At 45.5% G+C, this 61868-nt stretch overlaps 2 protein-coding genes and 1 long non-coding RNA gene across 3 annotated transcripts; 2 read left to right on the top strand and 1 right to left on the bottom strand.

Annotated features, from left to right (window-relative positions):
* The first annotated feature begins 36886 nt into the window (after nucleotides 1–36886).
* Nucleotides 36887–42772, top strand: LOC124703467. The gene is made up of 12 exons (XM_047235680.1): nucleotides 36887–36988; nucleotides 37465–37541; nucleotides 37637–37712; nucleotides 37813–37885; nucleotides 37974–38025; nucleotides 38108–38169; nucleotides 38378–38441; nucleotides 39414–39486; nucleotides 39573–39659; nucleotides 40311–40404; nucleotides 42172–42296; nucleotides 42397–42772. The coding sequence occupies exons 1-11, from the start codon at nucleotides 36897–36899 to the stop codon at nucleotides 42262–42264; spliced, it is 843 nt and encodes a 280-aa protein (XP_047091636.1). The 5' UTR covers nucleotides 36887–36896; the 3' UTR covers nucleotides 42265–42296; nucleotides 42397–42772.
* Nucleotides 42728–43812, bottom strand: LOC124703469 (tetrapyrrole-binding protein, chloroplastic-like). Its single transcript, XM_047235681.1, has one exon. It carries the CDS (start codon nucleotides 43675–43677, stop codon nucleotides 42877–42879), a length of 801 nt encoding a protein of 266 aa, XP_047091637.1. The 5' UTR covers nucleotides 43678–43812; the 3' UTR covers nucleotides 42728–42876.
* Nucleotides 43813–56476: 12664 nt separating this feature from the next.
* LOC124699566 lies at nucleotides 56477–58797 on the top strand. The gene is made up of 4 exons (XR_007001433.1): nucleotides 56477–56560; nucleotides 56843–56944; nucleotides 57514–57669; nucleotides 58134–58797. It is a non-coding gene; the product is annotated as an uncharacterized LOC124699566 (long non-coding RNA).
* Nucleotides 58798–61868: the final 3071 nt, after the last annotated feature.

Raw genomic sequence — 61868 nt, forward strand, 5'->3', positions numbered from 1 at the left:
ATTCTTCAGCTTCAGTCCGGAGTTCTTTTCCTGAAAACACAACCAAGCACAACTATCCAAATATGCTCTAGACTCAATGGTTAGTCCACTATAAAATATATCAAGTAAATCATGCTTTTCCAAATCATGTCCAGTGTCGAGCTACGATAAGAGAGCAAAATCTTGCCCAAGCTTCGAGCAACTTCTCTCCATCTTCCTGGTCAAAGCTATAAATTTTCTCGCAAAGCAATATGTTGAGCACTAGCAGGAAAGTATTTCCGAAAGAAAACATCAAGTAAACCACTTGGACTATCAATAGAACCAGGAGGCAAACTATTATACCAAGTTTTAGCATCATCCTTTAATGAGAAAGGAAAAAATTTAGCAACAAAATAAGTACGCATCTTAACATCATCAGAAAACAAGCTACTCAAAGTAGAAAGCTCATTCATGTGTTCTACAGCACTTTCTTTTTCAGTACCACAAAAAGGTGTTTTCTCAACAATAGCTATATGAGATAGATCAAGAGAAAAATCATAATCCTTATCCTTAATGTTTATAGGAGATGTGGCAAATTTAGGATCAGAAGACAGTTTATATCTAACAGAATGTTGTGCAAGCAACTTTTTAATTTTTCTTGCATCAGTAGTAGCATTGCATTTATCAATAAAATCATCATCAAGTTCCACATAATCCTCATCAGGATCATCACTAGAGTATTCAACAGACTCAGGTGAATTAACAGGTGTAGCAGCATTTTCATTAGGAGTTTCAGTATTTTCAATTTGTCTAGACCTAGCAATTGTAGCATCTAGAAAAGATCCTAACAAACCACTATCATCAAGCACAGCAGAAGCATCATCAAAGTTATAAGAGGAATTTTCAGATTCAGCAGAAGTACCAGCATTTGAAGTTTGTGGTGGTGAAACAAGTTTACTTATCACAGATGGTGAATCAAGAGCAGCAGAGTGATACGTCTCCAACGTATCGATAATTTCTTGTGTTCCATGCCACATTATTGATGTTATCTACATGTTTTATGCACACTTTATGTCATATTCGTGCATTTTCTGGAACTAACCTATTAACAAGATGCCGAAGTGCCGGTTCCTGTTTTCTGCTGTTTTTGGTTTCAGAAATCCTAGTAACGAAATATTCTCGGAATCGGACGAAATCAACGCCAAAGTTCCTATTTTCATCGGAAGCATCCGGAACACCCGGGAAGGATCGGAGGGAGCCCCGGGGTCCCCACACCACACCCGGCGCGGCCAAGGGGGGCGCCCCCTAGGGTGTGGGCCCCCCTTCGACCTTCCTGCGCCGCCTCTTCGCCTATAAGAAGCCCCTGGATCAGAAAACCCTATCACCAATTGACGAAACTCCAGAAAGACTCCAGGGGCGCCGCCACCGTCACGAAACTCCAATTCGGGGGACAGAACTCTGTTCCGGCACCCTGCCGGAGCGGGGAAGTGCCCCGGAAGGCTTCTCCATCGACACCGCTGCCATCTCCATCGACACCGCTGCCATCTCCACCGCCATCTTCATCACCGCTGCTGCTCCCATGAGGAGGGAGTAGTTCTCCATCGAGGCTCGGGGCTGTACCGGTAGCTATGTGGTTAATCTCTCTTCCATGTACTTCAATACAATGATCTCATGAGCTGCTTTACATGATTGAGATCCATATGAGTTTTGTATCACAATTCATCTATGTGCTACTCTAGTGATGTTATTAAAGTAGTTCTATTCCTCCTGCACGTGTGTAAATACGACAGTGTGTGCACCGTGTTAGTACTTGGTTTGTGCTATGATCATGATCTCTTGTAGATTATGGAGTTAACTATTGCTATGATAATATTGATGTGATCTATTCCTCCTACATATGCATGAAGGTTACGGTGTGCATGCTATGCTAGTACTTGGTTTAGTAGCGTTGATCTATCTTACACTAAAGGTTACTAAAACATGAGCATTATTGTGGAGCTTGTTAACTCCGGCATTGAGGGTTCGTGTAATCCTACGCAATGTGTTCATCATCCAACAAAAGTGTAGAGTATGCATTTATCTGTTCTGTTATGTGATCAATGTTGAGAGTGTCCACTAGTGAAAGTGTAATCCCTAGGCCTTGTTCCTAAATACTGCTGAGTTACTACTGCTTGTTACTGTTTCACTGCGTTACTACTGCTGCGTTACTACTGCTACATTACTACTGCTTGTTTACTGTCCTGGGCAAAGCACTTTTCTGGTGTCATTGCCGTTGCTACTACTTATTCATACCACCTGTATTTCACTATCTCTTCGCCGAACTAGTGCACCTATTAGGTGTGTTGGGGACACAAGAGACTTCTTGCTTTGTGGTTGCAGGGTTGCATGAGAGGGATATCTTTGACCTCTTCCTCCTCGAGTTCGATAAACCTTGGGTATCCACTTAAGGGAAACTTGCTTGCTGTTCTACAAACCTCTCGCTCTTGGAGGCCCAACACTTGTCTACAAGAATAGAAGCTCCCGTAGACATCAAGCACTTTTCACGGCGCCGTTGCCGGGGAGGAAAGGTAAAAGGCTCTCATACTACGGTCCCAGGTAAAGTATTTTTCTGGCGCTGTTGTGTGTGTGCTCGAAGCTATTTCCTTTAGATCCTGCAATTGCATCTTGTTGTTTCTTGTTTACACTAGTTTGGTATAATGTACAAGAGTGAGCTTCTTATTCTATTTCCTGATTTAAAACATGGATTGTTTGATGCGAAAATTAAAAAACCTATGAAATCTTCTTTGCATGCTTGGTAGTAATATTAGTATGAACGCTTTGAACACCACTGTTGACAATAATATAGAAAGTTCTAAGCTTGGGGAAGCTGGTTTTCATGATATTTTTAGTCCCCCAAGCATTGAGGAGAAAATTTTCTTTGATGATACTTTGCCTCCTATTTGTGATGATTATAATAGTGGTCTTTTGGCGCCACCTACTATGGAGAGTAAATTTTGTTGTGATTATACTATGCCTCCTACACTTGATGAGAATAATAATGATAGCTACTTTGTTGAATTTGCTCCCACTACAACTAATAAAATTGACTATGCCTATGTGGAGAGTAATAATTTTATGCATGAGACTCATGATAAGAATGCTTTATGTGATAGTTATATTGTTGAGTTTGCTCATGTTGCTACTGAAAGTTATTATGAGAGAGGAAAATATGGTTGTAGAAGTTTTCATGTTACTAAAACACCTCTCTATGTGCTGAAATTTTTGAAGCTATACTTGTTTTATCTTCCTATGCTTGTTACTTTGCTCCTCATGAACTTGTTTATTTACAAGATTCCTATGCATAGGAAGCATGTTAGACTTAAATGTGTTTTGAATTTGCCTCTTGATGCTCTCTTTTGCTTCAAATACTATTTCTTGCGAGTGCATCATTAAAACTGCTGAGCCCATCTTAATGGCTAAAAAGAAAGAACTTCTTGGGAGATAACCCATGTGTTATTTTGCTACAGTACTTTGTTTTATATTTGTGTCTTGGAAGTTGTTTACTACTGTAGCAACCTCTCCTTATCTTAGTTTTGTGTTTTGTTGTGCCAAGTAAAGTCTTTGATAGTAAAGTAAGTACTAGATTTGGATTACTGCGCAGAAACAGATTTCTTTGCTTGTCACGAATCTGGGTCTAATTCTCTGTAGGTAACTCAGAAAATTATGCCAATTTACGTGAGTGATCCTCAGATATGTACGCAACTTTCATTCAATTTGAGCATTTTCATTTGAGCAAGTCTGGTGGCCTAATAAAATCCATCTTTACGGACTGTTCTGTTTTGACAGATTCTGCCTTTTATTTCGCATTGCCTCTTTTGCTATGTTGGATGAATTTCTTTGATCCATTAATGTCCAGTAGCTTTATGCAATGTCCAGAAGTGTTAAGAATGATTGTGTCACCTCTGAACATGTTAATTTTTATTGTCCACTAACCCTCTAATGAGTTGTTTCGAGTTTGGTGTGGAGGAAGTTTTCAAGGGTCAAGAGAGGAGGATGATATACTACGATCAAGAAGAGTGAAAAGTCTAAGCTTGGGGATGCCCCGGTGGTTCATCCCTGCATATATCAAGAAGACTCAAGCGTCTAAGCTTGGGGATGCCCAAGGCATCCCCTTCTTCATCGATAAATTATCAGGTTCCTTCTCTTGAAACTATATTTTTATTCGGTCACATCTTATGTGCTTTACTTGGAGCGTCTGTGTGCTTTTGTTTTTGTTTTTGTTTGAATAAATTGGATTACATCATGCTTGTGTGGGAGAGAGACACGCTCCGCTGGTTCATATGAACACATGTGTTCTTAGCTCATAATATTCATGGCGAAGTTTCCTCTTCGTTAAATTGTTATATGGTTGGAATTGGAAAATGATACATGTAGTAATTGCTATAATGTCTTGGGTAATGTGATACTTGGCAATTGTTGTGCTCATGTTTAAGCTCTTGCATCATATGCTTTGCACCCATTAATGAAGAAATACATAGAGCATGCTAAAATTTGGTTTGCATATTTGGTTTCTCTGAGGTCTAGACAATTTCTAGTTTTGAGTTTGAACAACAAGGAAGACGGTGTAGAGTCTTATAATGTTTTCAATATGTCTTTTATGTGAGTTTTGCTGTACCGTTCATCCTTGTGTTTGTTTCAAATAAGCCTTGCTAGCCTAAACCTTGTATCGAGAGGGAATACTTCTCATGCATCCAAAATACTTGAGCCAACCACTATGCCATTTGTGTCCACCATATCTACCTATACTACATGGTATTTTTCCGCCATTCCAAAGTAAATTGCTTGAGTGCTACCTTTAAAATTCCATCATTCACCTTTGCAATATATAGCTCATGGGACAAATAGCTTAAAAACTATTGTGGTATTGAATATGTAATTATGCACTTTTATCTCTTATTAAGTTGCTTGTTGTGCGATAACCATGTTTACTGGGGAACGCCATCAACTCGTTGTTGAATTTCATGTGAGTTGCTAAGCATGTTCGTCTTGTCTGAAGTAAGGGCGATCTACACTGAGTTGAATGGTTTGAGCATGCATATTGTGAGAGAAGAACATTGGGCCGCTAACTAAAGCCATGATTCATGGTGGAAGTTTCAGTTTTGGACAAATATCCTCAAGTCTCTAATGAGAAAAGAATTAATTGTTGTCAAATGCTTAAAGCATTAAAAGAGGAGTCCATTATCCGTTGTCTATGTTGTCCCGGTATGGATGTCTAAGTTGAGAATAATCAAAAGCGAGAAATCCAAATGCGAGCTTTCTCCTTAGACCTTTGTACAGGCGGCATAGAGGTACCCCTTTGTGAAACTTGGTTAAAGCATATGTATTGCGGTGATAATCCGGGTAGTCCAAGCTAATTAGGACAAGGTGCGGGCACTATTGGTACACTATGCATGAGGCTTGCAACTTATAAGATATAATTTACATGATGCATATGCTTTATTACTACCGTTGACAAAATTGTTTCATGTTTTCAAAATCAAAGCTCTAGCACAAATATAGCAATCGATGCTTTTCCTCTATGAGGACCATTCTTTTACTTTCAATGTTGAGTCGGTTCACCTATTTCTCTCCACCTCAAGAAGCAAACACTTGTGTGAACTGTGCATTGATTCCTACATACTTGCTTATTGCACTTATTATATTACTCTATGTTGACAATATCCATGAGATATACATGTTACAAGTTGAAAGCAACCGCTGAAACTTAATCTTCTTTTGTGTTGCTTCAATGTCTTTACTTTGAATTATTGCTTTATGAGTTAACTCTTATGCAAGACTTATTGATGCTTGTCTTGAAGTGCTATTCATGAAAAGTCTTTGCTTTATGATTCACTTGTTTACTCATGTCATACACATTGCTTTGATCGCTGCATTCTCTACATATGCTTTACAAATAGTATGATCAAGTTTATGATGGCATGTCACTCCGAAATTATCTTTGTTATCGTTTTACCTGCTCGGGACGAGCGGAACTAAGCTTGGGGATGCTGATACGTCTCCAACGTATCGATAATTTCTTGTGTTCCATGCCACATTATTGATGTTATCTACATGTTTTATGCACACTTTATGTCATATTCGTGCATTTTCTGGAACTAACCTATTAACAAGATGCCGAAGTGCCGGTTCCTGTTTTCTGCTGTTTTTGGTTTCGAAATCCTAGTAACGAAATATTCTCGGAATCGGACGAAATCAACGCCAAAGTTCCTATTTTCATCGGAAGCATCCGGAACACCCGGGAAGGATCAGAGGGGAGCCACGGGGGCCCCACACCACACCCCGGCGCGGCCAAGGGGGGGGGGCGCGCCCCCCTAGGGTGTGGGCCCCCCTTCGACCTTCTTGCGCCGCCTCTTCGCCTATAAGAAGCCCCTGGATCAGAAAACCCTATCACCAATTGACGAAACTCCAGAAAGACTCCAGGGGCGCCGCCACCGTCACGAAACTCCAATTCGGGGGACAGAACTCTGTTCCGGCACCCTGCCGGAGCGGGGAAGTGCCCCCGGAAGGCTTCTCCATCGACACCGCTGCCATCTCCATCGACACCGCTGCCATCTCCACCGCCATCTTCATCACCGCTGCTGCTCCCATGAGGAGGGAGTAGTTCTCCATCGAGGCTCGGGGCTGTACCGGTAGCTATGTGGTTAATCTCTCTTCCATGTACTTCAATACAATGATCTCATGAGCTGCTTTACATGATTGAGATCCATATGAGTTTTGTATCACAATTCATCTATGTGCTACTCTAGTGATGTTATTAAAGTAGTTCTATTCCTCCTGCACGTGTGTAAAGACGACAGTGTGTGCACCGTGTTAGTACTTGGTTTGTGCTATGATCATGATCTCTTGTAGATTATGGAGTTAACTATTGCTATGATAATATTGATGTGATCTATTCCTCCTACATATGCATGAAGGTTACGGTGTGCATGCTATGCTAGTACTTGGTTTAGTAGCGTTGATCTATCTTACACTAAAGGTTACTAAAACATGAGCATTATTGTGGAGCTTGTTAACTCCGGCATTGAGGGTTCGTGTAATCCTACGCAATGTGTTCATCATCCAACAAAAGTGTAGAGTATGCATTTATCTATTCTGTTATGTGATCAATGTTGAGAGTGTCCACTAGTGAAAGTGTAATCCCTAGGCCTTGTTCCTAAATACTGCTGAGTTACTACTGCTTGTTACTGTTTCACTGCGTTACTACTGCTGCGTTACTACTGCTACATTACTACTGCTTGTTTACTTGTCTCGGGCAAAGCACTTTTCCGGTGTCATTGCCGTTGCTACTACTTATTCATACCACCTGTATTTCACTATCTCTTCGCCGAACTAGTGCACCTATTAGGTGTGTTGGGGACACAAGAGACTTCTTGCTTTGTGGTTGCGGGGTTGCATGAGAGGGATATCTTTGACCTCTTCCTCCCTGAGTTCGATAAACCTTGGGTATCCACTTAAGGGAAACTTGCTGCTGTTCTACAAACCTCTGCTCTTGGAGGCCCAACACTGTCTACAAGAATAGAAGCTCCCGTAGACATCACAGAGGTACTCAGAGTTGTACCTTTTCTTGTAGTGGATGGTAATATGGCGACCTTAGTATCGCGAGGTTTACCCATGATAGAGAATTTGCAGCGAACAATATCAATCCAAGTGAACTTCCAAATAAAGCTATGCTCCCCGGCAACGGCGCCAGAAAATAGTCTTGATGACCCACAAGTATAGGGGATCGCAACAGTCTTCGAGGGAAGTAAAACCCAATTTATTGATTCGACACAAGGGGAGACAAAGAATACTTGAAAGCCTTAACGGCGGAGTTGTCAATTCAGCTGCACTGGAAACGAGACTTGCTCGCAAGAGTTTATCGATAGCAACAGTTTTATAGCGATAGCTGATAGTGAAATATCGACGGCAGAGTAACAAAGACATCAGTAGTGATTATAGTAAACTACAGGATTAAAATACTGTAGGCATAGGGATGGATGACGGGCGTTGCATGGATGAGAGAAACTCATGTAACAATCAAGATAGGGAATTTGCAGATAATAATAAAACGGTATCCAAGTACTAATCAATCAATAGGCATGTGTTCAATATTTAGTCGTACGTGCTCGCAATGAGAAACTTGCACAACATCTTTTGTCCTACCAGCCGGTGGCAGCCGGGCCTCTAGGGAATCTACTGGATATTAAGGTACTCCTTTTAATAGAGTACCGGAGCAAAGCATTAACACTTCATGAACACATGTGATCCTCACATCACCGCCTTCCCCTCCGGTTGTCCCAATTTCTGTCAATTTGGGGCCTCGGGTTCCGGACAACGACATGTGTATACAACTTGCAGGTAAGATCATAAAACAATGAATATCATCATGAAACAATAACATGTTCAGATCTGAGATCATGGCACTCGGGCCCTAGTGACAAGCATTAAGCATAATAAGTTGCAACAATATCATAAAAGCACCAACAACGGATACTAGACACTATGCCCTAACAATCTTATGACTATTACATGACCAATCTCATCCAATCCCTACCATCCCCTTCAGCCTACAGCGGGGGAATTACTCACACATGGATGGGGGAAACATGGCTGGTCGATGGAGAGGCGTCGGTGGTGATGATGGCGATGATCTCCTCCACTTCCCCGTCCCGGCGAGGTGCCAGAACGGAGTTTCTGGTCCGGAGACGGAGTTTCGCGATGGTGGCGGCGTACTGGATGGTTTCTGGCGACTTTTACTTCTCGTCTCGCGTTTTTAGATCGAAACCCTTAAGTAGTCCAAAGGGGGGCGTCAGAGGCCAGCCGAGGGGGCCACACGCTAGGGCGGCGCGCCCCCCCTCCAGGCCGCGCCGGCTTAGTGTGTGGGGGCCCTGGGTCTCCCCCAGGCCTGCCCTTCTGGCTCCGTGAATCTTCTGGAAAAATAAGCCCTTCGACATAAATTCCGAGGATTTTCCTGAAAGTTGGATTTCTGCACAAAAACGAGACACCAGAGCAATTCTGCTGAAAACAGCGTTAGTCCGTGTTAGTTGTATCCAAAATACACAAATTAGAGGCAAAACAATAGCAAAAGTGTTCGGGAAAGTAGATACGTTTTGGACGTATCATAGCACCACACGCCTTTGCCATCTTCATCCCATGTATATGTGCTTCATATTCTGCCTCATTATTGGAAGCGTTAAGGAACGTCATCCGCAGTATGTACTTCATTTTATCGCCTTGGGGTGATACGAGTATTACACCTGCTCCAGCTCCCTCCAATCTTTTGGACCCGTCGAAATTCATGGTCCAAGTACACGATAAATCCGGAGGTCCCATGTTTTGCAGCTCCATCCACTCTGCGATGAAGTCTGCCAAAATCTGCGACTTTATTGCTTTTCTTTTTTCATAAGTGATGTCTCGAGGGGAAAGCTCTATTCCCCAAAGGGAGACACGTCCCGTGGCTTCCGGGCTGTTTAGGATGTTGGAGAGAGGTGCTTCGTTGACCACTACTATCGGATGTGCCGAAAAATAGTGTCACAGTTTTCTTGCTGTTGTAAACACACCATATGCTAACTTCTGATACTGCGGGTAACGTTACTTTGATGACGATAAAACTTCACTGATGAAGTATACCGGCCGCTAAAATCCATGGATTTTTCCTTCTTCTTCTCTTTCCACCACAAGGACCGTGCTGACCACTTGAGGTGTGGCCGCGATATATAGTAAGAGAGGTTCTTTGTCCTTTGGAGCCACCAGTATTGGGGGTGTCGAGATTGTGCGCTTGAGTTCCTCAAAAGCTCTGTCTGTTTCTTCGTTCCACTCGAACTTTTCCCCTTGCTTGATCAGCGCGTAAAACGGCAACGCTTTTTCTCCCAGCCCGGCGACGAATCTGCTCAAAGCTGCAACTCGTCCAGTTAGCTGTTGTATTTCCTTGAGCTTGGTTGGATTCCTCATCGTTACGATGGCTTGAATTTTCTCCGGGTTAGCCTCGATCTCTCTTGCTGATACCAAGAACCCGAGGAGTTCTCCCGCAGGAACACCAGAGGAACATTTTGTCGGGTTCAGCTTGAGGCAAAATTTGTCGAGGTTGTCAAAGGTTTCCTTGAGATCATCGATCAGGGATGATCCTTGCTTTGTTGTTATAACGACGTCGTCGATGTATACTTGAACGTTCTTGCCGATCTGTGTGGCGAGACACTTCTGCATCATCCTCTGATAAGTGGCTCCCGCGTTTTTCAACCCGAAAGGCATCGTTCTGTAACAAAACACTCCATAAGGGGTTATGAAAGCTGTTTTGACTTCATCTTCTTCTTTTAAGCGGATGTGGTTGTAACCATAATACGCATCCAGGAAGGAAAGACGTTCTCAACCCGTCGTGGACTCGATAATCTGATCGATCCTCGGGAGGGGGAAGTGATCCTTTTGACAATGTTTATTGAGACACGTGAAGTCGACGCACATGCGAAGGACATCAGTGTTTTTCTTCGGGACCAGCACTGGGTTAGTGACCCATGCAGCTTCGGTGTGCAGTTCCTTGATGAAGTTTGCCTCTCTGAGTCGATTAATCTCAGATAACATAGCTTTGCGGTTTGGCTCGGAGAAGCGTCGCAAAGGTTGTCGAATTGGTCTGGCTCGTGGATCTAGATTAAGAGGTGCTCGGCAAGTTCCCTGGGTACTCCTGGCATGTCAGCTGGACACCATGCGAAGATTTCCCAGCGCTCACGGAGGAACTCAAAGAGCGCGCTTTCCTATGCGCTATCCATGTTTGTTGCGATAGCTGTCGTCTTCTTAGGATCTGTCGGGTGAATCTGTACTTCCTTGGAGTTCTTGGAGGTGTCAAAAGTTTGCTCCTTCAGTGGCCTTCCTCCGTCAAGTAACACATCATAATCAGTTGTTAATCTTGACGCTACATACTCTGCCTGCGTCCCGAAAGTTTCTGACATCTTATAGAAGTCGTTGTCGCACTTATCTGCCAGAGCAAAACTTCCCTTTACCGTGATTGGGCCCTTGGGTCCAGGAATTCTCCACAACAAGGTACGTATAATGCGGCACCGCCATGAATCTGGCATACGCGGGTCGTCCCAGTAGAGCATGATACTGTGACGGAAAATCTATAACTTCGAACTCCAGCTTCTCTCTTCTGTAATTCTCTCGGGTTCCGAACTAAACATCGAGATCGATCTTTCCTAGTGGATAGTTCGACTTCTCAGGTGTAATCCCATGGAAGCGCGTGTCTGTTGGTTTCAGGTTGGACAAAGATATGTTCATCTTCCTCAGTGTGTTTGCGAGAACATGAGGTTCAAACTGCTCCCTCCATCTATAAATACGCGTGAAACGTCGAATCCTGCGATCACAGCTGGCAAAATCATGGATGATTGCCCTGGCCGCGGAACTTGGGGTGGATGGTCCGCTTGGGTGAACCCGTTGTCCTGTCCCGACCAATTCAGATACTCGATCGTTGGTGGAGGCATCTTCTCTGCCATGTACACTTGTCGCGAAATCACCTTTTGGGCCCTATTCGAGGGCCTCCCTTCTGAATCATTGCCACCGCTCCATTTGTATCAATGTAAGGACCGTTGTCTGGGTTTGCCGCCAGTTGCAGCTGATGTCGGTTTTCGTTGGTAATTGCGGGTGGAGGTGGAAGGTGAATCTTACTCCTTGGCCCCTGCGGGTGCCCCCTGCTTGCTGCCTGTTGATACGTCTCAAACGTATCTATAATTTCTTATGTTCCATGCTACTTTTATGATGATACTCACATGTTTTATACATACTTTATGTCATTATTATGTATTTTCCGGCACTAACCTATTGACGAGATGCCGAAGAGCCAGTTGATGTTTTCTGTTGTTTTTGGTTTCAGAAATCCTACAAAGGAAATATTCTCGGAATTGGACGAAATCAACGCCCAGGGTCTTATTTTTCCACGAAGCTTCCAGAAGACCGGAGGGGATACGAGGTGGGGCCACGAGGGCCCATACCCATAGGGCGGCGCGGCCAGCAAGGGGCTCGCGCAGGCCTATAGTGTGGGTCCCCCGCGCCGCCTCCAACCCTACCCTTCCGCCTACTTAAAGCCTTCGTCGCGAAACCCCCTGTACCGAGAGCCACGATACGGAAAACCTTCCAGAGACACAGCCGCCGCCAATCCCATCTCGGGGGATTCAGGAGATCGCCTCCGGCACCCTGCCGGAGAGGGGAATCATCTCCCGGAGGACTCTTCATCGCCATGATCGCCTCCGGATTGATGTGTGAGTAGTTCACCCCTGGACTATGGGCAGTAGCTAGATGGTTGTCTTCTCCTCATTGTGCTATCATGTTAGATCTTGTGAGCTGCCTATCATGATCAAGATCATCTATTTGTAATGCTACATGTTGTGTTTGTTGGGATCCGATGAATATGGAATACTATGTCAAGTTGATTATCAATCTATCATATATGTTGTTCATGTTCTTGCATGCTCTCCGTTGCTAGTAGAGGCTCTGGCCAAGTTGATACTTGTAACTCCAAGAGGGAGTATTTATGCTCGATAGTGGGTTCATGCCTCCATTGAATGCGGGACAGATGACGAGAAAGTTCTAAGGTTGTGGATGTGTTGTTGCCACTAGGGATAAAACATCGATGCTTTGTCTAAGGATATTTGTGTTGATTAAATTACGCACCATACTTAATGCAATTGTCACGTTGTTTGCAACTTAATACTTGGAAGGGGTGCGGATGCTAACCCGAAGGTGGACTTTTTAGGCATAGATGCATGCTGGATAGCGGTCTATGTACTTTGTCGTAATGCCCTGATTAAATCTCATAGTAGTCATTGTGTCATGTATGTGCATTGTTATGCCCTCTCTATTTGTCAATTGCCCAATTGTAATTTGTTCACCCAACATGCTATTTATCTTATGGGAGAGACACCACTAGTGAACTGTGGACCCCGGTCCATTCTTTTACATCTGAAATACAATCTACTGCAATACTTGTTCTTTCTGTTCCTCGCAAACAAACATCATTTTCCACACCATACGGTTAATCCTTTGTTTACAGCAAGCCGGTGAGATTGACAACCTCACTGTTTCGTTGGGGCAAAGTACTTTGATTGTGTTGTGCAGGTTCCACGTTGGCGCCGGAATCCCTGGTGTTGCGCCGCACTACACTCCGTCACCAACAACCTTCACGTGTTCCTTGACTCCTACGGGTTCGATAACCTTGGTTTCATACTGAGGGAAAACTTTCTGCTGTACGAATCACACCTTCCTCTTGGGGTTCCAAACGGACGTGTGTCAACTGCACGCATCAAGGATTTTTTCTGGCGCCGTTGCCGGGGAGATCAAGACACGCTGCAAGGGAGTCTCCCACATCCAATATCTTTACTTTGTTTTTGTCTTGCTTTGCTTTGCTTTTTCTTGCTTTGTTTGTTCTCTATATCAATAATACAAAAAAATTAGTTACTAGTTTTACTTTATTTACTGTCTTGTTTGCGTTCTCTATATTAAAAACACAAAAAAAATTAGTTACTTGCATTTATTTTATTCTGTTATCATGACTAGTCCTGTAGTTGTTACTCTATCACCTGAGGAATCGATCTTTACTTTTAAACAAGGGGGTGAGGAGAGTTTTAAAGAAGCTTGGTCTAGAATTTTTGATTCTTCTAGTAAAACTGAACCTAAAATGACTCTAAGTTTGCTTCTTAGTAACTTTTATTTTGGGCTTATTCTTCGCTATAGATACGCCTTGGATGCTGTAGTGGGAGGAGATTTCCTTCACTGTGATGGGGATCAAGCTTTTAACGCCATAAAAAAATTGGTTACATCATCTAGCTCCGCTAATAATTTTGATTCATCTTATGCTAGCATTCATGATAGATTAAACACTCTCGAAACAAATATATCTTGTTTAAAAGAAGGGTACAACCAGATTCGCGAATATTATGATTATGTACCAGTAAGCTTTGAACCTTCAATGTGGGTGCCTACTATTAATGTTGCTATTTGTGGTGAAATTTTTTATGCCCGTTTGTGATATTATGTCCGAGTTCCGCCTTATGCCTAAGAGTATTTATGAATCTTTGACACTTTGGGAACTTGCTGAAGGAGGAGAAGGAATAACTCTTGCGATAACTCGTTATAATTCCTAAGGGAATAGCTGAAGGCGTGTTCACAACCTTTCTTGGAAGAACGGTATCCACTGATTATCTCGTTGTTGAATGTGTAGGGACAGGACAAATCACACTTGGAAGATCCCTGCTGAAACTCGTGGGAGCAATCATAGATGTGGGAAAAGACACTCTAAATTTTACCTCTACACCCGGATGCGGTCATGTATTCCCTAAACCAAAGAGTAAGAAGGGTAGGCGCAAAGCCCCTGGTAAGAATGTTAATGCTTCATCTCTTGATAATACTTGATTCACACTATCTGCGCCTAGCTGAAAGACGTTAAAAAAAGCGCTTATGGGAGACAACCCATTATTTTACTACAACACTTTTGTTTTATATTTGAGTCTTGGAAGTTGTTACTACTGTAGCAACCTCTCCTTACCTTTATTTTATTGCATTGTTGTGCCAAGTAAAGTCTTTGATAGTAATGTTGATACTAGATTTGGATTACTGCGCAGAAACAGATTTCTTACTGTCACGAAATTTAGCAGCCCCGTCTGTAGGTAACTCAGAAAATTCTGCCAATTTACGTGCGTGATCCTCAGATATGTACGCAACATTCATTCAATTTGAGATTTTTCATCTGAGCAAGTTAAGGGCCCCAGAAAAATTCGTCTTTACGGACTGTTCTGTTTTGACAGATTCTGCCTTTTATTTCGTATTGCCCATTTTGCTATGTTTGATGGATTTCTTTGTTCCATTAACTTTCACTAGCTTTGTGCAATGTCCAGAAGTGTTAAGAATGATTATGTCACCTCTGAATATATGAATTTTCAATTATGCACTAACCCTCTAATGAGCTTGTTTCTAGTTTGGTGTGGAGGAAGTTTTCAAGGGTCAAGAGAGGAGGATGATACAATATGATCAAGAAGAGTGAAAATTCTAAGCTTGGGGATGCCCCCGTGGTTCATCCCTGCATATTTCAAGAAGACTCAAGCGTCTAAGCTTGGGGATGCCCAAGGCATCCCCTTCTTCATCGACAACTTATCAGGTCACCTCTAGTGAAACTATATTTTTATTCAGTCACATCTTATGTACTTTACTTGGAGCGTCTGTTTGCTTTTGTTTTTGTTTTTGTTTGAATAAACTCGGATCCTAGCATTCTTTGTGTGAGAGAGAGACACGCTCCGCTATTGCATATGAACACATGTGTTCTTAGTGTTACTCTTATGTTCATGGCGAAGGTTGAAAACTGCTTCGTTCATTGTTATATGGTTGGAAACAGAAAATGCTTCATGTGGTAATTGGTATAATGTCTTGAATAATTTGATACTTGGCAATTGTTGTGCTCATATAGATCATGTTTAAGCTCTTGCATCATGTACTTTGCACCTATTAATGAAGAACTACATAGAGCTTGTTAAAATTTGGTTTGCATGATTGGTCTCTCTAAGTCTAGATATTTTACTGGTTAAGGTGTTTGAACAACAAGGAAGACAGTGTAGAGTCTTATAATGCTTGCAATATGTTTTATGTAAGTTTTGCTGTACCGGTTTATACTTGAGTTTGCTTCAAACAACCTTGCTAGCCTAAGCCTTGTATTGAGAGGGATTACTTCTCGTGCATCCAAATCCTTGAGCCAAAAACTATGCCATTTGTGTCCACCATACCTACCTACTACATGGTATTTCTCTGCCATTCCAAAGTACATTACTTGAGTGCTACCTTTAAAATTCTATTCTTTGTCTTTGCAATACATAGCTCATGGGAAAATAGCCTTAAAAACTATTGTGGTATTGAATATGTTGCTATGTATCTTATCTCTTATAAGTTGCTTGTTGAGCGGTAACCATGTTTCTGGGGACGCCATCAACTTTTATACCTTTGTTGAATATCATGTGAGTTGCTATGCATGTTCGTCTTGTCTGAAGTAAGGGCGATTTTCATGATCAAATGGTTTGAGTATGCATATTGTTAGAGAAGAACATTGGGCCGCTAACTAAAGCCATAAATCATGGTGGAAGTTTCAGTTTGGACACAAATCCTCAATCTCTTATGAGAATATTATCTATTGTTGAATGCTTAAGCATTAAAAAGAGGAGTCCATTATCTGTTGTCTATGTTGTCCCGGTATGGATGTCTAAGTTGAGAATAATCAAAAGCGAGAAATCCAATGCGAAATTTCTCCTTAGACCTCTGTACATGCGGCATAGAGGTACCCCTTTGTGACACTTGGTTGAAACATATGTATGCAATGATAATCCGTGTTAATCCAAGCTAATTAGGACAAGGTGCGGGCACTATTAGTATTCTATGCATGAGGCTTGCAACTTATAGGATGTCTTATAGATAACACATATGATTTATTACTACCGTTGACAAAATTGTTTCTATGTTTTCAAAATAAAAGCTCTAGCACAAAAATAGTAATCCATGCTTCCCTCTGCGAAGGGCCATTCTTTTACTTTATGTTGAGTCAGTTCACCTACTTCTTTCTATCTTAGAAGCAAACACTTGTGTCAACTGTGTGCATTGATTCTTACATGATTACCTATTGCACTTGTTATATTGCTTTATGTTAACAATTATCCATGAGATATACATGTTGAAGTTGAAAGTAACCGCTGAAACTTATATCTTCCTTTGTGTTGCTTCAAAGCTTTCTACTAAGAATTTATTGCTTTATGAGTTAACTCTTATGCAAGTCTTATTGATGCTTGTCTTGAAAGTACTATTCATGAAAAGTCTTTGCTATATGATTCAGTTGTTTAACCATTGTCTTCACCATTGCTTCGAATCGGTGCATTCATCTCATATGCTTTACAATAGTATTGATCAAGATTATGATAGCATGTCACTTCAGAAATTATCCTTGTTATCGTTTACCTACTCGAGGGCGAGTAGTAACTAAGCTTGGGGATGCTTGATACGTCTTAAATGTATCTATAATTTCTTATGTTCCATGCTACTTTTATGATGATACTCACATGTTTTATACATACTTTATGTCATTATTATGCATTTTCCGGCACTAACCTATTGACGAGATGCCGAAGAGCCGATTGTTGTTTTCTGCTGTTTTTGGTTTCAGAAATCCTACAAAGGAAATATTCTCGGAATTGGACGAAATCAACGCCCAGGGTCTTATTTTTCCACGAAGCTTCCAGAAGACCGGAGGGGATACGAAGTGGGGCCACGAGGGCCCGTACACATAGGGCGGCGCGGCCAGCAAGGGGCCCGCGCCGGCCTATGGTGTGGGGCCCCCGCGCCGCCTCCAACCCTACCCTTCCGCCTACTTAAAGCCTTCGTCGCGAAACCCCCTGTACCGAGAGCCACGATACGGAAAACCTTCCAGAGAAAACAGCCGCCGCCAATCCCATCTCGGGGGATTCAGGAGATCGCCTCCGGCACCCTGCCGGAGAGGGGAATCATCTCCCGGAGGACTCTTCATCGCCATGATCGCCTCCGGATTGATGTGTGAGTAGTTCACCCCTGGACTATGGGTCCATAGCAGTAGCTAGATGGTTGTCTTCTCCTCATTGTGCTATCATGTTAGATCTTGTGAGCTGCCTATCATGATCAAGATCATCTATTTGTAAGTCTACATGTTGTGTTTGTTGGGATCCGATGAATATGGAATAATATGTCAAGTTGATTATCAATCTATCATATATGTTGTTTATGTTCTTGCATGCTCTCCGTTGCTAGTAGAGGCTCTGGCCAAGTTGATACTTGTAACTCCAAGAGGGAGTATTTATGCTCGATAGTGGGTTCATGCCTCCATTGAATGCGGGACGGTGACGAGAAAGTTCTAAGGTTGTGGATGTGCTTGTTGCCACTAGGGATAAAACATCGATGCTTTGTCTAAGGATATTTGTGTTGATTACATTACGCACCATACTTAATGCAATTGTCTGTTGTTTGCAACTTAATACTGGAAGGGGTGCGGATGCTAACTCGAAGGTGGATTTTTTAGGCATAGATGCATGCTGGATAGCAGTCTATGTACTTTGTCGTAATGCCCTGATTAAATCTCATAGTAGTCATTGTGTCATGTATGTGCATTGTTATGCCCTCTCTATTTGTCAATTGCCCAACTGTAATTTGTTCACCCAACATGCTATTTATCTTATGGGAGAGACACCACTAGTGAACTGTGGACCCCGGTCCATTCTTTTACATCTGAAATGCAATCTACTGCAATACTTGTTCTTTACTATTCTTCGCAAACAAACATCATTTTCCACACCATACGGTTAATCCTTTGTTTACAGCAAGCCGGTGAGATTGACAACCTCACTGTTTCGTTGGGGCAAAGTACTTTGATTGTGTTGTGCAGGTTCCACGTTGGCGCCGGAATCCCTGGTGTTGCACCGCACTACACTCCGTCACCAACAACCTTCACGTGTTCCTTGACTCCTACTGGTTCGATAACCTTGGTTTCATACTGAGGGAAAACTTTCTGCTGTACGCATCACACCTTCCTCTTGGGGTTCCCAACGGACGTGTGTCAACTGCACGCATCACCTGTGCATTGGCATGTCCCGCATATCTGTGCAAAGCTTGGAAAGTTCGACAGTCCTTCTGAAGGTGACCCGACTGTCTTTTCCCTTCATTGTCAAGATAAAAATGCATCTTACACGGTCCGTTCGGAAGATCTCCGGGTGATATATTGTATGGCCTCTGGAACCTCGGCCTATTATTTTGCCTACTGGAGCTTGGCGCATCCCTGTGATCATTGCGCTGCTCGCTACCTCTTTGGTACTCCTCCCGATTATTTCCTCCACTACTTCCTCGGAAGCTATCCGCTACTTGGACGGGACCGTCGTAGTATGAGTACTGGCGAGAATATCGTCTCCTATTTTGATTATTACTTCTGTTGCGATCCTCCTCGGGTGACCTATGCCGTTTATTATGCACTTCGTCCTCTCCATCTGCCCAACGATTTGCTATGTCCATAAGCTCTGCTATTGTTCTCGGGTTGGATCGGCCCAAATCCTCGATTAGGTCTTTCCTTTGGATCCCCGCAACAAATGCATCGATTGCTCTTTCGTTGGATACATTTTCCGCCAAATTTTTTATGATGTTCCAACGATGGATGTACGTTCTCATTGGTTCACCATACTTTTGCTTGCAAGACCTTACTTGCTCTATGGACGCGGGTTTCTTGCACATGGAACGAAAGTTTTTCACGAACAAGTCTTCGAAGGTTTCCCAGCTGTCGATGGATCCCACTGGCAACTTTTTTTTATCCAGGATCTTGCGGCTCCACTAAGATGGACTTGGACGCTCTGCATGGCTGTTGCTCTGGTTCCACCCAATAGTTTTACTGTTTCCAGATAGTCGATTAGCTAATGTTCGGGATCTTGCAGACCGTCGAACTTTTTATAACCGTCTGGCAACTTGAAGCCAGAAGGGACCCGCGTTCTGCGAACTCGTCGAGTAAAGCAAGGGAGTCCACACATATCCTCTTCATCGACTTCTGGTGAGTGTCGCCTGGATCTATTTTCTTGTGCTCTGTCCACTCGATCTTGTGCCTCTGTATTTCTCGCCACGTCTGCTCATGAAGGATCTCGCGCCACCGTGGTGGGTCGAGGAATATTTCGCCTTGGACCACTTTCGGGTTGCGGTGTACTAGGATTTACGAACGCTGTTCCCATGACTCCAACTCCTGCCATGGCCATCCGATACAATGCTTCTCTCGGGTCACCTGCTGGTGGCCTTGATGCTAGTATATAAGCTTGAGCCGCCATGTACCCAGCTTCCGGTGTTTTGGGGATAATGTTCCGTCTTGTATCTATCGACATAAAGGACATGTCGAGGTTCTGGACCAGATGCTCCCGTTCATGCTCAGGTATATGCACCAGGCGAGACCTTCCCCTTGCGCGCGATGCTCTGTGATTGTCTTCCGAAGTCCCCGATTGTCGGCTTAGGTTAGCTCTTCGCGCGCTGGACGCAGAAGCTGCCGCTCTCCTTTGCTCAAGTGCGATTTTTTGTTTTTCGAGTTCTCGTCCAGCACGGGAGAGTTTATATTGATATGCTTGCAGCTCTTCGGCCGTGGCTATGGTACTCATCGGCTCTGTGCCATCCATGGCTCTTGATGCTCTGTCCCAAGCTGCTTGTGGAAGTTGCAACTTTTGGCGAGGTGTGGTTCCGATATACTTGGTTCCCAATCCTCGCGTGAGATCAGCGGGATCGATGTATGGATTTCCCAAATCATCGAAGGCCTCTGAAGTTTCATTTTCTTGGCGACTTGAGTCTCCAATTGCGCAGACTTGATGATATATTGTATCCTTATCTTCCTCTTCATGGTCGGTGACACCATCGTATAGATCGACGAAGACCTCCCGAATAGAAGTAGATCTGCCGATGAAATCGAAGCTGTCGACGCTCTCCGAGTCGCTGCTTATCTCTGAGTCTGCAGACGACCCGATGGACATGCTGCCGAAGATATCGGCGAGTTTTCCGCTTGAAGCGGGCTTGGTGAAGCTTGACGACGAGATTTCTTCGTTGCCTGATTCGAACGATGATGACGATCCCGAGAAATCCGAATCGACCACTGACGATCCCGAAGAGTTCGGTATCGTGAGACGATGCGATCCTTCTCTTCCGACACGGAAGTGGAAGCTCCCAAACGTCATCTCCATGGGCTCCTCCAGATATGCTGTTGGGGGGATGACCCCCGGTATGCCAAAGGTATGCCAAACCGGATGGTTTGAGCCATCCGGATACCGGTTTAATGTTCTTGCCGGAAGCCTGGTAGGAATTTGGGAAAGCAAGCTAGGCCGGTATCCCCAAGGGGGTATGCCGGAACCCGGTAAAGAAGATACCGGAAAGGAGAGCCTGTCGGCAAGACTGGTCAAAGATTCTCTCCAGTGCTAGAAGACAAAGATGAGCTAAGCAAAGTAACTTTAGACCAAGGGTCGACGATAAAGAGAAGGATGACGGTCAAAGAAGCCGGAGGACGTCGGCACCCCGATTAAAGAGGACTCCGGTGTCATCTATGATTAAAGTAGCTTTATAAAGTAGTTTGTCTAGTCAAAGATGCCATTAGGGTTCCTTCCGAGTGTAAGCCACCCTCTCCCCTATATAAGGAGAGGGAGTACGCCTCCTACGAGCGCGAGACCACGAGAATAGCTTGTACTCGAGAAACCTGTAACCATGTTGAAATCAATGAACATGATGATCTAGAGCGAGTTCTTCCTTGTGTCCTTCTTCTTCAACCTCGGCCCTGGCCAAGTTCTTGAGGAAACCATCCGGAAGTTCATCACACACTGATCACAAACCCTCCCCCGAATCCTCATACGTCCATTCGGCCCCAACTTAAGCCATCCTATGGCATCCGCTCGTTCACCACGACGACGGTTGGCGCCCACCGTGGGGCATGAAGTGGCGCATGCTTGGAATACACATTCGGGCGGGCCTCCTCGAGTTCGCCGGCGAGCGGACGGTGTACGCGCTTGTGCGGAGCTTCTACTCCATCGATTTCATCAACGACAACGCGGGCTGCTTCGCCAACGGCGGCATCTTCCCCAAGAACGGCCGCATCATCGAGTTCGGCAGCCACCGCATCTGCTTCGGCACCGTCCTCGTGCGCCGGCGCCTCTCGCCGGTGCTGGTGGCACCGGACCCGCCAAGATGGCTTTGTGCTGGTCGCGCCGCCGGCAGCATCGAGGTAATGATGACCGGTGTGGCTGGTGCAGGAAAGGAGGTTGCGGCTGAAGGAGCTGGTCGTGCGGTTTCGACCCGTGCGGCTAAGCCACCGCTGGAGCGCGACGCAGGCGCGGCGGGAGCATCTTCCGCACCACCGGCAACGCCTCTCCAAACGGCGATGAACGCGCCGGCAACCCCCATCGCGCGGAACATCGACCCGGCAGCGGCTCGAGGCGGAGCTGGAGGCGCAGCGCCTGAGGATACTCGAGAGCGGCAAAGACGTCGTCAAGGCGCAGCGCGAGCTGAACCTAACCGTACGTGAGTATAACGCTGCCCATGGCTTTGCTTCTGTTAGCGCTCATGCTGCTAGGATACCGGAAAACCGGCTTAAGGCTCGCAATCTAGATCGAGATTTGCGTAAGGAAGTTCTTACCGGCAAAAGTACCTCTGCATCTGTTAGCATTGTAGAGAAACCTAAGTACAGCAGTCCGGATAAAACCATAAAAGCTGCTAAGGCTGCTGTAGATTTGTGTGACTCGCTTACCGGAGAGGCTTTTGCAAAGCAACAAGAGCGTGTCAGAGAGCTCCTAGATGCTGTGGAGCAGCAGAACGCTGAGCAGCTGGCTAAGCTGAACAAGGCTATAGCCTTGAAATCCGCGCGTTCAACAAAGAATGCCGGAAGCAAGTCCCATGGGCAGGCCTCGTCCCCCATCCGGACAGAAGAAAAGAAAAAGAAGTGAACGCACGGCAGATGACTGTGTACGATCCGGTCCTTGCCGGTAAACAAAAAGCCGGGCAACACGATGCCGGTAGAAAAAGCCAAGGGGCAGAGCGAGGCTACGCCAAAGAAGGCTATGCCGGAAACAAACATGCCGGTAAACATGAAACCGGGCAAAACTATCCGGCTGCAAGGGCAGCGTATGATGAAGATGAGGAAGAGATGCCTCCACCAAGGTACCGGCAGCAAGGGCCGCGGCACCGGAACGTTACGATGAAGCCGATTCTAACGGACCGGCGAGCATACCGGAACCCTTTGGGAGAACGCTTGGGAGAGAGATACTTACCGGAACGGGATGCGAGGCACCGTCCGGATAGAGTGTACTTGTCGTAAATGATCGAGGAGGAAGGTCCTCCAGGTCCAAAGTGCTTTGGCCCAAGAATCATGAGAGAAAAAACACCGGTTCGCAACTTCACGTTGCCCCGTGACACAAAAACATACGATGGCACTACGAAGCCGGAAGATTGGCTCGCGGATTACGTGACCGCGGTATACGTCGCAGGCGGTGGAGGAACCGTAGCAGGAGGAGGAAACCGGCGTTGGGCCGTGAGGATCATACCATCATTTCTGGTTGGACCGGCAAGAATCTGGCTAAACAACTTGCCGGCAGGAAGCATAAATGGCTGGCTGGATTTTGAGGAGGCTTTTGTGAGCAATTTCAGCAGCACCTATCAGAGGCCAAACAGGCCGCAGCAACTTGCTCTGTGTGTGCAGCGCCCGAACGAAACAGGACCGGGATTATCTGGCCCGGTGGAACACCACAAGGAACTCTTGTGAAGGAGTAATCGAGGCACAAGCCATTGCTTGGTTTAGCAGTGGGTGCAAAAGAGGTTCGCCGCTGTGGCAAAAGCTGCAGCGGAACATGCCGACTACGTTGGCAGAGATGATACGTGTGGCGGATAACTATGCGTTGGGAGACCCAACGCAGCCGTGCAGTGCAACCTGAACCGGAACAGCTACGCCAAGAGCAACACCGGGACAACCGGAACAACAAGAGGAGGGAAGATTTCCCGGATCGAAGGTATGGCCCGCAGCAAGTTGCTGCAGTGCAGGAAGACTCTGATGCCAGCGGCAGCCAGAGGCAAAGAACCGGATCGCAGCCATGGGCGGGTCCAAAGAAACAGTGGGTGGAAAAGAAACCCTGGGTCCAGAAAAGAAACTGGCAAGAACCCGCAAAGTACACCATGGAAGCTGCCATGGACCAACCATGCCGGTGGCACACACCGAATCCGGCACACCCGTCAAACCATCTGACGAAGGATTGTACCTGGACCAAGTACTTGATGGAAAAGGGGGCGGTAAAAGATGCCCAAGGGCGAGGAGGCAATGCAATGATGCCACCACCGGACATGCCGCGGCAGCAACAGCCTACCGCCACCACCGCCGCTTACCGGGCCAAACGCTTTACCGGTGCAGCCAAACCGGCAGCAGTACTCGACAAGTTAACCGGGTGGAACAAGATGATAACCAGCTACCTCCACCGCCACCTTTAGGCCGGAATGTTTACGAAGACCCGCATCTGTGCTGTGTTGTTTTTGTCACTGAGCCGACAGACAGGCAAAGTATGCACCGCCGCTCCATGGAAGTAAATGCAGTGATGCCGGCAGTGCCCAAATACATGCAGTGGTCCAACCAGGAAATTGCTTGGTCGATCAAGGATCACCCCAAAATCATGCCGAATCCGGGTGGATATGCGCTTGTTGTGGACCCAATCATGAAAGGGCCGCAAACTCGAGTGAAGTTCAGCAAGGTGCTGATAGACAATGGCAGCAGCATCAACATCATGTACAAGCACACCATGCATACGCCGGGCATAACGGAAAACATGCTTCAGCCAACGCGCACAACGTTCCACGGGATCGTTCCGGGTTTGTCCCGCGCACCGGTTGGAAAAGTCCGGGTGGACGTGTCGTTTGGAGGACGTGACAATTGCCGGGTTGAGAACCCGGAGTTTGAGGTGGTGGACTTAGATAGTCCGTACCATGCTTTGTTGGGGAGACCGGCGCCGGCGGCCTTCATGGCCTCGACCCACACGGCGTATCTCAAGATGAAGATGCCGGCACCTCGTGGACCTCTCGACCGTGGTGGGAAACTACAAGATCTCGCTGGAAACAAGCGTCGCCGGATCGAACCTAGCGGAATCGCCGGTGATCGCGGAGGAAAAGAAAAGGATGCAAACAGCTCGTTGCGCCGGCTCGATCCTCACAGCTGAGCTTAGCGGCAATGAGTGCAAGTCCGAGCGCTCCGGCATTCAAGCCAACAAATGAAACAAAGGACATTGTGCTGGATCCGGCTACCCGGAGCGCACCGTTCGTATCGGTGCCGGCCTCGATCAAGCATAGGAAAGCGCGCTCGTCGCCTTCCTCCGTGAGAATCGGAATATCTTTGCCCGGTCAACTCGAAGATTTGGTAGGTGTTCCGAGGAGCTGGCTGAGCACTCCTTGAACGTTCGGAAAGATGCCAAGCCGGAGCGACAACCCTTGCGCCGGTTCGCTGAAGATAGAAGAAATATCATAGGAGAGGAGGTAACCAAACTGCTTATTGCCAAATTCATTGTGGAGGTCACGCACACAGAGTGGCTGGCCAATCCGGTGATGGTTGAAAAGAAGAAAGATGAGAACCTGGAGGCAAAAGCTCCGAAGGTGTGGCGCATGTGCATCGACTACACCAACCTCAACAAAGCTTGCCCAAGAGACCCTTTTCCTTTGCCACGAATCGATCAAGTGATTGATTCAACCGCTGGGTGTGAGTTGTTGTCCTTCCCGGATGCCTATTCCGGTTTCCACCGATTCCCTTGAAAAAGGAAGATCAAATAAAAACTGCGTTCATTACCCCGCACGGGGCTTATCGCTATATCACTATGCCTTTTGGTTTGCGCAACGCTGGTGCAACGTACCAGCGCTGTATGCAAAAATGCTTGTTTGATCAAATCGGAAAGAATGTGCAGGTGTATGTGGATGACATCGTGATAAAAACTAAGGTAAAAGATACCCTGATCGATGATCTCCGGCAAACATTTGATAACCTAAGAAGGTTCCGGATGAAACTCAATCCGGCAAAATGTACCTTCGGTGTTCCTGCCGGCAAGCTGCTGGGTTTCCTCGTCTCAAGCCGAGGCATCGAGGTCAATCCGGTTAAGATTAGGGCAATCGAAAGAATGACAATACCACAGGATCTGAAGGACATACAAAAGTTTACCGGAAGCTTAGCATCGCTAAGCCGGTTCATAAGCAGGTTAGGAGAAAAGGCCTTGCCGTTGTATGCTTTGATGAGAAAATCCGATAAGTTCTGTCCGGACCCCTCGAGCGTACGCAGCATTCAAGGAGCTGAAAACGATGTTAGCTACCGCGCCAATATTGGCTTCGCCGTTGGAAAGAGAACCGATGTTGTTATACATAGCAGCAACCAACCGGGTCGTGAGTGTTGTTGTGGTAGTAGAAAGAGAAGAGGAAGGAAAAACCGTCCAGAGGCCGGTATACTACCTGAGCGAGGTGCTCTCCCTCTCCAAGCAAAACTACCCGCACTTCCAGAAAATGACCTATGGTGTGTTTATGGCCGCCACAAAGCTCAAGCACTACTTCGAGGAACATCCTATGAAGGTGGTGAGTGAAGCACCCATCTCTGACATCATGTGCAACAAAGACGCCAGCGGCCGGATTGCGAAATGGGCGATCCAGATATCACCATACGTGCCGGTGTATGAAAGAAGAGATGCCATAAAGTCACAGGCTTTGGCTGATTTCCTCGTTGATTGGGCGGAGATGCAATACAAGCCGCCGGATCAGAAGATAGAGTACTGGAAAATGCACTTTGATGGATCCAAGCTCAAGGAGGGTCTAGGTGCCGGTGTGGTGCTTACTTCACCAAAAGGAGACCACCTCCGGTATGTTTTGCAAGTACATTTCAGGGCATCAAACAATGTCGCTGAATATGAAGCTTTGATCCATGGGCTTAAGGTCGCAAAAGAAATCGGTGCGCACCGGATCATTTGCTACGGCGATTCAGATCTTGTGGTACAGCAGGTGTTCCGGAGATTGGGATGCAAAAGATGCCAACATGGCCTCGTACCGGTTTCACGTGCAAAAGATTGCCGGATTCTTCGAAGGTTGTGAGTTTCACCATGTACCGCGTGCGTAAAATGAAGCCGCGGATGCTTTGTCCAAGATAGGCTCATCCCGACAAGAAATTCCTCCCGGAATAGCTTCGGCACACCCGAGAGTACCATCAATCAAGCCAAGTCCGTAGTCGGAATCAATTTTTGTACCGGAGTCACACATTGTGCCAATGGATATCGATGAAGGGAACCCGGGGACCTGCTCCGCGAACCCGGGACCTGTTCCGCAAGCTCGGGGACTGCCGTACCCATACCGGAAGAAATGATGCTCGGTGGATAGCATGGAGATAGATGCACCGGTGTTTTTGGTTCGAGAGATACCGTCATGGGCTAAACCTATTAAGGAATTCCTAATCAACGGCACCTTGCCGGCTGACGAAAATGAATCAAGGAGAATCCAAAGAAGGTCCAAGGCATACACATTCATCAATGGTGAGGTGTACAAGAGAAGCGTTACCGGTGTCCTTCAAAGATGTGTGGAACCGGAAGAAGGGAAAGAGATGCTTGAGGAAATTCATCAAGGAGAATGCGGGCATCATGCCTCATCAAGGGCGCTGGTAGCAAAAGTGTTTCGGCATGGGTTTTACTGGCCCACTGCTTTGGAGAACGCTGAGGATTTGGTAAGAAAATGCAACGGCTGCCAGAGGTACGCCAAGCAAAATCATACCCCAGCGTCCGGTTTAAAGACAATACCGCTAACATGGCCGTTTGCTGTTTGGTGCCTTGACATGGTTGGCCCATTCAAAACTGCAAGGAGCAGCATGACTCACATCTTGGTCATGGTGGATAAGTTCACCAAATGGCTAGAAGTAAAACCTATCGCAAAGTGTGATGGGCATACAGCTGTGAAATTCTTGAAAGATGTCATCTTGCGGTATGGATACCCGCACAGCATCATCACTGACAATGGAACCAACTTTGCTCAAGGTGAGTTCAAAAGGTTTTGCGAGGATAAGAATATCCGGTTGGATTTGTGCTCGGTGGCACATCCACAAGGCAACGGCCAAGTGGAAAGAATGAATGCTTTGGTACTCTCCGGTATCAAACCCAGACTCATTGACGCCGTAGAAAGAGCACCGGGGTGTTGGCTTGATGAGATACCATCAGTGCTGTGGAGTATAAGAACAACCCCAAACCGGTCTACCGGATACACTCCGTTCTTCATGGTTTATGGAGCAGAAGCGGTCATACCAACCGACATTATTCATGATTCACCAAGGGTACAGCTCTATACCGAGCAAGAGGTCAAAGAGGCCAGAGAAAATGATGTGGACTTGCTAGAAGAAGCAAGAGAGCTGGCTTTGGCAAGAACAGCCATTTACCAGCAAAACCTCAGACGCTATCATGACCGGAAGGTTAATCCAAGAGTTTTCCGGGAAGGAGATCTTGTGCTTCGCCTAGTGCAGCGCACTGAAGGCCGGCATAAGCTCTTGCCACCTTGGGAAGGTCCCTTCATTGTAAGCAAGGTGCTTCACAATGATGCATACTACCTAATTGATGCACAGGAGTGGAAAGAAGGAAAGGCGGACAAGTCCGGAGAAGAGAGCAAGCGTCCATGGAACATAGCTCTGTTGCGTCCTTTCTACTCTTGAAGTGGTGGTGTAAGAAGTTCCTTTTTTATACCTTATATGCTATGAATAAAAGATGCCGGAACACTGAATGAGTCTCGGGGCCTACCCCAATAAGATTGCATGTAACTTGTCTATTTTTTCAGTTTACCGGTTGCTTATTGAATGTTTTATCTTTCCGGTTTAGTAGTGTGCTAAATCCTACCGGAGTCTTCGACTCGCTGCTGTCCGCAAACCGGCTTCATGGCAAGCAAGATAAACCGGTAGGGGATAAGCACATGAACTGCAAGAAGGGAAAACAAGAAAGAACAATCCGGAAAATCTAACTAACCCCGGCTAAACCGGTTTTTTGCAAAATTTCAAAGTTATTTCTAAGTTCAAGAAGATGTTTGTTTGGTGAAAGAACCTTGTGCTCATACGCCAAAGAACGCCCAGAGAAGGCGAGCAGAGCCAAGGCAAAAGAACCAAGTACGCATCAAATTGGATGCGGAAACAATTGGGAAATCTTTGCGGTACAGGATAAAAGCAAAACCAAAAGCAAATGTGCTAAAGCAAACTTAAGATAATTAGCTACCGGTATAACTTACCGGCAGAAAATGTTGTACCACAACCAAAAGCAAGTTTAAAGTCTTACATCATAAGCCCCGGCATACCGGGGCAGAATTTAACAAACATTGTTTTGAGACAAGCAGGGCTAACAGGTAAGTCACAGGCAAACATATGATGAAGGTCATCAAGCAGCAGGGGCGTCGGGTGGAGCAGCACCGGCCTCGGCATCTTCAAGGGGAGCAGCGCTGGCTTCGGGAGCTTCCGGCGGCACGTCCTCAGCAGCCTCATCTTCATCTCCCTCGTCTTCTTCTTCCTCATCGCTGAGGTAGTCCTTGACGCCAGGAGGGGGAGGGATGAAGGTGCGGACTTCGGCATACTCAGCAAGCCGGTATGCCCGGTCCTGCCGCTTCGCGGTAAGCGCCGGATCCGTGTCCGTAGGAGCATCTGCGCGCACGCCTTGGAGAGCATCAAGATCCAGAGCAGGGTACCATGAGCACGCGGAGCGCAGGCGCGTGTCGGCTCCAAGCACGAGCCGCGGAGCATTGCCACTCACGGATCCGGTGCCCGCATCTTTGAGCCGGTTGGCGGTGAGCGTGATGTTCTCCGGCAGCTCCTCCTCAGTGCCACAGCACCTTGAAGATTTGGATGGCGGCAGTTGGCAGGTCGGCAAGAAGCCGGTCGACGCAGCGCATGTGTTGAACCCGCGCTGAGAGGGCGACAAGATAGTCGTACCCATCCCAGTGCGCGTCCATATTGGGAAATTCCCGCGCAATCCGATCCTCCCTCACCTTCTTCACGGCATAGACCTGAGATTCCGGGAAATGCTCTGAAGAAGAGACAAGAGAAAAGCATAAGCATGAAATACCGGAAGAAAATATGTCGGAAGAAGCAAGGAACAAAGATGCATTTTCAAAAAGAAGACAGCTTATAAGCGAAAAAAGGGGCAAGGCAGGAGCTTACGGAGAGCGAGCGCATCTATCTTCATAACCAACCGATCGTATTCCCGGTGATCGGTGGTCATGGTCTCAATGAGACGCTCCGCTGCTTTCCGCGCCTTCCTCTCCTCATCTAGCTCTGCCGTCGAACGGTGTTGGAGTTCGTGGAATCATCCACAACCTCCGCCAACCTGGCCTCGACTGCAACCTGGGCGTCCTTCATGGCTTGATCATGCCGGAGCGCGGCCTGTATGGCCTGTTCCTTAAGCTCCCCCAAGGCGGTCTTCTGGGCCTCCAGCGCCTCGTTGTGCTCCTTGAGGAGCTGCTCCTTCTCGCCTAGGTACCGGAAAGAAAAGTCTTAGCAAGCAACACTAGAAAGGAAAGTTAGCAGAAAAAGAAAGGATGGTACCTTGAAGCTTGGCAACCTGGGCCTTCAGGGCCTCGAGGCTAGCTTCCGGAACAACTGTTAGACAAAAAATGCGCAGGTATCAAAGAAGGAAACATTCCGGTGAAAAGATGCCGGGGGAAAAAGAAACAATACCAACCTTGGCAGTGGCTGTGGGCTTCAGCAAGGTCCCGATGCTCCCACAGAAGCTCCTCAAAGAGTTGCTTCCGGGCGTCAGCAGTGCTCGTTCAAAGGAAGGTGGTTGTGAGAAAGAAAGAAACAAGGTTTTAACCCGAAACTCGGGACCGGCAGAGGCCGGTTTTGGCGCTAAGTTTTTAAGCTAAGTTTTGCGCTAAGAACAAGGTTCTTAACCCGAAACTCGGGGACTGGCAGTGTCGGTTTTGCGCTAAGTTTTTAAGCTAAGTTTTGCGCTAAGAACAAGGTTCTTAACCCGAAACTCGGGGACTGGCAATGCCGGTTTTGCGCTAAGTTTTAAGCTAAGTTTTGCGCTAAGAACAAGGTTCTTAACCCGAAACTCGGGGACTGGCAGTGCCGGTTTTGCGCTAAGTTTCTAAGATAAGTTTTGCACTAAAAGCTGCGCTCTCACCACAAAACTCGGGGACTGGGAAGATAGACAAGAGAGAAACCGGCACAAAACTAAAAAGATAGACAAGATCCGGAAAGAAAAGAAACCGGCATAGACAGAAATTATAAAAGAGAGTTAGTAAAACTTACCACCACATTGTTGGTAGCATCGTACTGTGCACTCGTCGAACTCTTTCATGGCGCGTTTAAGCCGAATGAAATGTTCTTCGCTGGACCGAGCCCCGGCAGGATCCGGTGCCGAAGGCGGTCCTTTCCCGGCCCGCGGGTTGAAGCAGAGATATCCGCCTCATTCCACTTCCGGGCATAGGGGAGAAGGTGCCCTGTGTCCTTTCCCGCGCGCTTCAGATCAACAATCCGGCCCAGAAGGCCGGTGGGCTTGTCCTGTGCGGCGAGGGCAGCAGGGCCGACGTGCAGCACCACGTCTCCCGAGCCGCCTGAGGTGGCGCCCTCCACAGCCTTGCCGCGGGAAGCCCCGGGCTTGAGGAACTTGGTGATCTTGGGGGTCCCGGACGGCGCCGGTTGCTTGGCCGCGGAAGGTCCTTGGCTGGGCGGCGGTGTCGGCATGGCCTCGGGAGCAGGAGGAACTACCGGCGCGGAAGTATCCGGCGCGGTGGGGGAAGAGCTAGGCTGTTTCTTCTTCTTCTTCGGGGAGGGGGAACCACAGGTTCCGCCCGCCCGGCATCGGTCCGGCCGGCGCCGATGTGGCCGGCGCCGGTATCTTGAGTCTCCGGAGGGGAAGTGAGGTCCTCCTCCGCGCGGTGATCCGGAGGTGTTGGGGCCGCGCGCCCCGAATCTTGTATTGCCTCCCGAAGGGGAGGCAGAGGTGTTGCCGGCACCAGATAGTACCGGACTTGAGTGAGGAGGAGGAGGAGTTGAAGTCCTCGCGGAGCCGGTGGAGCCGGAGGAGCCAAGCTCAAGCGCAGGGCTGAAAGAAAGGAAAAAGAGAACGAATTGGAAAAAGCAACCGGAGAAGAACCCGGTGGAAACAAAGAAAGTATAAGGAGGAACTAAAAACTTACCCGGAAGACATCGGCATCCGCCTCTGCTTGTAGCGCTTGGTGCCGACCTCCTTCCCTCCTATGACTTCAGTCCGAGGACGTTTGCCAGAGGGAGCATGGCTGGGGCCGGCGTCGGCGGGTGGGGGATCACTCCTCTGGCCTTCGGCCATGAGGTTATCCAAGAACTCATCCCCAGCCTCGGCTTGCAGAGGAGGCACATGCTCATGGACCTGTGGGTTGTTGTTGTCTGAGGGAATGTCTACAGAACGGAAAATAGCAAGAGAGCATAAGAAAACAAACAGAAAGGCTACCTCAAGTATGGTCAAATCATCAGACGAACCAGCTGGTTCCGGCGGAGACTTGCCGAGGCGGGAAGCTGGAGTCCGGCCCATCCTCAGATCCAGCCAATGAATGACAGGATCCGGATCGTACTTGTCCAGGGGCCTCTTCTGGGCAGGGCCTCGCCGGTCTGAATCAATCCGGGGGAAGCGAGCCTTGGCCTGAAAGCGAAGGAAGAAAGAAAGATTAGACACTAGTACAAAAGTTACCGGTAATACGACCTAAGCCGCATATCTTCTTACATCTTTGGACGGAGGATTCCTGGCGCTGAGAGGGCAAAGGCCCCACTCCCAGTCATCCGGCATGTCCGTTTGGCAGATTTGGCTTGCCTTTAGGACCACGTCCTTTTTGCTCAAGGCCAGGCCGGTGATCTTGGTGGGATCACCGGGGCCGTACATCTCACTAATCTTGTGAGCGCGCTCGCCGGAGGGGAAGCACCCGGCGGCCGATGAAGGTGCGAATGATATCGTCGGAGCAGATGTTGGTGTCCTTCATCAACCTCAAGCATGAAGCGCACCACCCGGTTCGTCTCGGCATGATCCGTGCCGGGGTTGTACTGCCAATTGGTCTTGGCGGGCGGCGCCGGGTTGAACGCCGGCAAGTTGATGAGGTCCTCGTCGCCCGCGTTCTTCACATAAAAGAACGTCGTCTGCCACAGCCGGCAGGACTCGAGACCATTGAACTTAAAAAAGGGGCTCCCTTGGCGGGAGCCGATGATGCAGGACCCGCATTGGACAGGGGGCTTGGGCTTAGGAATGTCCTTGCCCTGGACCGAGTTGATCCGGAGGGAGAAAAAGCGGGCAAACGTCTCTCGAGCGGGACGGATGCCGATGTAGCCCTCCATGAAGGCCACAAAGCAAGAAAGATAAAAAACGGCATTGCCGGGAAGGTGGTGAGGTTGGAGGCGATAGAAGTTAAGAAATTGACGAAAGAAATCAGAGGCGGGAAGGCCGAAGCCACGCTCAAAATGAGCAAGAAAAACAACGACTTCACCGGGTTCAAGCACCGGTTGGATCTCATTGCCTGGAGGCCGACAGATGACTCCTTCCGGAATCCTCCTGGACCGGTAGAGCCAGTCGATCTCATATTGGGTCACATCGGAACCTCTCCAGGCTCCGCGTGTCTTGTCCTTTCCGGAGGCCCGGCTAGATGTGCCGGCCTCCTGTTTCCGGCTGGATGTACGATCCATCCGGGCGAGGTCTTCGGTTAACCCGTCGGAGGTGCTGCTACCTTGGTTGCTAGAGGTGGCAGCGGGGAGAGACCCTTCGCTAGACATAAGGATCTAGGAGATGCCGAAATCTACCGAGAAACAGTTTCCCAAACGGACCCTCGCGCAAAGATCTACGAATAAGAAGAAAAGCAAAACAAAGAACGGATAAATACTCTACCGCCCCCAAGATCCGAAGTCCAAGAAAGAAAGGGGTAAAGGCGCATCGGGCCTAACCTGAGGCGGCGGAGTCACGGAGGAAGAAGTTCGCCGGAGGAACGGCAAGCCTGCGGCCAGCGAGGAAGTCCGCCGACGGCGAGGCGGAGAAGTTCTTGAAGAAGTACGAATGCGGCCGTACGCGGAGGGCGCGCCGCGCGAGGGCTCCCGCACGAGGAGGTCCGGCGGAACGGCGGCGTGAGTTCGCCGGCGACGGGCTCGAGCGAGCGGCGGCGCGACGGAGAACGGTGAAGGCACGGAGTCGAAGAGCACTGTGCGCGAGGAAGTGGAGAATGCGAGAAGAGGAAGAACGGGCGGCGGTTGCGCTTATAAAGAAGAAGGGGAGTGGGCTGAAAACCGCTGGGCCGTGGCGGTTCGCCTCGCGGCCCGCGGCGGTTCGCACCTTGGGCCGCCACGTGGCGAGGGAATACACGCAAAGAAATACGGAGCCACACGTAGGCGCACAGGGGATCCCGAAGAGGTAGTGGGATCAGCTGCGATGCATTAAATGAGCGCGCGGGAGTCGAAGGGAAGTGACCCCTGACACTGGCGCGTCAACCACAAGGCGCATGTCTCTCGCGAGCGCGGGGCCCGAGATATTCTCGACTTCGTCGAGGAAGTGTTAAATGATTAAGATACCGGAAGGCAAGATACCGGGGAATGACTTGCAAGGAAAAGATAAGGAAGATCCAGGCAAAGATGCCGGACCAGAGCTTAAAGCCGGATGGATCAAACCGGTATCCAAAGACATAAGAACTCGGCATGGTCCGTTGGATAGGATCCGCCGTACTATACCAAGCTTTCGGGGACTAATGTTGGGGGATGACCCCGGTATGCCAAAGGTATGCCAAACCGGATGGTTTGAGCCATCCGGATACCGGTTTAATGTTCTTGCCGTAAGCCCGGTAGGAATTTGGGAAAGCAAGCTAGGGCCGGTATCCCCAAGGGGGTATGCTCGGAACCCGGTAAAGAAGATACCGGAAAGGAGAGCTCGTCGGCAAGACTCGGTCAAAGATTCTCTCCAGTGCTAGAAGACAAAGATGAGCTAAGCAAAGTAACTTTAGACCAAGGGTCGACGATAAAGAGAAGGATGACGGTCAAAGAAGCCGGAGGACGTCAGCACCCTCGATTAAAGAGGACTCCGGTGTCATCTATGATTAAAGTAGCTTTATAAAGTAGTTTGTCTAGTCAAAGATGCCATTAGGGTTCCTTCCAAGTGTAAGCCACCCTCTCCCCTATATAAGGAGAGGGGGTACCGCCTCCTACGAGCGCGAGACCACGGAATAGCTTGTACCGAGAAACCCGTAACCATGTTGAAATCAATGAACTTGGTGATCTAGAGCGAGTTCTTCCTTGTGTCCTTCTTCTTCAACCTCTGGCCCTGGCCAAGTTCTTGAGGAAACCATCCGGAAGTTCATCACACCCGATCACAAACCCTCCCCCGAATCCTCATACGTCCATTCGGCCCCAACTTAAGCCATCCTATGGCATCTGCTCGTTCACCACGACGACATATGCATATGCATCCACACGGGTGGGAGGGTGAGGAACAAAATCAATGAGACCGGTTTTGATCTGTTTACCTCCGTCCATCACGTTGCTTGCTACCGAAGATGTTGACGATGTTGTCAAAGATGTTGATGATGCCATCGAGATCAGCTCCTTGTCGCCTCCAATCCCCACAGACGACGCCAATTGACAAGGTTCTAACTTGTCAATGCCTACAGATTGTAGTCTTGGGTTTCGCGAAAGTAGAGGGCAAGTAGATCTCGAAGGTTTCAGCCGAAAAGGTGCTCGACTGCTAAAAACTAGGGTTGAGTCGACAATGAGATTGATCCTTTCTTTGTCCCTCGACTCCCCCTTATATAGGAGGCGGAGCCGAGGGTTTCGTATTACACAAGTTACAAAACACCGGGGGACTCTTTGAGTTCGTCCCGTGAAGTTACAAGTCTCTTTATTCCTAATCTATCTCTATTTACCATATTCGATGCTTTAGTGAGCTTCCGGGCTTCATGAACTTCGGGTCGTGGGCCTTTAGTAAACTCCGGGTACCTTCTTCGGCTGGCCCATCCGGGATGCCTATGTCAGCGGGCGCGGAGGGAGAGGGCGAGCGCGGCGAAGAGGAAGGCCGGCTGCTGGCCTCCTTCGTCCGGTGCTCAGATGGTGCCTCTAGGGTCGGGGATGAAGCGGGGAGGAGATGCTCCGACCGACAGCGAAGGGAGCCAGGCCGGTGGCGGTAGGAAGTGCTCGGGTCAGGGGAATCAGCTGGGCAGAAGCTCAGGCGGCCAGGCGGTGGAGGCATGTGGATACCGTGATGATAGGTGGAGAGAGGAGAAGAAAAGCCGTTGGGGACATCCGGAGCCATCCAGAAACGCCACGCGTGGGGAGACAGAGATAGGTAAAGCGGTGCTACAACCACGTGGGGAATATGCTGCTATAGCCACCCAAGTAGTAAACCAACTAAATGCAACACTGAAACAGTAGAAAAGAGGAGGTACAAAAGAAACCCCAGAAGTTTCTAGAGGGCACCGAAATTGCACACATAAAAATCACTACGGAAATGAACCATAGATTGGCATACGTCTCAGCTGCAGGTTAATCGGAAAAAAATTCAAAATTAGGAAAAAAAGATATTTGTTAAGGTTTAGTATAGTAGTTATATTTGGAGTGATTTCTCTGCCCAGATGTTCATTCAATATCTGAAGGTTTGTAGGTTGATCGTCAATATCATACAACTAAATTTATTTGTAAAACAATATAAATATTTCCTATCGGGCTTCCAAGTTCTACTAACCAATTACTTGTGCTTAAAATATGTTTTTGCATTGTTTGTATTACTCACGACGTAGATTTGTTCTGAGAGTTGACATGACTTATAAAAGAGACATTTGGTTCTTTTGGTATGCAGTTCAAAGTGGGAGTCACAACACTTTAGAGGAAACAGTTGCCATGAAGCAACTTCTTTGGATTATTTGACATGGTAACATTATCCTGGAAATAAATAAAAACAATTTCATTTAATATCTACAATTTTAGAGAAGGCCCTAGCTCAAGATTTGACAATGATGTTTAAGGCCCATAAGAATCCTAGTTTCCTATGAATTCCAAAGTTACATGTTTGGCACAAGTGGTGTGAAACCATTAGAATATTATACCTGTTGCAAAGCACGAGCATTTAATTATGAATATCAAAATATTGTTTAGACTAATCAGAAAAGAAATATTTTTTTCAGTATACCTACATCCAAAAGGAGAGATTCTTGACTTGACAATTATGAACCACAACACATGTGTGAGACTTACCCCGAAAGGGTATTATCATGTTGTATTACATTATGATATCCCTGATTTATTTTGAATTTTCATAGTGAGTTATGAATTATGTATGTGCATTGAGAAATAAAATTTGAAGACCCGCAAAGCACGAGCATTTGTACTAGTAATGGTATAGATTAAGAGGAACAACTCGACGCCCCCCTTCGCCGACCGGATGGCGAGCCCGCGCCTCCTCTTCCTCCGTAGGATCCTCTACGCCGCCGCCGCCTGCTGCGCCTGTCTCCCCGCCCCCGTCTCCGCCATCCGGTGAGCGAGATCCGTTCCCCGCAACCCCCGCCTTCCCCAGTCCAGCGTCGCGTCCTGAAATGCAAATGCTCTCTTTGTCGCTCTTCGGAGCTCTAAATTGTTAATTTTTTCCGTCGGTATCGATTATCCTTGGTAGTTCTTTCGTATTTTGCCTCGGTCTGGCACGATTGGCCGCTGCCTGCCTGTTGCCGTGCGGCTTAATTTGCAGCACCGTAGATGCCATACATGTGTACATCATACGGTATACGATTTCAGTACTGTCACGAAATTTGATTATACAGGAGACTTCAATAAAATGACAAGCATTGAGCTAAATATAGGGTAACAATTCTTTTCAAATAGTGCTTCATGCCGGGTCAAAGGTTCCGTTTGCGCATTGCACCGTCCATGATCACCAGTGTTTCTCCATTCGTGTTAGCACACTCAGGTATTGCCACTAAATCTGATGACAGAACCTGATTTTGAGTCTTGTTCAGGAAGGACATTGGTTTGGCTGAACCCATTCTGTGCAGAAGAACCGTTCAGGGGCGGCATTTGATATCAGATGATAATGGTAGAAGACATGGCCTCTCGCTCTGGCCTATCCTGTCTTCTGAACTTATGCTCCCTCATAGCCTTTTCTCCTCTAATACAACACATTCTTTGTAGGTTATGTATGTTCTGCCCTTTCAGTCGATCCATGGTCTCGCTGCTGCCCAAGAACAGGAGCACGCTTTTCCTGTCAGTGAGTTTCTTACCCTCTGTTGCACAAATATCAAGAAAAGCATCGCATCGTACAAAGAGGGCAACATTGTAAATCTAACACAGTTCATGACACCATCCAGGGGCTGCAACCATGATTTACAGTGCTGCAACTCTTACGAGTATTGCGTTTCTTGCTGCTTGGATCCTTCCAGGGTAAATTCTTATTTGTAATACTTGATTTGGCATAAGAAGTTTGAATAAATGAGTCGTTTCCGAAGTCATTTACTCATCCTTGTGACAGACCAACGAAGGAGATGTGCAGAAGTTGAAGGTAGCTAAGCCAGTTACTGCTGGTAAGATGCTTGTAGTTATTGTTTGGTTTACCTTGAATACTGTAATGTGTTGGAAGGGTTTTACAGATTATTATTCTTTTAGGAACGTACACCGATATCTTCGATTTCTGCATGGGAAGATGCCGCCATAGTTCTGCAAGCGTGGTACTTGTTCCTTCTCAGGCTAATATGATTGTTTAAGGACACCTTTAACATGCATATGTGAAATAAGAAACACAGTGGTTCAGTGTATTTTCATCACCAGTGTCTTATTTTCTGGGAATCTGTCATGTTACAAATACAGCAAGTACAAGTTCAAATTATATGGTAAACAACTCTTTCTTTGAATGTAAGTTGTCCTTTGAATCTTCAGGTCCATGAAAATGCTTATGTGAGTGATTTCCATCACTGCTTCATGATGCAGCAAAATTCATCTGGTAAGCATTATATTCTTGCATCTTGGCTAAATCACCACATTCTCTAGTTATAGCATACATTCTGAACATTTCTGGTACACCTAAGCTATCTTGTTAGTGCTATCTATTATTTCCTCATGAGATTTGAATTCAACCGCCCACTAAATGTCGATAGAAGGCACGCTCCGCTTGGATCAACTTGTTGCTACATACTATTAGCCATAAGCAGTCGCTAGCCCGGTTCAGAAAGGCCAGGCCAATTCACTTCGGTTCGTGGGCTTGACTGCATATCAGCAGTCAGCAGTAGCAGTAGCCACACTGAAACCAAATATATGAGGAGATGCTGCAATTGGAAACTGTCACTAATGCTGGTGACGATAACTGTTGTGCAGTACTTCTGGATGTGAAGCTAGCAAATTTCTGAATTTATGTCAGACTCCAAAGATAAAATATTTGGACCCAGACTTAATCTCAAGATCCCAGTTTCAGTTTTAGCTTCTCTAACCATTTATAGAGAAATATTGGGAGTATAATTTTGACATCAACCAAGTAACAAGGGGTCACCACATCATGGGTGTAACTGAGCCCATAGAGAGGGAGAGAGGGAGATAGATGGAGAGAGGGAGAGAGGGAGATAGATGGAGAGAGGGAGAGAGTTCACATTTTATCTGCTTCATTGGATCAGTTCGTTAGCGCCCTATCTGTTAGTTAGATTCAATCAATTAGTTATCTTCTGTTAGAGATTTATATGCCGAGCTTGATGTGGGGTAGGGGAATTTTTTGGAGATTGAAATACATTATGGGAACCTGAGATATCCTGGTATTCGTGTGGAACTCTTATGTTTTTTGACTTGGGTGTGTGGGAGTTAACAAGAATTAGACCTCTGATAAGTTTCTTTTTAGTTTCAGGCTTAGTCTGTGCTGATCCCAGTGCTCATGTTGTGACATTATTGTTTATACATTAGAAAATGATTATGTGTAGCTATTTAACAGGGTCAACTGAATCAAACTGTGGATCAAGAGACTGTGGTTCAAGGTTGGCTGGCATTAATGTCCTTTTGGGGAGGTAAGGAACTTCAGTTTAAATTCTATATCTAGGACTGTGAATGAAGCCCATGGGAATTGCTTTATGAAATCATACTTGAAATTCAGGCAGGGGGAATCGTGTAATTCTGTGTGCGGAGCGAAAGGACAATCATGTGTTCCAAGCAAGCTTTCTGAGCTGAACAAATGTGAGATGTAAGTCTATTTAAAACATCTAAACTTTCCATAATTTACATTCTAATTTTTCAATGTAATTTATTGCTGTGTGATGACTAGTCAAGTAGCCAGTTTTATTGCGAGCACTTTAAGGAAATAATGACTTTTTTGCCCAGTTAATTGTTATGTTGAATAGTCTGCACTAGATAATTCTTTAGATGAAAGTTGACAATGAAAGATATTTCGAATTTGATACAAACAGGTATTCTAAAGTTAACACTAACAGGTATTTTAAAGTTGAGCCAATATTTACACCGGCTTTGGGCCAGCCGGTGCCAAAACTAAAGCACTGAATCATGTTTCAACATAAAATGTAGCATTACAGTGCCTATAAATAATCACTGACAGCAGTATTGTTAACCTGTAGATTCTTAAGAAAATAAATGAATTATTCTGTGCCAAATATGAGACTTTGCTTTTACCAGTTTGATTTAGGTTCTGTCAGTAAGTTAGTTTATGAATCAGAGTTATTTGGCGCTTATCATTATTCTTCCAGGATTTCCAAATATCAGTACGCTTGCTTATGGGTCTTATTTGATATTTACTTATGTTGACCTTTTTGCCTGATTAATTATCAATTTAAGAAAAATAATGAAAAATCGCTTGCTCATGTTTTATTGTTGAAACCAGTTTGCAGAAATATATGAGATGCAAAAGTGGTTGCTTTCCCAGTCTTGGACCTGACCAACCTGCTGAAGTTGTAGATGAAGCTCCAAGAAATTTGGTACGACTAGTACATATTTATGTTATTTGACCACATGAACACTGTTAAGAGGCTCTTCCGAAAAAAAAGTTTCATTACTCAGTTTTTATGCAAATACAATATTTTTTGCGTATAGTTCTGGCCATATCCCGACTCGAAAGTGTCCGTAGCTGTTCTAACCATTCCTTAAAATAGTCATTGGACATGTTAATTCAATATATTTATCTCCACAATGTTATTTCTCGGCCATCTCCATGGAAGATATGCTGGAATTGACTTGTATGCGTGTAATTTAAGAAGGCTGATATTAGCTACTCACCATTATTCTACTAACAATTCTGTGCTGATAATTAGCCCTATTATCATTTTCCCTGAGGCATTTTGATCTCAGCTAAGTGGAAGACTGATCTAAGCAAAAGGAATCAAGCATTAGCAGTTTAGTGCAATACACATGAGTTCCTGACTTACAATCTCATAGTTGTATCTTGCTATGGCTGCAGATACACTGTTTTTTTTTGGATGATCAAAATCATGGTTATCTACAAAGCTTAATCTATTTATGGGGGGAAACACGCATGGGCCACACTCACAAACTCATCTTTCTCTAGACCTGTTGGTGTTCAGATTTCAGAGGGAACCAACACATCTAGTGCCATGACCTGCAAAATGAACATACAATAACACTCAAACAGCAACACTCGCCTGCATCCATCTTTGAGCCTAAAATGAGTGGAAAACATGCGTTGTTGCCTTTGAGAAATTTCTGCCAAATGATCTGTGTTGAACTAACTAAATTTAGATTCCTAGTCATCGATTTGAAGTTTCCTGAACTATTAGGCATTTGAAGGCATACTCAAAACATTTCGGTGTTGGGCCTAGATATGATGATTCTGTTGACCCTAGAGAAGTGCAGTGTTCATTTTGGTTGCATACAAACATCAAGAGCTAAACCGATGAGGCCATATCTCGCCTACGATATATGTACACAAGTTGACCTGGTTGGGTGTTCATCCAACCTTCCATTGCCGAGAAATCGGTCAGCGGAGAAGATTTTGCTGGCTTCAGTGGGTACCAAGAATTATTCTCTCAATCTCGAAGCTCTATCAGTTCAGTGTGAGAACTTTCGCCAACCTGTCACGTGCATTGGTTGGTAAATATCAGGAAACCAGGGATAGGACACTTGCCCTTATCTACCAGCAATCAGGGCCTAATCGATGTTTGTGGTTGGAGAGGCTATTATGCTTTACTTTGTGTCTTTTGACAATCAATTCCTTAATCTTTATGGAGTACATGGTGTGGTGTCCCTTGCCTAAGAAAGTAACATCTAAGTAAAATAGAACAATCTCTAATTGAAAGAAAACTAATTAATCTCTATTTTCCTAACTATTTCTGTCTCTTTCAACTTCCTAAATAAGATCATTATCTCTTAATTTGATCGGGTGAGATTGGGACTGGCTGTACTATCCTGCGCCATTGACATAACGCCGATGACCTAAACATTTAGGTAACGCTGGTTCTGCCACATGGTGTAATCAGTTTTGAGTATTGAATCTTGGCCAGGGACCAGGGGAAAATATCTTTACCCTTGGTTTTCAATTATTCAGCTTCTTTTTGTCAAAAAGTATAATGTAGTGAACCATTCATACCTATTTCAATAGATTCCCAGAGCTGATGCTTTGCATTACTCTGTGTGTTTGTTTGGGAGGACAGTGTGTACTGGACATGACTAAGAGTTTTGGCGAATATACTTTATACATGGAACTAATTTTCGTCTGGCTGTTGTTTCAGAATCCAGGAGCATGCTTGTACATGCAGATGGATGAGCGCCTAACGTGTGATGGCTCACATCAACATACTCGAAGGCTCTGTCCTTGTGCATGAAATGGGAAAAAATAGCGGCAGTCATAAGAAAGGTAATTTTCTCTCAGATGACTCATCAGGTTTTGGAGACTCATATAATTTCGACTATATCGCCAAAATTGTTCTTGCTCACATCAATCAGTCACTTTCCAGGAAACAAGTGGATATGATCCGCTGGAAACTGATGGTTCTCTGTTATGGACAACCCTTTTCTACCTGGTGGTTTCCTCAAAATGACACGGCCATTTCCGTACTGATCTTTCCAATGGCGTATCATGGAGAAAAGCGAATATTAGTTACCTGCATCTTCCCATGGCATTTGCATGCATCAGTAGTGCCATTGCTCCACCTCCATCTGCATGCCATCCATCACAGGAAGCATAGCATCCACGCTTTCGCCATATTTATATTTTAGCTTTGTCCAGTGTAGGCTGTTTATCCTTTGCATGTGTGGACGCAAGGATAAGTGTGCAGAGCAAACAGCTTCTCAAACATTTATCTTTATAATATATCTGGTCACAAATTTCCATGCATGTTTAGTACAAAACAACCAAAACGAACTACAGAAACATGACTTCTTAAATCAACTGCACCATGACACAATCACAAACATCCATGCGCTTTGCATGCTCCTTAAAAGGAGTAGTCAGGCTTGAAGTCTGTCATAATCTTTGGCCTCACCCTCACTTTGCTATCATCCTTATTCTGCCCAGCGTTGCTGCCTGTGTCATTGTTCTCCTCTTCTGCTGCTTTCTCTTCTGGGCAGTCAAAGGCTGGGTGAGTGAATATGTTCTCCATGAGCCGTGTCCCTCTGAGGGCATTGGTGAGGGGCAGATGGCCCTCTGGCGTGTCATCGTTCAGCTCCCATATGAACTCATCAGGGAAGGCCCTGTAGTTGAACTGCTCCACTTCACTGTCCAGCTTCTTCATCCAGCCAATCTTAATGAACAAGCGGGTGTAGTCGCGCACGGACTTCTCCCAAATCCGCCGCTGCACGCTGTACCCGAACTTGCCATTGCTGTGCTCCATCCAGAGTGTGTCGATGGCGCGGAGGTCCTCCACAGAGATGAACTGGACCTCCGAGAAGAAAACATACCCTCGACGACGTGCAGGCTCGCCCGCGAGGTAGATGAGGAGCGCGCGGGTGGTCTCGTCGGCCTGGCGGTAATCTCCCTCTGCGAGCTGCTGGCCCAGGAGCTCCAGGGAGGGGGTAGGCGGCGAGGTTGTCGCGGCCGCGGAGGCGACCGGAGTTGGAGCTGCGGTGGATGCTGTGGTCACCGAGGAAGAACTGCTGGTGAAGAGCTTGAAGGAAATGCTGGTGCTGGCGTTGGTGGTGAGCTTGAGAGCTGCAGTAGGGGAGCCGTCATGGACTGTGCTGTTGAGGAAAGAATGGTGGTGCTGAAGAAGGAAGGATTGGAGAGAAGCGTTTGCCATGGCAGGCAAAGAGGGGGCTGAGGATGAACGGGAGAGGGGAGGAAAGGGAGGGAAACGATGATAAAGGAGTGGATGGGGTTTTGTGGGAGGATTGTACTTGGTGGTGTGGAGACTTGAGGGTGTTTTGTCTGTCAGTCTGTGTGCCCTTCATGTTGTGAAAATTTCTGGTTGTGGTTTTGTAAGGGTGCATCTTGGAGAGAATACAAAGGAGCTCTGTGATTGGTTGGTTCTGGGTGAGGTGAGGATACTGGCTATGGCAGGAGACTCGGGGAGAAAGGTGGCTAGGCTGTGTATGTAGAACATTCTTTTTATATTCTACTCTCTATTTTGGTCTTCGAAGAAGCTGAAATTGAACGTATTATTTGTGGTCGTATCCAGTTTCCAGTTCAGCAGCTCAGTTCTCTCTTGTTGAACTAAGAAAAAGTACTTTCAACAAGTACGAATGGGATTGGACAGCACAACCAAACCTTTTCATACTATTTTGATGTAATTAGTATTATTTTCACCCGATGGAACATATTTATAAAAATATCTCGATTTCAGGTTATTGATTTTTTAAATACGGTATATTTTCTTGAAAAACGCATCCACATGTAATTCCTTCTCGTTTTACTCTACTCTCACCGATCCATATAGAAGTATCAGAATTTTACTAATAATGTAGTACAAATTTAAACTAGAACTCTGTAATTTTTTTTTTTTGGATCGCAGGGAGTAGCTTTTATTGTTTCGTATTGATGAAATCTGTAACGTGTTGACGAGCCCGACTGATAGTACTAACCAAAAAGGTCATCCTCTTCGACTTTGTTTTTGGGTCTGTGGACATGGTGCACGTGAATACCTGCATAGAAATGGGCGAGATTGATGCTCTGGACGGCAGTCCCGACGTATGCTGTTTTGTTCGTCGTGGCGCGGGCTATTATAATAACTGACAAATTTTGCTCAATGTTTTGAAATAGCAGTTTTCCTTCCCGAGTCATGTAAAAAGTAAGAGACAAATAGGGCATCTTAAGAGCAACTCCAATAGTATAGCCAGTTGTTGGCTATAAGCAAGATGTCATGTCATCTATAGCCAATACATAGCCAACAAGTACAATAGTTGGCTATAAAGATGTACTACTTTTTCAATGGAGGACCCACCTTTTATTCACACAACTTGCCTAGGAGCACATGCTAGAGCTAGCTCTTGCATAAGAGCCCACTTAGAGCAAGTTTAATAGTGTAGCTAGCTGCTGGCTATAAGCCATGTGTCATGTCATTTGTAGCTAACATAGAGCCAACATGTATAAGAGCAAGTTTAATAGTGTAGCTAGCTGCTGGCTATAAGCCATGTGTCATGTCATTTGTAGCTAACATAGAGCCAACATGTATAATAGTGAGCTATAATCATGTCTACCTTATCAATGGATGGCCCACATTTCACTCTCACAAAGTCTTGCAGGAGCGCGTGCTTCAGAGCTGGCTCTTGCATGAGAGCCCACTCATCTTCTCTCTCCTCCTCTCTCTCCTCCAACTAAGCATGAATATATTATTTTAACCCTTATAGCCAGCTGACTAGGACTTATTATACTTGCTCTAATAGTGAGCTATAATCATGTCTACCTTATCAATGGATGGCCCACATTTCACTCTCACAAAGTGCCTAGGAGCACGTACTAGAGCTGGCTCTTGCATGAGAGCCCACTCATCTTCTCTCTCCTTCTCTCTCTCCTCCAACTAAGCATGAATATATTATTTTAACCCTTATAGCCAGCTGACTAGGACTTATTATACTTGCTCTTACATTCTCTCTCATTTTCTCTCTCCTCCAACTAGACACAAATATACTATTTTAATTCTTGTAGCCAGCAGACTAGAACTTATTGTACTTGCTCTAATAGTGAACGTGTGCTAGTAAAATCCTAGTACTTTTTTTTTGCATATATATGCTTATATTTTTTACACCATGTTTTTCATGTGTAACGTTGCAAGTAAAATCCTACTACTTTTCGTCTGTATACTACATCAAGTTTTACTAGGACAAGCTTTGTCTGGTTTTAGTGAGGGACGGCGAGGACGGCGGTGCGACTTCAGCTCGCTCTAGTGCTTGTAGTATTTTCTAGATGGTCAACAAATCTATTTGTATTTTTATTACTTTTGGAGTTCTTTGTGGTAGCGTTGATGATTATTAATAGATCCGTGAATTTATCAAGAAAAAAACTTCTATGATAAATAATCATAAATTTTTGGAGCGGGAAGGAACACAACAAATATAATGTGTGGACAATGTTGAACTGGGACAGGAGAATTCTCGTTGTTGCCACAATTTGGGAAATTATAATTTTTCATTTTGAGGCCAGGTTAGGGAACATTACAGTTTAAAATTGAGGGACTTTCTTTGAAGTGTCTAATTAGCAGTTCATTGGTTTTTTATTTGCCCCATTCTTTTTTTTTCTGGATCACTATATCTTCGTTTGTTGGGGCAAAGTGTATACTCATCGCATATACTCCCTCTGTCCAAAAATAATTATCTTAATTTTCTCGATACAGATGTATCTATAACTAAAATAAGTCTAGATACATCAAAAGTGAGACACTTATTTTTTAACGGAGGTAATAGGATTTAGTGTGCTAAGAACATCCGTTCCCCTAGTGCAGTAAGGTGTACCCCTCATCTATTTATCTCCACTTGCTTTCTCAAACATCTTTTGCCATATCCCTTAGCATGTATTTAGTGGCCGTATGGATCATTTTGACGCACATGCCGGGATCTCAACCTTATTTTCGAGAAAATATCTTTTAGCATGGACAAAGCCTTCAATATATGAAAACCTATTAAAACTGGGGTTTGATACGGTCCAATGTCCAAATCGTGGGCAAGTAAATGGTCGCACTGCACTAATATATATGTTGCATCTCGGTACGTCCTCAATGAATACATCTCTATATTATGCATCCAACCAACTACCACACATACTAACATACTCCAATAAAATGTGACAAACATCTTCAGATAATGTAAAAGTAGTCATAATGTCACAACAAGGCGTAAAAAAGGATTAAACTCATGACTAAATTTAAATTAGTTCAGAAAAAATATTGATTCCGAATAAATGTCCTCGTCAACACATACAGCTATGGGCCCATACATAGTTGAACCTTCACTCACCCGCTACAGCTGCCTTCACAACCCCCTTATTATATAATATGTGCAGAGAGGAAAATTGTTATATTCTTTCAAGAGAGGCCAAAAGGGTGTGGTAAATGCATTTCACGTGGATCGCCAAACAGAGTAGATAATATCATCTAAAAAACTGAGAAATTGCTGCTACTTTTTTTTTGAAAAAAATGATTTACATTGCTGACTGAAATGCTCAAACCTGAACATCTCTTGAGTTTTCTCCAAGGGTACATCTACTCCAGAAGGCTTGGAGATATGGGAATGGCAGACATCAAGAAACAATTGCGTGCAGTGGCTCCAGTAGTGACAACATTTTTCATAGGTCACACTCCACTTGGTAACTCGGGTGACTAGCACGCTCGACACTTTCGCGCTGTGTATTCCACCCTTAGAATTCAGCCGTTAGTTTCTCTTTAGCGCAGTTCAAAATACAGTCCAACAATCCAATGAAAAAGCGCACGTGGCTGGAATCACTAGAATTATGATTACGAGGCATGCTAATTTAGTCGTGCCATTTACAGTTTATTGTCCCAGACATGTTACTAGAATTGGTCATGTAAGTAACTGCTGCAGTATTTTTGTTGTTGTTGAGATATTGGTCATCACCAAAGAAGGAATGTTCAAATGAAAAGATGCAAGGTTATCCTTCAGAAGACAAAGCAGCGATCATGTTTGACTGCCTCAACGGTTTGACCTTCCCTGTAAAAAGGTCCAAAATGTATGGTGATGCTGCTATATTTACGATCTTAACTAATACATACCTTGTATATCCTTGATGTCACTCTCACTAGATCGAGAAAGGAAAAGCTATTATTCCTCAATTTGAAACTTGAAATTTTGATTACCTGTGAACTTTTACTGATAGTTCCATGGTGACCTCGATCTCGTTCTCCTCTGAAACAACTTCTATATTTTTTTATATCTCCCACGCCATACAATTTTTGAACTTAAAACTTTGCAATTCATTGTAACATTTGATATGAAATGTAGGAAACAATTCTTGGGATTTTTTGTTTGAGATTTTAAATATTAAAAAATTAAATTTCTCTAAAAAATTGGAACTCTTTTTCCTACATTCTAATTGCAAATCCATAATTTGTATAGTTTGTGAAATAGAAAAGACAAACCCAAAAATCTATGGGTGTGTAGTGGGCACGTTTTCACACAAAACTTTTGCCTCATAAAAACATCACTAAATAACCAAATTCTCTATAATAATCTTGGAGCTATGCCACGATATCAACAGGAAAGAGACCGATTCCTGGGACAGAGCATCTGACTCGTCCAATGCTGCTAGTGGTACTATTAAGTTGAGAAGATACATAGAAATTCATCACCTTAAAGTTTTCTAGGCAACAGTAGAAAAGAACTGCGACGGCGATCCTAGAGCAAGACATCGCCGAGCAATGAAGGTGGTGATTTCCGTTGGCCGTGGCGGCAGCCTGGCAGCCGCGGGTGATGTTTGCCAGCGATTTGAGCGATGATGGCAGCAGGGGAGATGTGAGCGGGAAAAAAAGGCGCTGCTGGAGGTTAGGAGGATTTCTAGCCCTGTCCGGCGGTTTGAGTCTTTGAGGTGCTAGCTAGGTGCAGCTCAACAATCAGCAAGGTGAATGTTCTCCCAAATCTTAATGGAGGTTACCTTGTATGCGCCCGAGTCAGCGGTTCACGAAAAAGGCTTAGCGAGAGGTTACCTTGAAATTTGACTTTGACTAATCTCAGAACACGAATTAATAAAAAAGGGGGAGTAACATAGATTAATAACATGCCCATTTTACTACTTTATGTTTACTTTTCACTATTACTAGCCTTATGCGTTTAGTTAGTTGTCAGTCCAAGGAAAATAATAACATAGCGAAAATTGCTAAGTTCACAAGTGGTATAATGTGACAAACATCTTCGGATAAGGTAAAACAAGTCACATAAGTGATCAAACTCACGGTTAAGTTGAAGGGACTTTAAAATGATATTTGATGCAAAATAAATATTCTAACCAGATTCAACTTTTGTTTACACTCATTTGCATGTACAACTATGGACCCACATTTTGTTGAAGCTTTACTCACCCACCGTGGTCCCCTCCGATAACCCACAACCCCCTTATATAATATGTTGCAGAAAGATAAAATTGATGTATTCTTTGAAGAGATGCCGACAAGAGTAATTTCGTCTATTTGGAAGAAAAATCGGGTAACATTGCTAGCTGATTTTTTCAAACCGAAGCATCTTGTGGGTTTACTCCAAGTGTGTAGCACAATATATTTAGAAGACTTGGAAATATGGGAATGGCAGACATGAGGAAACAACTGCGTACGTACGTGTGCAGTGGCTCCGTTAGTGATTACGCCTGGTATCCGTCTCACTCCACCTGGTGACACTCAGATGGCTAATGAGCAAGAGGCGCTCGCACATGGCATTTAGCTCTTCCCAATTAATTAACTGGCAGTTTCTCTTTAGCGTTGCTAAAAAGAAGTCTAATAATCCAGTGGAAAGTACTGTAGTATAATTTTGTTGTCAAGAGGCGCTCAGGCTATCAAAGTGGCCCTATAATTTTGTTGTCCAAAGCAAGGTAGCAGTATTGGTCATGGAAGCAACTACTGTAGTAGTATGTATTTTTTTGTCATCATCCATGAAGGAATGTTCAAATAAAGTAAGGAAATCTACGTATACTACAAATACAAAAGATCGACCATGTTTGACTATGTGAATGTTTTGGTCTTTGGTGTAAAAAAAGTTCAAAGACGCAATCCCTCTATCCATGAATATGTGTTTTTTTCTTTTTTGAAATCAAACTTTATCAAATTTGACTAATTTTGTGGAAAAAAGAGGTAACATGTGTGACATCAAATTATTATATTATGAAACTATCTTTGAAGATGAATCTATTGATATTAATTTAATATCATAAATGTTACTACTATTTTATAAAAAAGGTTGGCCATAATTTAAAAACTTAATCTTAGAACAAAAGCTAAATGCACATTTACTAGTGAAGAGGGTGTATGCCCCCCCCCCCCCGCCAGCGCTCCCTCCACAGTGACTGCACCCTCCTCCATGGCGATCCATGGCGGTTCCCTGTAGTATGCATGAAGGATGGATCGCGAAGCTCTCTCCTCATCGCTGGACTTCTCCCATGGGCTATCTCTATCTCGCAAGGTCCGTTCAATCTTCTCAACCTCGGTTCACCCTTGTTCTGAACCTAGTTTCCATCTTCTGGTTTCATTTGGTCATGCTAAGTTTCGTCTAGATTTGGACAATGTTGGAGTTGTACTCCACTCTTGCCTTGGTTGTGATGGAGCTAGTCTCCACGTCCCCCATCTTCGTGATTGAGTGTTCAAATTCTCGGAGATCTCTAAGGCAGTTGGTTTCTTTATTTACAATCCTAGATCCTTTGATTTCCCATCGTTTGCATGCTATTTTCATCTATGGGGCTCCGGTGGTGCTAATTGGATGTATGAGTAGTCCTCTTGGCCCTTCGAGCAATCTAAAGAATGGCACATTGTCCCTTGTCGGAATCCGCCTCTCACCAGTGCGAACACTCTGTTCCGATCACTGCTAGCCTCTCCTTCGCTGACATGGCCAGATCGTCAACTCCCGTTCCATGTTGTCCGGATTGCATGTAGTTCTAAGGCAAGGTTCTATTCGATCAGATCCAAAAAGGCTGTGTTGGCTTCTCAGTTAAGAAGAAGCAGTAAGCGGAGCTAAGAAGACACGAAAAGCCAGATATCGACCGAGTCCAGGGTGAAGCATCTAAGTTAGGATCTTACCTTTTCTTGTATCGTGGCCAGGTAGTTATTTTGACCCAGCAAAACTGCAAATCCCAAGTTCGTTGTCGATCGTGCTACCACTATGGAGATATCCAAAAAAAAATCTATCTTGGGAGAGAAAACAACGTCGATCTTTCGCATTAAACACAAACCACATGGGCAGGACATGCCTTTATCCTCTGTTTTGACCCATGTTGTTCCAAGTCCCAAACCTAATCCATCGGGTGCTTCACCAACTTTGGCCTTGGCCTGCTCCCATCCCACCACCGACACCGTCTTGGCGAACTACCCCTGTGATCCGTACCCCCACCTTCCAACCGGAGTTGCCATTGTCCAACGCCATGTCCACCACCACCACCGATCTTTCCATGTGCTCAATGACACCCCTCTACTGAACTACGACGAATGGGCTATCGTCATCCTGGAACCCGAAGACTGACACTGGTTTTGGGAAATTATGACCAGATTGGGGAATATTAACGGAATTTGAAATTCTAGAGACTTTCTTTGAAGTGTCTAATTAGCAGTTTATTGGTTTTTCATTTACCTCATTCTTTTTTCTAGGTCCGATATCTTCACTCGGTGGGGAAAAGTCTGTACTCATCACATATCGGATTCAGTGTGGGAGCCAGGATTTGAGTATGAGGTGGGTGGTGGGGTGGGGGGGGGGAGAAAATTTTCTTGTGGCACAGTTCTCTTCGTGCCAGGTATTTGTCAAGGAAGGTTTACAATTTTTGGCGGTGTTTCCCTCTTTATACTTCAGCATTAAGTAATTGATATAAAGACACTCAATTACTAATGAATGTAGAATTATATAATGATCGGTTAAATAGTATTAAGGCTTAACTTACCGGTTATAGCTATGCACATGTGTAGTATGATTATAAAGCCCAACGTAGCTAATGGACCATCTTCCGAGCTCCGAATTCAAAACCCATGGCCGGGGTGGAGGCGTAGATCTCTTTCCGGCGGCGCCATGGATGGAGTAAAGATGTTGGGCTGGCGGGTGGCGGTGGTGGTGATCCCAGATATCGATCTGCATGTCTTCCAGGCTGCCCACCTGCCCCCCACCCCCGCCCCGATCTCGATATTCGCTGCTCGTTGGGCCGGTTCCGGTGGAGGATCGACCTTGCACTGTCGTCTCCTTTCCCTACTGGCCTTGCCTATGGGTTGCTAGTATGGTTTGGAGCGGCGGCTTGCAGGTTTCCGGTGGGTCGCATGGGGGCCACTCGATCGGCATGAATAAAGGTGGTGGTCCTTGGATCTCTCTCGCGCCAAGACGAAGATCTTCCTTATGCATGTCCATCTGGATTTGGCTGGATGTTGAGTTTTGGAAGGCTCCATTGGCAAATATAACAGTGCTCATGCCTGGAGTTTGCTGGTTTGGGAGGTATTCGGTCGTGCACATTCATGCTTTTATTTCGACCGTTTGGTTCTGGAGGCAGCGATGCGAAGCTCTGTTCTGTGTTGCCTTCAGATGACATTGTGGTCCATGGTGTATCAGAGACGGAGAATTTCTTGAAGGCCGGATTGGAGGACTAGCACCGGAGGATCAAGTCGTGGTGTTGTTGAGGGATTTGCTTGGTATTTTGGGTTGGGTCTCGTAATAGCAGTATGCAAGTGGGGGCAACATCACATGTGAAGTTTGGAGACGTCGCTTGTCTTGGTGGTGTTTGTACTGTTGTTGCTAGGGCTAAAGTACCGTAGCGGGGCTTCTTTTTCTTAGTTTTATTTTTTGATTGTGTGCATCCATGCTACCATCAGGGTACTGCGTTGTTGTAGAGACTGGGTGTAATTGGTGTCTATCGATATTGATATATTCACTTTATCGAAAAAATAGACTAGTACCCGCTAGATCCGTTGAGGGGGCAAACCACTAGGGGCCCTTGGCTCCTCCTCACTTTCTCAAGCATCTTTAGCCATAGTCTTTAGCATGGACAGAGTGTTCATATGAACACTTATTAAGTTTGTGTTCGATGCGTTCCAATGTCCAATCATGGGCACCCACCGCACCGTTATATATGTTGAGTCTTGTATACGTCTTTAAGGGGTACATGACTGAATTATATGCATCCAGTCAACTGCCACACGTAATAACATATGAGTTCAACTTATCAGTCCGAGGAAAATAATAATACTAATAGAAAAAGTTCACATCTAACAATGAAATGCGACAAATTTCTTCAAATAAGGTAAAAATAGTCCCAATGTCACACCAAGAAGTAAAAATTGATTAAACCCATGATTAAATTTAAACTATTTCAGAAAGATTGTTGATACTGAATAAATGTTCTCACCAAACTCAGCTTTAAATTACGCTCGTCAACACATACGGCTATGAACCCATACATAGGTGAACCTTCACTCATCCGTCGCCGGGCTGCCTTCACAACCCCCCTATATAATATGTGCGGAAAGAAAAATTGTTATATTCATTCAAGAGAGGCCAACAGGGTGTGGCGAGCGTAGTTTTTGTGGATCGACAGATGGGAGACGGTAGACTAGATAGTGTCCTGTGAAAGAAAAGAGTAATTGCTGCTATTTTGTGGAAAAAAAACTAGTCACGTTGCTGACTGAATTTTTCAGATTTGAACATATCGTGGGTTTTCTCCAACCGAATAAAATGATAGATGTCCAGAAGAGTTGGAGATATACTCTATATGGAAATGGGAGACATCAAGAAATAACAGCATGCAGTGACTGCAGTAGTGACGCCACTCTGAAGCAGTCCAGTTGGTGACTCTGATGACTGATGCGCCGGTGGATGTTGCCCTTTGTATTCCACCGCTAGAAGTCAGCCGTTAGTTTCTCTTTAGCGCAGTTCAAAAACCAGTCCAACAACCAAATGTTAAAGGACACGAGGCTGGAATCACGGGAAATACGAATACATAGTAGTAAAATATACTATTATGCAAGGATTTCAAGGTAAGTGGTGCTAGGAAATTAAATGCGCAGTAGTCACTGCATAACATGAATGCATGTATGGAATCACTCGCAAATGAACCTAGTATTGCCCACATATGTTAAAGCATCTCCAGAGCCCGTAAAAACGCGAACTGAAAAAGGCGAGTTCAGTTCACCGAGCTCGCGTATTCGGATCGTAAAATGGCTGGCGCAGAACAGAGCCCGTAAACCAAAACTGTAACGGGCTCTGTTCTCGGCATCCGAACCCGTAAAAACAGGATTTATGAATTTTTTTTTTGCATATGATCGATCAAACGTCACAATAAAATGCAAACAATTCATGCATAGTTCATAGTGCGGACATCAAATGATACAATCAAATGACATAGTTCATAGTTCCCCATCTCCTCTCACCGCTGACATCAAACCAAGGTAGGCCCGCCGTCAGCACCATCGGCACCACCTCCTGGAGTCGCATCGGCAGCAGTTGCCTTTTGATGAGCTGCTCTTCCTCTTGCCGTGATCTCCGCCGAGGCCTCCTTCCACCACTCCCTCGTCCCTTCATCTTCCACTTCGTCCCCTTCGTCCCCTTCTTCCCCTTCTTCCACCTCGTCCCCGGAGCCGAACAGAGGGAGTGAGTTAATGTCCACCTCCTCCAACATCTCCATGTAGGAGGCGTTCTCGTTCCTAATCGGACGAGGCCTCAGTATCTACTCGCAATGGAAAAAACGGAGGAAGAGTTCATGTGTACCTTGTTGGCCCCTCGTCGAGCACGTCGTGGGCGACGTTCGCGGTTGCTTCCTCCGGCGGCAGCGGCGGCGTTGGCGTTGGCGTGGAGGGGACCGGACGCGGGGTGCCACGGCTTGTCGCAGCCTTCACTTTCGTCCTTTTGGGACCCGTACTCTTCGGTCTCGCACGGGGTGCCTTCGGCTTCGTTGCCACCACCGAGACATCACCGGTGGACGCGGCGGCAGCGGATTGCCGTTCCCGTGCACCGCCGCTTCACCCGCTCGTCGCCGAGACCGTCGTTGCTTCCTCCGCGGGGGTCGCAGGGATGGTAGGGGTCGCCGGGGTGGTTGATGGAGCGGCGGAAGCTCCGGCGACCACGGGAGAGGGTGGCGGTGCCTGCGAGGTACCAACGGCGGCCGGCGGGGTCGATTCGAGACTCATTGGGGAGAAATCGGAGGGTGGCGGCGTAGAGGAAGGTGAGGGCGCACAGATCGGCGGCAGCGGTTGGGAGGAGCTGAAAGTTCCCTCGCGCGCAAACTAGGGATTGTGTTTGGGCTGCGTTCGGTTCGCTCCATCGGCCCCTACAATACAGGTTGATGGAGCGAACCGAACGTAGCCCGAAAAAATATTTTCAGTTTTTGGCTCGTTTACGGTCGGGGCGCCCTTTTTCGATCCGATCCCGTAAACTGGCGGTTATTATTCGGTTTTAGACCTTTTACGCGGGCTCTGCTAGAGATGCTCTTAGCTTGTCATTGCTCTATATGCCATGTTGCCCCCAGGCACCATTCTGTGCCTAGCTGCCCTTCAAATTTATCATTTTCTTGTGAAGTCTCTAGTCAACATGATCTGGACACAAATGAGAGGCCCAATACTGAATATCTAGGATCTTCCCCGCAAGAATATATATTTAGGAGCTAGCAGCTAACAATTGCTGCTAGGCAGGGTAACATTGAAATTTTACAGGGCATTTTTAATCATTTGAAAATATACGATGTGTTGTGACAGAGGAATGCTGTCAGTGCAGCATACTTAAAAGAACTGGAGAGAGAGAGAGTAATGTGTAATGTCAGTTGCCTGAAAGGCGTTCTTTAATAATGAGAAAGGACAACCAGGTGTTGATGATGCAAACACCGGAATTTTATCTCATTAGAAAATTGGTGAATATATTACCAGGATCATCTCACCAAGTGGGTAAAATTTGCACTCACTGAGCTGTTTAGTGTACATCTGAAATGTATCTAACGTTGTATATGATGCCTCCCATAGGGGGCCTCACAGCGATCCTTGCACGTGAACCGTCGGATGGATCTTGCGGCGCATCCCGGCCGTCCATTTTTTTTCGCTGCATCATATAAAAGGGCACCCCCAGTGGAAACCCTAGCCGCCACAGACACGGGCCAACGCGGGGCGGATCCGCAACGACCGGAGGCGGCGGTGGCGGCGGCGACCCGAGGCGCCGCGCGCGGCCAGAGATGGGCCGGCGCTAGGCCGATCCGCGGCGGCGATGCCCGGAGGCGACGGTCGCGGGGCGCGGCCGTGCGGCCAGAGACGGGCCGGCGCTAGGCCGATCCGCGGCGGCGACGCCCGGAGGCGACGGTCCCGTCACTCCTCCTCCTCCTCCCCCAATCCCATCGCTCCTCCCTTGTCGGTCCCCACGTCGTTCTCCTCTCCGCCTCCTTGGACAACCACCGGCCGGCAGGAGCTGCGCACCGCTAGCACATGCAAGAGGGGCTGCTGGAGCTCCGCCCTCGACGGCGATGGCGGACCGCCGCCCACTCCGCTGCCCCTCTCTCCACCTATTGTCGCTCCGCTCGCTCCTCCGGCCGCCCTTCGGCCGTCGCCGTCGCCAGATATTCCTACAGGTTCTTCCCCATCTCTCTTGCCTCTGACTACTTTCCTATCTTTTCCTCTCATGGGATCCCCATATTCCTACAGCCACCGAGAGGGTACCACTGATCATCAAAGAACGATTTGGTGCAGGTCAGCTCCTTTACATTTCTTCTCTTCTTTCTTTCCCTCTCTATTTTTTATTTCCGGACATTGGTTTCCATATGGGACAGCAACGTATTGTTTAGTTGAAATCTCCGGGGGCTGTTTTGGACTCAGCTGTGATTATTTCAATCCTATGTACTCTTGTTTTATTGCGGTGTTGATAAGAAAAGCTGGACCGAGTGAGGATGCAAATCCATGTGATGAGGACTGATGATTGCGGAACATCGGCATTGTGTCCATAGGTCTCGGTGGACGGGCCTCGCTGGTTTCGTTAAGGAGAGCTGACAAGAAGAAGGTTGCGACATGTTTTTTTATCTGCATTTATGTAGCACAGGTGTGAGTCTCTGCTTTATCTTTAATTTGTTCATTCTTTGGGATGGATTCTAAAACTACATCACCTTCTAGATTGGAAGTTCATTGTTTGTAGGTTACAATATACAGAAATAGAAATAGCTTTTCGAGACAGTATCATTTTGTAATGTATAATGGGAGTAGTTAGTTTGGTGTGGCGAAGTAATCATTGTAAGAATCAAAATTCCATGTTATTCATGTATTATTCCTTTTGAGCAGTCACTGATCCTCTCCCTGATCGCCTTTTTTTACATCTCTTTACCAGGTAGGAGGACAGTGGAATCAGCGCGAGCTGCTGTGTTTGGGGCCTCTGATGTGCTGCCGCCGCCCGTAGTCAACTTGCTGCTGAAAGCCAATGCCCAAAAAGGTACTTTTATGAATCCCATTCCTTCCTCTCCTCATAGATTATTGCTGCGTGCGACACACTGCTGATATTTGAGGTATGAATGCTTAATTATGGATTTCTGGTTTGGGTGATCTGTTAATGGCCATTGGTACTTCTGTAGGTAAGTTTGGCTAAATCAGGTTGGGTTCAACAATTAATACACATCACCTCCAGCCTGTATTGCTCTAACTAAATATGTTATTTTTCGTTTGCCAGTGTGTTCACCTGTGTAAGAGAAACTCTTTGAGCAGTTCCATATACATATGGTATGTCTTTGGACGAGAATTGATGGTGATGATTTATTTGAAATAAAAAACTTCAAGATGAAATTAAGTATATATGCAGCTAAATTTTGCTTTCATGATCTTATTGTGTCCTCTATGATTTAGGTTTCCTACTGCAGCTACACCTTGCTACACCTTGCACAATACAAAATAATATATAGATGCTATGCTTCTTTGCTTTATTTGAGACTGAAGCTAAACTATACCTATATCCTCTTAAGTTGTATGAACTGTATTATTTACTCACCTTGGTCAATTTAATTCTAGCGTTTTTAGAAGGAGAAGGATCATCTAAAAAATGGATGTACTAAAGTGGATTCCGTGGTTCAGCAAAGCTGATGCCCTTGCTGGATATGCATTCATTGATGGATCTTACATGATGTCCTGGCTAGATAGCTGAGATTGATTGTGCTTGAAGTGAAGGTAAAAGAAGTAGAAAATCAAGTGATTTGTGAATTGTCAGGTTATGGTTTAGGAAAACCATTGTATTGTAAAAAGTGCTATGTATGCCAAGCCTTTTTTGTTGCCGTCCAATCTTAGTATGTCAAAAACTATAAGTGCATAGATTTCAGCTCAGATTATGTTGAGGCGTCATTGTATTGTAAAAAGTGCTATGTATACCAAGTCTTTTTTTTGTTGCTGTCCAATCTTAGTCCAATCTTAGTACGTCAAAAACTATAAGTGCGTAGATTTCAGCTCAGTTTATGTTGAGGCGTCACAGCACACATTAGTTTTTGTTCTAAATTGCATTATCACTATTTACATTGCATGTCAAACAAGGCGCAGCTAATTTTTGCTTAAACATGAGCATATACTCAACTTGCTACATTCAAATGATGATCTATATATTTTTGTGTAAGAATTCATGTGCTACTTTTTTCTTGCAGAGTGATGCCTTGAAGCTAGATGTTATCTGGTCTACATCTATTTTCCAGATTATCCCAAGCTATTGCTTTTATCCTCGAACTTGACTTAGCATTAATTCAGTTGGAAGAACAAAATGGCCAGGGACAAACAATATAAAGGTATTTATTTTTCTTTTTCCACACTTAACTATTTTTAGCTACAATTGTTTGTTTTCAAAGGGGACATTTATGCTTCAGTGCAAAGCGTATGTTATGAAAAGATTATTTTTCCTTGCCTCTTTTGACTTTGCTCTTTAAGTTTTAGTTAACTCTTGCTGCTTCTAACGAGTGATATGCAACCTTCCTTATGAAATTATGTCTTAATTCCTTGAGGGTGTTCGTTCTTCCTCTATTTGTGTGGCCGTGGATAACTCAGATCAAGCAACATTTCAATTTGAGGTTTCAGCACCATATACAGCTTCTTGTCGTCCACTTCTGATGAAAGGTTTACATCATCCTATAATATGAATGAAACCCAAAATGAGATCACTTAGAGTTAGCACATCTGGCTGGAGAACACATTAACACACTACAATAACTGAAGCAAGAAATGCAACTTGGCATGAAATGTTTCAGCAAGAAGTTCATCAAGTGTCTCTGGTAGTTGGCCACGAACTTTGCATTGCCTTCTTCGGTGGACCCATAACATGGAGCTTATCCTCTTTTAGTCGCCGTTGATGATCACTAGCTGCCATAGTACGTCCGAGCTCCACACATAGTAGCAGATGTCACGGGCCATCCTATGGAAGGCAGCACACCGGGGGAAGATGGCCCGGCTCATCGCAAGTGGCCTCAACGAGGTCTGGGTGTGCAAGTCGTGCGATGCCCCGGAAGCAGAGTCGACTGAGACAAGCGGACCTCGTGACCATGGATGTCCACCTGTCCCCTTGGCCGTGTCCAACTCGGCTACAGGAGGGAAAGACACCGTCATCCGGTCGCCGAAGACGACCACTGTTGTCCCAAGCATAGCCGGCACGGCTGCGGGCGTCATCCGGGATGGAGTTGTGGATCTCCAAATGATAATGGACTGTATGGGGCGGCGGAGTATCTGGGTCACCAAGCGTGCATCATCTTTACTGCCTATAATGAAGACAATTTACTTCATCATATTCTAATGCATAAATAAATTTCTCTCGATAAAATGGTGTATATTCTATTATATCGGTTCTTTAGAGTGTATTAACAATTAACATACTAATATCGGTTCTTCCATATTTGTGTACTGCTTTGCTCCACTCTCTCCATAAATACACGGTTTATCTTAGCAAAATTACACGGGTTCACATATTTAGAGATGGATAGGCATTCAACCATTGTGTCGCTCATTTGACAAAATTTTCCATCTTTTTTTATTTAGTATAAGTATTTTTACATCGTTTCTAGAGGCTTCTCATTTTCTACACCATGTGTATGTCAGTGTTTTGTTTTTACAATTTGAATATTAATGGAGATCTTGCACTGCTTCGGTATGTTAGTGTTTTCTTTTCAGTTATATTTTATTTGCCGAGCACCGACTAAGTTATTTCCTTTCCAAAATAATAAGTAAGGTCGTCTTATTGCCTACATGGTGTTTGGTTCTTCTCCTTGGTCCAGGTTACATTGTGCTTTCTTAGGCTGACTAAAATTCTGGAAAACTAGAGTGTATAATCTACAGAACCTGTCTCTCTAAGAGGACCAAGGTAAGTGTTATTTACACACATGGTACCATTTCACACATTGTAAGAAGCATAAATCAGTTTCAATGATAATTCATGACTATTTTATAACTTCTTTGGCAGCTTCCCGAACAATAGCGGCTATCCTTTTGATGATAACACAAGGAGAGATAAGGTACGAGTACAGCGCAACCACGTTGATGGGTTTCAGTTCCGTCTCAAGAATGGGCTAATGAGCATGGAGATTGGTCATACGGACAGTGTGAGTGTCCTGCCCATGCTAAATTTTACTGAATTTGAAGAACATCGGGTAATTTGTCATGTTTGATATGCTAATAAGGGTATTGGTACCTCCCAGATTTCCTTAATTGTGATGCATGAAGGAAAAATGCCAAAGTTTCTTGGGGGACCATGAGCTGAACTAACATGTATGACAAATACATGTAAAACTAGGTGTCATACCTGATTCCACGCGACCTGGTGGTGCAGTAGAGAGAACAAAAATATGGCGCCAAAGCTTGGAAGGAGCAGGCAAGCACGGAGAAACGCGGCTACATCCTAGCACCCAAGGCGGAGCTGCATAAATGCAGCTTCGTTCCGGGCTAGGCGTGGATGAGCGCAATAATACCGGCGGACGATGTGACCCGGGCTTCGAATACTACGGTTCGCGATGGTGTCAAGTGCCGGGTCACGGAGGCGCTGCGCCTGTGCGGGATGGAAGCCGCGAAAGAACGCACGAAAATGAGTGATGTGTACCTCAGGCTGTGTCGCCCTCGGGACGAATAAAATCATGACTACAATTGTTTTGTGCTTGCGATGAATCCTCCAAAATAGTCATTACCTGAGATGTAAAAATGAAGTGATCAAACAAGCTGTAAGTGGAATGAAATAGCATGGCCTATTTTAAATGGGTTTGTCAGCTAAGGAGCTATTTCACATAGAATTGAATGTGTGTCTAATGCATGCCATGAGTAAATATAATAGTACAACCAATACAATTAGTTGTCATTAATTTAATGTGCACCATACTGCAGCTTGAGTTCTAGGGATGTCATATTGTTAACATGGAGGAATGTCGAAAAGAATACATCGGAGCGTGCATTCTAATTTGTAATTAGAGATGAGCTATTGACATAAAGGATTGATGCCAGGGACTTAAATACCCAATGTAATTTTAAAAATCAATTTGTGTTCCTTCAATATCAGATGTAAATGTTCTAGGTGATTATATGTAAACCTTGAGGGTACTTGAACATACCATATATTTCTATTTTTCCTATTGCATATATGAGCATCTTTTAGTTCAACCGAACCCCTATGAACTACCGGGAATAGATACATTAGCACCAAGAAATTATGGTTTGAGCAATTCGTTGACAAGTAGCAAATCTGTTGCAGACTAAGATGGATAGTGGGGAAATGGATTAGTAAGGTTATAATATTTCTGATTTGCTACTAAAAAACTGGCTGGTAAAATAGTAGTACACTGTTGCAGGGTTCAGATAGTGGTCAGAGCAGCTGCAACCTACTCCATGCGTACAGTTAAGTGTAACAATAGGAAGCGGCTACGAGTACACACTCATATTAATGGTATGCTTTTGGACGCTCTCGAGTTGTTGCCGGAACTACTTAGAAACTTTAACTTCCTCCAAATAATTCACGAGTCTTTGCGGTGGTTAATTATACTGTAGGTCGCGCCTTGGCTGACAAGGATAGCAGGCGACGGGCAAGAATGATGTCGCGGCCAAGTGAGCGAGTACCTCATCGGTGGGCCATCCTTGGTTCAGAGCAAGCTAATTAAGAGCAGTAGATAAGTACCTGGCCTTGGAGAGCGAGGAACTCCCGGTATTCCATCGGTTGAGGCTCCAAGCAGGTTCCGGTGAGGATAGAGGTTGAGACTAGGCGATACCACCATCGCGCCGACGAGCGCATGCAACATCTGGGGCCAAGCGCTCTGGCATCGGCTAAGTTGCTACAACCAAATTCTTAGGTCAGGCAGAATCACCAAGTCAATTGTCGCAACGTGGCACGTAGCGGTACAACACCACCGACAACTTGCCGG

The sequence above is a fragment of the Lolium rigidum genome, chromosome 3 (genome assembly GCF_022539505.1).
Source record: "Lolium rigidum isolate FL_2022 chromosome 3, APGP_CSIRO_Lrig_0.1, whole genome shotgun sequence".
Lineage (NCBI taxonomy): Eukaryota > Viridiplantae > Streptophyta > Magnoliopsida > Poales > Poaceae > Lolium > Lolium rigidum.

Excerpts from the sequence above, each read along its gene's own strand:
- LOC124703469 (XM_047235681.1), bottom strand. The coding sequence starts at position 43,677 with ATGGCAAACGCTTCTCTCCAATCCTTCCTTCTTCAGCACCACCATTCT.
- LOC124703467 (XM_047235680.1), top strand. The coding sequence starts at position 36,897 with ATGGCGAGCCCGCGCCTCCTCTTCCTCCGTAGGATCCTCTACGCCGCC. Across the intron at positions 38,026-38,107 it reads AGCTAAGCCAGTTACTGCTG|GAACGTACACCGATATCTTC; the intron begins GTAAGATGCTTG and ends TTATTCTTTTAG. Across the intron at positions 40,405-42,171 it reads ATGAAGCTCCAAGAAATTTG|AATCCAGGAGCATGCTTGTA; the intron begins GTACGACTAGTA and ends CTGTTGTTTCAG.